General features: G+C 38.1%; 3 protein-coding genes across 6 annotated transcripts in view; 1 reads left to right on the top strand and 2 right to left on the bottom strand.

Annotated features, from left to right (window-relative positions):
• The window catches only part of mta3 (metastasis associated 1 family, member 3), a gene marked incomplete at its 3' end in the record, with an annotated part of 31,634 nt that extends 16,921 nt beyond the window's left edge, over positions 1–14,713 (top strand). Inside the window, exons 10-20 of one of the 3 annotated variants that reach the window (XM_079594593.1) lie at positions 226–300; positions 441–499; positions 698–819; positions 1,280–1,437; positions 3,566–3,788; positions 7,705–7,797; positions 7,873–8,055; positions 8,146–8,177; positions 9,941–10,065; positions 11,521–11,540; positions 13,544–14,713. In XM_079594593.1, the coding sequence (XP_079450719.1) occupies positions 226–300; positions 441–499; positions 698–819; positions 1,280–1,437; positions 3,566–3,788; positions 7,705–7,797; positions 7,873–8,055; positions 8,146–8,177; positions 9,941–10,065; positions 11,521–11,527 (1,077 nt within the window). The remainder of the gene's footprint in view (positions 1–225; positions 301–440; positions 500–697; positions 820–1,279; positions 1,438–3,565; positions 3,789–7,704; positions 7,798–7,872; positions 8,056–8,145; positions 8,178–9,940; positions 10,066–11,520; positions 11,541–13,543) is intronic. The other 2 variants (XM_079594592.1, XM_079594591.1) reach the window with 2 other exon arrangements.
• On the bottom strand, positions 14,167–17,343 carry LOC306989174 (oxoeicosanoid receptor 1-like). 2 transcript variants are annotated; one of them, XM_079594594.1, is made up of 2 exons: positions 17,055–17,343; positions 14,167–16,109 (listed from the first exon to the last, which is right to left on the bottom strand). In XM_079594594.1, the coding sequence occupies exon 2, from the start codon at positions 16,081–16,083 to the stop codon at positions 15,142–15,144; it is 942 nt and encodes a 313-aa protein (XP_079450720.1). In that variant the 5' UTR covers positions 16,084–16,109; positions 17,055–17,343; the 3' UTR covers positions 14,167–15,141. The 2 variants fall into 2 exon arrangements, with proteins under 2 accessions (XP_079450720.1, XP_079450721.1); XM_079594595.1 differs by lacking the exon at positions 17,055–17,343 and adding an exon at positions 16,462–16,557 and having other exon boundaries at positions 14,705–16,109.
• A 39,985-nt stretch (positions 17,344–57,328) lies between these two features.
• Positions 57,329–60,659, bottom strand: zfp36l2 (zinc finger protein 36, C3H type-like 2). The gene is made up of 2 exons (XM_079594834.1): positions 60,256–60,659; positions 57,329–59,774 (listed from the first exon to the last, which is right to left on the bottom strand). The coding sequence occupies exons 1-2, from the start codon at positions 60,295–60,297 to the stop codon at positions 58,680–58,682; spliced, it is 1,137 nt and encodes a 378-aa protein (XP_079450960.1). The 5' UTR covers positions 60,298–60,659; the 3' UTR covers positions 57,329–58,679.
• Positions 60,660–72,089: the final 11,430 nt, after the last annotated feature.

Raw genomic sequence — 72,089 nt, 5'->3', positions numbered from 1 at the left:
CAGCTTTAAATGAAGATTTCTTAAATTCTTTCCGACCGTTTCATGCACGTTTCCTTGCGCTCAGCAGGTGCTCATGAATAATCATGTGCGTCTGCATGTGATTCCAGACATACCACGCTCAGACTAAATATTCCATTAATTCCGCCTATTTAACGAATTAAGATGAGCTGTATCTTCAGAATGGCACCTTCTTTCTGACATTTCAAATGACCTGTTTTATTTCAGCTTCCTTGGAAGTCACTGACCAGCATCATTGAGTATTATTACATGTGGAAAACCACAGACAGATACGTTCAGCAGGTGAGCAGCGCTTAAATGCTTGAAAAAGTTTTTGCTGTTCTTTTAATAGAAGAAACACTAATAATCTGGAAATCTCTTTCTCTGTTTGCTCTGACTGTTCTCGATCTCGCTTAGTGCTGAATGTTTATGACTTTGTACAGAAACGACTGAAGGCCGCTGAAGCAGAGAGCAAGCTGAAGCAAGTCTACATCCCCACATAGTGAGTGTGGACATCTTTAAAACATCAGCATTTCAAAGACCTGTACACCATTCGCATGATTTATATACGTCTGACTCTAGGATCAGTCTCGGATGCATCTCCAGCGATCACTTGCGCTCAGGTTTCGATTTTTTGCATGTTTATAAACCTGCTGTAAAAGATTATAGTGTGTAATGTCATTTGTGTTTCTTCTCACAGCAATAAACCCAACCCTAACCAGATCTCCGTCAGTAACGGCAAAATGGCAACTGTGAACGGTGCAGCCGGCACAGGCAGTTTCCACACAGCCGGAGGCGGACGCGCATGCGAGAGCTGTTTTGGTGAGTAAGGACCCCTCTTCGCCTAATTACAGTCAACACAGCCATCCAATCAATTCACTGCTTTTCCCGAAGGACATGTCACGCCTCCTGTAATCAATGGGGCTGGATACTGCATTTTCACCCTTTTATCTTCCAATCTGATCAATCAAAGCTGCCGCATCACAATCCATGCGATCAGCGATGATTAGTCTGGGTCAATCTTGCTTTTTAGTAATGAACTCACATTGGGGGAGCATAAAAGGATTTTAATCCCTCTCGACACCTAATCCTTTCATTGTGTTGTAGGACATCACGTTATATTTCTTTTCTGTTTGCAATTAATTTTCCAGTGTTCCTTTAGACAGACTTGGTTATACAGAATTAATTTAATATGAAAGAGATTTTGCTAGAGAATATGACCCACCAGGCGTAGTTAGACCTGCATTCTTATTTCTTTCATTTTATTCTTCTCTGTTGACAGGTGTACAGTCGGCTCAGTGGTACTCCTGGGGTCCTCCAAACATGCAGTGTCGCCTGTGTGTATCCTGCTGGATGTACTGGAAAAAGTATGGTGGCCTGAAGATGCCAAGCAGAGCTGAGGGGGTAGAGGAAAAAACGCCTCCAAGCCCTGCACCCAATGTAAGTACTGCTCTCAGTTTGGATTAAGGTGCATATAGTGTTTATATACCATTCAAAAGTTTGGGGTCCGTAAGTATTTTTTGAAAGTAAGTATATTTACTCTGCAAGGATGTATTAAATTGATCAAAAGTGACAGTAAAGACATTTACAATATTACAAAATTCTTCTAGTTCAAATAAATGCTGTTCTTTTTAACTTTATATTTATAATATAATCCTAAAAATTAAGTATCATGGTTTCCACATTGATGATAATATGAAATCTGCATATTAGGTAAGGGTGGGAATCTTTAAGCACCTCACGATCCGATCGCCTCATTAAAGCATTTTGAGATGCAAGTGTTTAACCACTTAAACACGCAGTCGCACACAGACGCATGCCATGAGCGCACTTGAGCACTTGAAAGCAGCCGCCTTTTAGTAAGTGAGATTTGTGTTTTGAATATATATAGGCCTACTGCATTCCAAGCGGCATAAATGAGGGGAAAACAATACATTTAAAAGGGAAAAAAATGAAATACTGGCGGGCGAGTCTGTTCGTTTTAAGCGTAAAATTAGGCAAAGTGCACGTTTTTTCCAGTGCATTTCCTGTGCAATGAAGCCCGCAATTGCCCTTCTAATTTGTCTATATTCTTGTTTGAGGGTTTTTATGTGTGTGAAATTGGCAGCAAGCAGACTATGACTGTTTCTAGAGCACAACATAATCCCATAGCTCATCTGCGGTTAAAAAACACAAAACTACTTACTACTATTCTTCTTTCTGATAGTCTCAGAATCGTAATGCATCGGATAATTTTTTTCTTCAACCCATTATATTAGAATGATTTCTGAAGAATTGTGTGAAACCGAATAAATATATGTATATATATATATATATATATATATATATATATATATAAAAGAAAAGTTATTTTAAATTGTAATATTTAAAGGTGGGGTATGTAATTCTCTTTTTTGGCCATTTTTTCAAAATCACTTAAAATCCTATTCCTAACCCACTTACAGCCACTGAGTTAGAAGCACTGAAATAAAAATTAAGCAATTTAATCATCTGTGGAGCAGGCAGGACTCAAAAAACACCAGCCAATCATTTCCAAGACCACCTAGAATCATTGGACAGTAAGTGTGTCAATCAATCGGTCGTACCATTGATTGGTCCATGTTCTTTGAATGGGTGGAGTCAAAGGAAAGAAGGTAGGACCATTTGAGTTGTGTATTTTCAAAATATACCGGCCGTTTTGCAAATCACATACCCTACCTTTAACAATATTACTGTATTTTTTTAAATTAAATAAATGCAGCCTTCATAAGCATTATAACTTATTTCAAAACCATAAGCTACTCTTTTTTTCTTTTCTTTTTTTTTTTTACTCTGCTGACATAACCTGCTGACCTCATACTTTTGAACGGTAGAGTATGTATAGGGATCATGTACTTTTATCTGCAATTGACAAATCAGAATAAAATACTTCAGCGAGCCGAGTAAAATACTTGGTTAATGTTTATTACCGTACACTACTATTCTACTGTTCATTATTTCATGTTTGTTCATAAAATATGAAATTACTCACTTGAAATGTATTTGTAATATAGAAATGAACAATAGCCTAAATTAATGAATGGGAAAGTCGAATCATTTTTCTTTGTTGTTGTATATATGAAAAGTGTTACCATAGTGTTTATCCTGGTTGCAAATGAACCAAGGTCAGATAGACATCTGGAGGATTGTCCCATCTCAGAAGTTCACACAACAATGAAAATTCTGTCATCAATTCCTCACCCTCATGTCGTTCCAAACCCGTAAGACTTTCGTTCATCTTCAGAACATAAATTAAGATCTTTTTGATGAAATCTGAGAGCTTTCTGTCCCTCCATTGACAGCTACTCAACTACCATTTTGACAAAAGTTAATTTCTGAGGATTAAAAATCCTCAGATTTTTGAGGATTGTCCACGTACTGCAAAGACACATTTATATGCAAACACTATATAAAAGTGAATTTTGCATCCGATGACCCCTTTAAGAAAGCCATTATATTCTCCCTCTCGCTTTTTGTTGTTTTATCACTGTCCCACTTTACTTTGTTTTTCCTATATCAATCTTTAATTTCCTTGTCTGTCTCTCCATAGGAGATTCGTTCTCGTGGCCACGGCGCCCGTCAGTCTTCCCACATGGTTCCAATGAGGAACAGCGGCAGTCCCAAATCCTCAATGAAGACCAAGCAGGCGTTCCTCCTGCAGGCCACGCGCCTCACCAAGCTGGCGCGTCACATGTGCCGCGATCTCATCAGGCTGCGCCGGGCCGCGCGCCGCCCCTTTGTGCCCATTAACTGTGGTGCCATAAAGGCGGAGTGTAAGAGCTCTTTAAATTCCTAACTTCAGCCTCGCGTGCAAACGCACACACACACCCACCTACACTGTCCCACCCGCTCTGTTCCCCGACCACACCTGTCCACATCTCGCTGTCATTCCTCCCCTCCATCTTCCTGTCTTGTACTGTTTTTATTATTATTATTATTATTATAATTATTGTTATTATATTTTATTTTGGTTTTTGTATTCTCCCCACCCCATTTCCAATAAAGACTGCCTGTCCTCCATATTTTGCGTTTCAATCATCTTTTCAGTTCAAATTCACTTTTTTCCCCACCAACCTTATTGATTTGGTTTAAGGGTATTACGATGTTGTTTAAATTGAACATAAGCACATTTTTAGCACTTCTCTCAGTTTGTTGAGAGTTTTGTATGCACACATTACACACAAAGACTGACAAGATGCTCTATTATGCTTGCTTCACCTTACATTGTAATTATACTTGAAATTAAATGCATATCATAGTCTGAGCCTTATATTTATTAAAAGCTTCAATGAAAGAGTATATATATATATATATATATATATATATATATATACATATATATATGAGAATAGGGGAACTGGTTTGTTTAAAGTTACTTATTTTTTTACTTTTTAAAATGTGCTTTCTCCTTTTTTCCTCTTAAGAAAGATAAGCTGTTTTGGTTTTACATTCTTTTCCCCCTCAATATCATTCCCTGCACTCATGTTTTTTTTTATGCTCTCGGCGCTACTATTGAAGGAAATGGGATATATTTTTGTTGCTTCTAGTTCTTTTTTGGGAGGATTTGAATATAAAGTCGGTTTCAGAGTTGGATTGACGCAGTATAGGATTTTAGTGTGTAATCGTATCCACATTTTATATGTAAATATATTTGTAAATGGTCACTATTAGACTGGTCAACATCTTTCTGGCCTTTAAATGCGAACGTGTTGGGACGTTCTCAGGACAGTTGGTTGTAGCAGAAGGATCTCTTTGCTTTTCCACTGAACAAACTCCCCTCTAATGTCAACCAAGGATCTTTTTATAATTTAGTTTATTTTCAGAAGATTTTACACATAACCTCATCGTCAAACCTAACCATACACTTAGTACTAGGAAGTACGCACATTCAACACATGCATGATTTTGCTTTTGGCCTTTTAAAATTTCATTTGTTTATCCATTATAAAGTGTGCAATAAGATTTTTTTTTTTTTGACTGAGATCAAATTAATTATTACGATTATTTGTTACATCAACAGACGAAAGTACAAGAATTCTTAATGGTGCGTGCCAAGATTTGTAGCCTAAATAAAGTCCCTGTCAGAATAATCTATGAAGATATGTACCTCCTCAGTGTGGAATGTTGGTTAGTGTATGCGTCAATGCTTTAATTTTTTCCATTTCTACTCAACTGCCTTTGAATATAGACCGTTTCATCACTGATTGTACCCGAGAGAATGTTAATGTCTAAGGGCAAAATGTCTATTTTATTGAAGCAGAATGGTATACAAAACAATATATATGTACTATGATGTGGAATGGCTAATTGAATTGCTATTACGTGTGCTGCCAATCAGTCATTCGGTAGCTAACACTGACAGGCTGTTCAGAGGCATGCATGTAATGAGATGATGAAGTGTTAACTCTTCTGTTGTGCTATTCAGTAATGCAAAGATGATGGACTATCAGTCTCATCATTGGTGCAGTTTATGATCTAATTAATTAGATGTTCAATAAGTTGGAAGGAATCATTTACAAAACACTGAGTCATGCAATTGGAACAAGAGTAGACATACAGTACATTAGTCTATTTGTTTCTGTTCTGATTTGTAAACGTTGAAGTTTGTCCTCTTTAAGAGTTTGCACACTAGTCTGTCATTTATCAAACAGCCAATTTTAAATGCTGAGGAAGTTGGTTCAATGGCTTCAATTGATTAGGACTTTGTGCCTTGAAGTGGAAATGGCACTAGACCCGCAGTTTCAAAGAGAATGGAATGCGGTTTATGCAATAATTCAAGATTTTTTGAGGGTCTTAAATAGTTACTGATTAATTATTTGTCATAGAGCGGATGCAAGTTGACGTTAATCAATGAAATACTAAGTTGGAATGAAAGGGAAACATCCCAGCAAGCAATTTTGCGTTTAAAAGACTTCTAATAGCTGCCCAAACACAGCCCTGACGTCTAGGCTAAACTGAGGCTTAAAATGTAATAGACGTTTAACCATAGCCCGAGAATAGACGCGCAGGCTACGCATAGAACATGTCAAAGAAATGAAACCAAACACCTTGTAATCACTGTTGAGTTCGCTTACATGATGGAATATCCTATATCTCGCAAGTTATTTAGGCAAAAACGACATGTAACCAAATGTAAGGTTATTTTGGGCTAGAAGTGGGTTACGTATAGCCGGACTATATCAGGTCTGGTTAACCGAGACTGAAAAATGATGGCTATTGCTTGCTGGGATGCATCTCTTATATTTTTCAAATAAATCACAAACTAAATAAGCTTTGAAAACAAGCCCAAAGATGAGTTTACAGATCATGGTTGCCAGCCTTTGCCCCGAGGACAGCTGTTTCCTCTTGACAGGCACTTGTAAATAGGTCAGTTTTACAGGGAAAGAGAGCCAATCGCCTGCTCTACATCCGTCCAATCACACGTTCCTCTCAGTTTTGCATCGCCCACCTCCCATCATGCGAAACCCTCATTCTATGCTTCCATTCCACCCCTGTCTCCACCCCAGACATGTCTGTATGTATCCCCAGCCATAAGAAGTTGTTCTGACATCTGTGTCCTGAAGCACGAGGGACCCGGGTGGGGGCATGCTCTTTGGTTTGTCTCTCTCTTTTTCTTTTTCTTTGTGTGAATGTCTTGTGGGTAACCAAAACACAAATAAAACCATGGCTGAAACCATCCTGAGTCTTTGTAGTTTCATGTGTCTCGTGTACCTGTCCATCACTCTGTTGCACGCACACCGACAGGCCAGGCCGAGCAGAGCGTCAATCGTGAGAAATCTCCGACAGCATGAGCTCCATCGGCTCCTGCCGTGCCTTCATGACTTGTGTTTACATGCACACACTCATAAGAAGCTGCTGTGAATGCAACATCACATTTGTTTTTTTCCTCTTTCCAACCTCATCCAACATGCTGGCTAACCAGGTTATTTTCAACATCTTGCCTGCCCATCAGAGACCGTGCATGAAAATCATGGAATAATCAAGTTTACCCCCATTGAAATGTGACATACAAATGAAAATATGAATCATGAGAGTTTAATAAAACACATTCGCAGTCATGAGGATTCAAATGTGAAGGAAACTCGAATGGAGAGTTTAACACCTAACGGAGAACCACTCTTTGAGCACCTCCCTTAAGGCACCGGTTTCATTCAATTTAAAGAATGGATTTTGTGTCAGAAGATAATGCATCACTCAATTCAGCAATGTTTTTTTCACATTCGATATATTGTTGAAGAGGTAAAAAAAAAGTTGTATCGGTACATCTTCAAGACAGTTTCTCTCCAAGACATCAAGAAGAACCGCCTGAAGAGAATGGCTTTAAACAACTTTTGACTCCTCTGGAGTTTTAATGAATTTTAAACGAACCGAAGAAAGTTGGAGTGATTTTAATGGGTTCATTGCGGTCAGATCAATACTCCGGAGTTCAGCAGGAAGAAATTATGTTCACTAGGGCCTAAAGAACGATCAGTGGAGAAAATGAGATTTGACTCTACATGCTGCTCCCATGAAAACGGTTGTCTGGTCAGAAAGATTAGTCACCGCAGGGTTGGTGTATCACCGCAACATCCATCAAGCCAGCCTGTTCAGTCTGCCTCATGTTGGTGTCTAAGTGTGAATGTCTCTTTCTTGCTCTTTGACTTGCTTCTATCTCCGTTTGTCTGTTCTGTACTGCCCGTCGATGAATAGATATGATCCGGGTGTCAGAGGGCATGACAGGGCGACCTATGAAGCCCAAATCCTCCCCGAGGAGCACCCTGACCAGCGTCTTGCAGTACCTTGGTGAGCCACACTACATTAGAGCTGCATCCACTGGGATGTGACTCTCGGATCACACTGAATCTGCTGTCATTTCAGAGTCTCGTCCAGCAACTCATGTTCAGCGGCCTCACCGCACCCCTGGCCTACAGGTGCAGCCCCCACGACGCCTGCTGTCCTCTCTTCCCAGCCATGGCCCGCTTGGCATATTGGGAAAACGAAGCTACCATCACCACAGCCGGGTTGAATCCGCGGAGAGGAGGGCCGGTGCTCCAGGACAAGGTGGGTTTACAATTAAAATGCATGTTTGTGTAATATTAAAGATGGATGTCATTATGACATGCTAATGCACACCTCTTTTTTTCATGATAGACAATCCAGCTCATATTGTGGGACCCATTCTGGTAAGTATAAATGATTGGATTCACTGGTATCACAAAACATTACATTTTGTCTATTTTATTTGTTTGTTTATTATTTATTTTTTTAATGGATGTTGGGAAAAAAATACTTTTTTATTAAACTAAAATATAAGATGTATTTGTATAATTTTTATTGCAGAAATCCCATACTTCTATTTGTGCTATTATATAAGCTGTTTGTTTTGTTTTCTGTTTTGTTTGGTTTGATTGTTTTTTGTTTGGTTGTTTCTTTTTGGTTTTATTTTGTGTGTTGTTTTGTTTAGTTTTGTTTGCAAAATAATTATAAAGATGAGTAGGTATGTCCAAACTGTTGATTGATACTTGTCTCACTACCTAAACTGAAGCAGGAAGGATTACCGTGTGCTTTCATTAGACTGGAAAAAAATAACTTTTCATTTGTGTTAATGAGACAAATTGTAAATTTGGGATCTCTCTCTTCTTTTCTTTTTTTATGTATTTAGTTTAGTTTTGTTTGCAAAATAATCATAAAGATGAATAGGAATGTCCAAACTGTTGATTGATACTTGTCTCTCTACCCAGACTGAAACAGGAAGGTATTATCATGTGCTTTCATCAGACTGGAAGACAATAACTTAGCATTTGTGTTGCTGAGAGAGATATACCATCTTATAACATATTCAAATGCAGATATTGTTGACGCTGTGAATTGGTTCAGGTGACAGCTTCAATCTCCAGCCTCTAAGGTTTCCCACTGATTATTGTGGCTGGGTAAAATGGAAATGAGAAGTGAGAGATGGCAAAATAAACACAAAGGCAGTCACTGTTCATCAGTGAGATGAATAAAGTAAATATAGTGGACGGATCTTCACCTCATTATTGGCCTGTCAATTCTAAAAGAAAAATATCAGAAGTTGCTTTATTTTTTCAGTTGTTTATCACTAGGTATTATTTTTTACATATGGGACCAAATCATTTATTGGTCCCAGTTTGGGTTTGAACCTAAGACACCAATATAATAAAATTGTTATGAATACTTTAGTTGTGGATTTTGTGATTTAAAGTTTACTAGAGGTCTATGTCATATATCTAGTATTTGTTGGGGAGTAACTCATTTAAGAGTTCAAGTTCAAGAATTCAAGTTGTTTCAAACCTGTATGAATTTATTTCTTCTGCTGAACACAAAATAAGATATTTTGAAGAATGTCGGTAACTAAACAGTGTTGATGAGCCCATTGACGAGTATTTTTTTCCCTACTTTGGAAGTCAATAGATTCATTATTTATTATTACTCCTATGGAAGTGAATACATCAACTGTCATTCTTTAAGTAAAGGAGAGGAAAAACACACCAACAGGGTTATAATAACCTGCATTATTCTGCTTATTATATGACTACTTAAAATAAACAAATAAATAAATGCATGGGCAGTAAATATTTTAATGTAATTATCTTACATTTTTTTTGAATATTTTACAGCTTTCAATAAGAAAAAGTCAATTTCAACACAGAAAACAATCAACTTATCAACAACTAATTTTATTCATGTAAAATGTTATGTATGTAATATATAAATGTATTAATTTTCATTGCTAATATGCTCTTTCAACATAGTTTTATAGATTTTCTTTTTCTTTTATTGCTTTAAGACTCTTAAGCTTCTAGACATCAATCAAATGTTTTATGCTCTCTATAAAATGAATACTGGGAAGTCCTTTGAGGGCATTTTGACTCAATGTTTAAAAGTATTGGAAGTATAAGATGTTCATTTCCTTTGCTTTTTTTAGCAGCATAACGGAAGCAGCACAGGTGGCTCTAGCCTTCGCGCCAGTGGCCTGATGCTCCGTAAGAGACGACCCAACTGGATCGATGCCCCCGATGACAGCTTCTTCCTGGTGTCCCGAGAGACGAGGTGTGCAATCCAAACCTTGCTGTCCATTTTGGCACTATTTCCCATGGCATCGCACTCCTCAAACCTAAACTTGTTGTGCCTTGTTCACTAAGAGACACTGAAATACACTGGCCCGTACATAGATCTTAGAGACGAATTTAATAGAAAACAGCAGGGCAGACACACTCCATGTCAAAAAGGAAACCTTACCTTGTTCTTTCATGATTGGCACCTGCAGAGATTATCCCCTGAGATGGTATGACACATCTGATTAGGTTTCCATCATTTTGATTCAACCTTCACCTAAGAGTGACTGATCTTGGTGACAGGATTGGCACATGTGTAATTACTGCATTGGTCATACCCAGTGACAGTGGCGGGTAAGAGGGTCTAAGCCAGAGTTGTCAGTGTAGGAAATGGGCCAATCAATCTCAGACGTCAGGGACAATTTTTCAATAACAAAGATCTTATAATTACCAATACCCATGATCCCATTAATCTGTGGTGGCATGGAGAGACAACTGAAAACAAATGATTTTTTTGATGCAGATTGAGGTTAGTTTTAATCCAGAGAGATGAGACTCCACAGGTAACTTAACACTTCACAAACACACATACGCTACCAGTCAAAAGTTTGAGCACACAAGACTGATTTAATGATTCTCATTATCCTAAAACCTTTTATGCTTGATAAATGTTAAATGCTTGACATTTTTTTATGTATTTGTTTATTTGAAATGGGTAAGTTGATGAATAAGTTACATATTTTATGAAAATAAAATATAAGATTGATTGGTTTAACTTTTCAATTCAATTCAATCACTTACTTACATTTTTGTTATTTCATAGTTTTGCTACCTTTTTGCTATCGTTTTGTTTGCTTTTTTTTTTTTTAAGGTTTGTTTTATGTATTTAGTTTAGTTGAGTGTGTCCAAACTTTTGATTGCTGGTGTACTTGTCTCACTACCTTGCAGATATACGCAGATTTTTGTGAATTGTCTTTTTTTTATGTTCGTATAACAATGTATAGGCATAACAAAATATATCAGCAGTGTTGTTTAGACTGAAGATGGTCTCCACAGCCATCCTCCTTCAATTCACAGTAATATGGAGAAAAGATTAGCTTGATATTTGCTTTTAATTCCCAGTCAACTGAAATGAAATTAAAAAGGATTAAGATCTGCAGACATTATTGGCTCACTTTTTACCAAACGTGTAAGACTGCATGAATTTTACACATTCACATGCTAATGATTGAAATCCCTGTTTGCAGTGAGTTTAAAGCACAGACTGGATGTGAAGTGTGTCTGAAGTTCTAGTTACATTCAAATTAAACTTAAGTTAATTAATTACAAATAAAGATAATTTGTTTCGAGCAGGGGAAATTGGACACGATTTGCCCTGTTGTATCATGGATCAAAGTGTTTTTTATCTACTTTTTAGTGACTGTTTGCTTGTCTCGTTTTGTTGCTGCAGCTGTTAGACACCTGACCATGGTAAGATCGCACGCACCGTACACAAAGGCTAAACCACATTACCTGTGGAGTCTTGCAAAATGTATGAAATGTATAACCAAAAGAGACACTCAATTAATATGTACACTTAATATGAAGCGCCATCCTGGTGGCTTTTGACACCTCAACCTGCAAAATGTGTTTTAATGCGTAATGTGGATCAGATAAATAGAAGTCAGATAGTCATAATAGTTCACCCACAGCAGCAAGGGGTTTGGTTTTAACATCTTTGGCATTGAGAAGTAGATGTGAGCTGAAGCTTGAAGAAAAATGCCTCTCCATTACAGCCACATCCATATGAGCCATGACTTGCACAGCTCCCTATGGCCTCCAGCACTGGAGCGGATGCTAGGCTAAATTTAGCGCCCCTGCTCTGAAAGATTAGCCTTTAACAAGGCAGGAGACCCAGAGACAAATGGGATCTGGTCTGTGGCTGAGCCTGGTTCTCTTGCCGTTTTACACCATCGTCACACTCTGCCAGGAGTCTCTTTCACTGAAATTGCAATCAGTTCTACATTCAGACGTTGGAGTTGATGTTAAAAAAAGATACAAAAAATATAAGGGTTTCTTCAACTGAAACCTTTCAATTTGAACGTTTCAGTATTTGTAGCGTTAAATGTTTGCATTTGCTTTGCTAAAGAACTGATCAAATCCATCAGTGCAAAAGCATGCAGCCGAATCACAGTTATATTGAGGCTGTGTGGTGTTAATTATGTCTTTGTGTTCATTTATGAAGTAAACAGAGATGCTATAAATGCAAGCACACGTACACAGTATTACATTCTAGATTGTCATTATATATTTCTTGCTCGAGACCCAGTTAACGGTTCTTTTATTAAGGGCTGTCCCCTGTGGATGCCTGTATGCCTCATTTATTTTGCATGAATATTAGACCCAGACTATTCTTTCCTTTCTCTTTATGTTATGGACCTGATCACGACTCGAGTAGAACATTATTTATGTTTATCTTTAATATCTGTAACGTGCCAAGCTGAACACAATTGTAGTGCGATACACACAAACCAATTCCAGTTCAACTTTCTTGATATTTTATATAGGCCTACATGTAATTGCGCTCATTCTCCCCTCAAATTGCAAAGCTTGCAAAATATGATAAAGCATGTTAGTTCCTTGTTGTGTTTTTCCTGTCACAATATTTGAGAAATATCCTGCTTGCTCACAAATTATTGCACAACACAGGGTTTTCCATCATAGTTTAATGAGCATTCAAAATGATTGCACTTACTCATATAGTCAAAGTTTTATTTAAATGAATATATCAAAATATATGCTGATAGGCTATATATATTTAACTTTTGATATAAGATTTAATATATATTTATATATATATATATATTTTAAAGAAGCCTCTTATTCTGACTAAAGATCCATTCACACCAGGAATGATAACTATCACGATATATTAGCCACCAGAGGACGATGTCGTTTTGTTTAATTTAACCACATGCTGCAGTTTTGTCGTCTGCCGCTTTAAATGCTCAATGTTTTTTTTTATCGTTCATTAGCTGAATTATTATTATTATTATTTTTTTTTTTTAAGTGACTACGATATCGTTTCTTTGTGCCGTTCCGTTATTGTTATATTTGTGGTGTGGTATTATTTTATAGGCTATTCAAAAACGATTGTTAGAACTATATATTTATGGTTATCATTATAGTTATCGACGTTCCTGGGTGTGAACGAGCCTTAAGCTGCATTTATTTGATCAAAAATACAATAATACTGTAAAATATAATTACAATTTACTTAATTGCTAAAAACATTATTTAGCAAATGTAAAAATATACAATATCTTTCAGGAATACGTTTTTTCCCCATAAATTATATAACAAAAAACATACATTTATCCAGCTCAGCTATAAAAAAATTAAATAAGTATCTATTGTTAATTGTAAGGTTTGCATGATTGATGACATTACAAAAGACAATGATATGTTATGTTTTATCTTCCTCTTCCTCTCAGGAAAGCCAGGAGGCTGCTCTCCCGTTCACAGTTAAGAAGAGCATGTAGACAACCATGTGAGCAGATCAGCCTGCGCAGGGTCCCTCAGGGGCCAGCACAGGTACCTGTACTGGCGCCCCCTCACCCCAGTTTACGGATGCGAGGTCCAATCGTCATCCATGACTGACATTCATCTGCATTGTTCTCTCCCGTCTGTCAGTTTACCGTTTGGAGTTTCACTTGCCCATTCAATTTGCTTCCTCATTCTACTTCTTCTAAAACTTTCGCTTCCACCTCTGGACAAAAGGCTCACAATAATAAAGCATTTAGCTAATAACCCAACCACTAAAAAAAAAATTATACTTGTATATTCAGCACTTCTTTGGATGACAGCCTACGGCTCTTGTTTCAATATCTTTCTAAGTACTAAATGCTCATTAAGTTTCAATACAAGCGCAACTTAAACACTTTTACCTTACAGCAACTTATAACGTCGGCTCTGAGCACTGAGAATATATGGCTGTGGCAACTAAACTTACAGGGTTCCACAAATATGTATCATGTACAGATCAACGCTGATGCTGACCATTCAACAGACTCTTTTGAGAAGTGTTAGTGTGCTCATTGTAAATTCAGTTAGCTCTGCATTGAATGGTTTTCTTTATTTCTCTGTATCTTCTGTGCGTATCATGACAAGTACAAGTTTGTGAGCTGTTTTTATATTGTATTCATGCGAGGACTGGATTGGATGTTGAGTTACTGGCTAATTGGTGGTTTTAACTGAGAGCATGTTTCAATCAATTCTTTTAACTGGAGATGTTGTAATGATTTGTGGAAGTCAAAGCTTTGCAACTCTTAAATATTAATTCAGGACATTATGGTTCTGTTCCCCTCTTTCAGATGCCAGTAATACCCTTTAGATGTTTGTAAGACGTTTCTTTATTGGCTTCTTAACAAATAAAGCCAATTTTTTTTCAGCACTTCACCAGTTAAAATGACAAACTGACCATTGGCAGAAGTCATAATTAAAATTTGGCTAAGGGAATGTTCATTATCCCGGCTGTGTATATAGCATGTGACAGTGAAACAATAAGCTATTTTGTTTTCAATGCCTCATACATTTTTGTTGTATTTCATTGTATGTCACACATTTACTGAAAAATGCTAAATAAAAAAGCGCAGTACAGATTGTACGTCTGTGTAATAGTTCAAAAAGCAATTGATGTAACAGTGTACAGTATACCATATAGACAATTTAGGGCAAAATTATAATTCATTAGGTCACTATTCAGAGTTCAAGCCGGTCTTAAAGAGATAGTTCTGTCATCAATGTTCATTTTCTATCATGTCTTTCTTCTGATGTATAACAAAATAAGATATTTTGAACCCAATAGGGCCTGAAATTGCTGTTTTAGACCACAAAAACAGTTGAAACATTTTTCAAAATATTGTCTTTTAGTTTTCCCGGAAAATAAATAAAGTCATACAGGTTTGGATCAACATGAGGGGTGAGTAAACGATGAATGAATTTTCATTTTTAGGTGAACTATCTCTTTAAGCCAACGTTTATTTTCACACTCCCTATTGCAATGATTGTAACAAACAGTTTCTCAGGTAGATTAAGGTTTTTTTCTGTTCGTCTTCATGCTCATCTTGAACTTTGTCAGCCCCACTGAGTTGGTTTTGCCTTTCAAGGTGTCACGGAACCAAGCGTTACTGTGGCAGTAGATGACTGGATCCAGTGCACAGTTCATGTAAGATAAAGCTAAAGAGGCATGAAGACAAACTATGAGGAATTGAGAACAGGGAAACACTTGAAGTAAGATGCCAAAAGTGACTGGAGGTAGGAAACACAGAACAAACATGATCACAAGAATCAGAAGCAATCTCACTGCCCGCACCACCCTGCGGTGTGCCCTCTTAGACTGCTGACCGTAGACGTGACGGAAAACACGCACAAAACTGAAGACCACCAGTGTGAACCCTAGCAGGACCTCAATCAGCTGTACTGAATTATATATCCTCATTTGAACCGACGGCCATGTCCATGTCAGATAACTGTGGCATGTGAGCTTCGATGAGTTTTTCTGTGATGCGAGAGCCAGGTTCAAGGCGGCTGGAAGGCGAAGGAGTAGAACACCCACCCAAACTGTGCTAACCAACACTATTGCTTGTCTCACACTCATTCGACAAATGCGATGGTGTGGGTGAAGTATCCTGAAGAAGCGGTCCACGGCTAAAATTGACATGAAAGCCACGCTTGTCGAGTTGTTTACAGATATAATATACTGAACGAAGCGGCAAAATGATTCGCCAAATATCCAGTCTTCACCACGGAAGAGATAATCTATGAGGAAAGGCAGCCCAGTGAGGAGTAGGAGGTCCGATATTACCAAGCAGAAGACGTACACATTGCAAGCTTTCCATGGAGACTTGAAGAACAAAATCCACAGGGCAAACACAATTCCAGGCAAGCCAAAGATGAACTCCAAAATGAGAATGGGCTTTAAAATGGAAGAAACAAGAGTCTGAGATTCCATGCAGGAGGTGATGTTACTCATGATGAAAAGCAGTGCGACCTTGTAACCTAAAAGTACATCAATATTGTGTTAAGACAGTTAATAAGTAAAACACTGAAAAATCCTGATATACACATAAGTTTTGCAGATTTATAATTTACTATTAAAATGTAGGGGTGAGCAGGGCACAACCTAACGCAGGGCTAGTTGTAACACAACTAGAAGACAGACTAAAAAAAAAAAAAAAAAAGTTTCCTCACATGCTAGCATGACAAAACTTAGTGTATTTACTAGTTCCAATGTATATATAACTGTTATAAATTATATTGAGGAACCACGCAGGCAAATAAAGACTGAGAGCCAATGTTCAATGTTCAGAAATTATTTAAAAGTAATAATAAAAGTTTTTAATGGTTTTACCTCAATATATTATTTTTATAATCTTTGGAAGCCGAAATATAAAATAAAATCAGACTAATATCACAGATCTAAACTGTAACCACACGTATAATTAGTTATGTCCTCCGCCGTCAATCATTAACGTTACAGACGTGCTGTCGTGTTGTGCGCTATGGCTCGTCTCTCTCTCTCTCTCTCTCTCTCTCTCTCTCTCTCTCTCTCTCTCTCTCTCTCTCTCTCTCTCTCTCTCTCTCTCTCTCTCTCTCGGACTGCGAATACCAAAAATGCTTCACATAGGCTACAAATGGTTTAATATTATTATACATAGAAATGGCTGGCGAGATAAAAAAAAAAAAAGGTATTTATAGCAATAATAGGCTAAATAGTAGGCCAATGTGTATTTTCTTAATTTCTCTTTAGTAGGCTACCGACAGCAGAACCGATAACGTCCGAGCTTATCGATACAGCGGTCTTTCAAAATTCAGCCCCGGGGCCCGTTTAATGCGGGTTTCGGTACCCATCCATCTTCATCTATTTGCCCACATTGTTTTGGCATCTTTGGCAAAATAATAAAGCATATAATCAAAGTAAATTAAATGCATTTTCAGACTTACCAAACGATCAGGCGTTATCGCTTTTGTGGAGGAGAGAACAATTTTGTAACTTGTAGGCTAAGTTGCTGTGTGAGGACCATAGACAGTATATAAGATGATGGACACAGCGACCCCATAGATTTCAACGGAGAAAAGTGAACTTCACTCAGAAAGTGAGCACAAACTTCCTGATCGCCAGGCGTAGGCTACTGCGCAGGACGCGATACCACTGTGTCCAGTCAAGGAAGGCAGTCAAGGAAGTTTTATTGAGTTATTTTTCGTTATTATTTTATTTAGACAGGTCGCAACCCCGCCTTAACGTCATATCCTGTATATGCGGTGAATTTCTGACCTTTTGACATGCTGGTAAAATATCATAAACTTTTGTCAAAATGTGATGTCGCATATGTAGCCACCCATGACGTCAAAGCCCAGAAGACTATTTCGCCAGAGGTTCCCTCGAGAAGATTTTCTAATTATGATGGGGTTTTATCAACAATTTCTTTCTTTCTCTGGGATTGTGTCTTCGTGTAGAGATTACTGCTGGTTGTGAAAAGCATCTCATCTAAATTGCTTAAGTTGCAGTGAATGCAATTCATTAGAAATAAGAAATTTAGCGAAACCTCTCTTATTCTGAAAAGTTATTTGTAGAACCTTTCCTTGTAGCCTATGAAACAAGAAAATAATTTAACTCGAAAACGTGTTCATGAAAAAATAGAAAGATATAGGCTACAGTATCCTCCATGTCTGATTTTTTTCTGATGTTTCTTGAAAGTTAATAGAAATGTGATGGAAAAACGTCCAAATAGCAAGGTTTTAACTGGGATGTGTGATAAGAATATGTATATATTATGTTATATTTTATATTTATATTTTTTAAAAGTTCAAGCAATGTAAGTGAGTAATGTTTAGTGAGACGACAGACAATACCTTGTGACAATACCCAATGACACACCTCTAAGTAATTTGAAATAGGCTTCCTAATCGTTCATGAACTGTGTTATTGCGTAGAGCCGCTAGAGCTCCAGTGGCGCAATCGGTTAGCGCGCGGTACTTATACAGCAGTACAAAGCAGAGCAATGCCGAGGTTGTGAGTTCGAGCCTCACCTGGAGCAGAGTTTTGCACGATGACAAAATAGGTGGGTTCCTACCTCTACGCAACGCGTAATAACGCTGATACACAGTCCTTCATGATCACTTATCTAAGCATACGTCGAAAACAGATATATCAAGGATGTCTTAACTCACAGTCCTACGTAAGGTGGTTATTGAGCAGTAAATATGTGGACAATTCAAAGGAAGTGGGTTGTGTGTGAGTAAACCACACGATTAGAAAGTATCAGAGAATGTCTAATAAGGGATAGACGTAGACGGGCTCTGGTACAATGTATTTGGCGTTAATGGCGGAGCGTAGCCTCTAAGGGGCAGCATTGACTCAGTAGACATTCGCCACGTGTTGTTAAAACCACAACGCTGTGGAACTTTAAACTGAACTGTATGAGTCTGAGAAGGATAAAGTGTGTTCAGGAATGGCCATTCTAAATATACAGTTCATAATTGTATTAATTGTACGTTTTATTATTTATTTCACTTCCCCCCTTTATTTTACTTCCGGAAATAGCTGTAGCCTTCACAGTAACCTCATGTTTTCTTCACAGTGAAAATGCTTCATGCATTTATATCGACAGTTAAATACAGTGTTTCTTTGGCTCCTATCATTTTAACTTTACATGGTTGTCTTTTTAAAAGTCTATTTTCTATTTAGAGGTGTGAGTTGGATGATATAGCCTTACTTAGTTGCAGAACCTGATTTTACCACATGCAACATGTTCCTGGATCAACATCTTTGTTGATCCAGGAACAACATTGCAATCAACCAGTCAGATTTTAGGGACATTTACAGTTTATGCCAAGTTTAGTTTACAATCAGGGTTTGGTGTTCAGTGGTCCGGTTACATCAGTGTTATTCACATCATTTCCCTCTGATTTTAGGGGTAGGGTTAAGGTTAGGGATAAGGTTATGACTCAATTTTCAGACAGGAAATTTGTTCCAGGATCAACAAAATATATTGACACAGCAACATGTCTAACTCTGCAAAACCAGGACGTGCATTTTAGTCATCTAGAAACATCTCATCACAATGGTTTCATATGTTTCTATTTAAAATTATGTTCTTGGCGCACATTTGACATAAACATAACATTTACATAAACAGCACAGCCTTGTCAATTTTTTTGGTTTGATCAGATTTCATCTTAGCTCTATCACAGCAAAAACTGCCATGTCAAAATCCCACAAAACAGCTGCTTTGGGTTCTTGAGAAACAGAGCAGTATTCTCGAATAAATTAATTATCTATCTATCTATCTATCTATCTATCTATCTATCTATCTATCTATCTATCTATCTATCTATCTATCTATCTATCTATCTATCTATCTATCTATCTATCTATCTATCTATCTATCTATCTATCTATCTATCTATCTATCTATCTATCTATCTATCTATCCATACATCCATCCATCCAACCAACCAACCAACCAACAAACCAACTACCTATAATAAACAATATCGTATGAGAGAAATTTGTATAATAATTTCTCATTTATAAACATATTTAATATTCAAAACACTTCATATTTAATGACTGACTTTGTTTCTCAGTATACATGCTTAGCACTTGAGAAAGCCCTGAACTCAACAAGGAAAAAAGGGAAGAAAAATAAATGCCTTTATGTGCGGAATGAATGACCATCTTTAACTTCTCAAGTTTTATTTTATTGCCTTGTCACGGCTCATGGATTACCATTAAAGTGCAATCAGCATGAGTGCCTGTGTATGAGTGTGAACCGGTGTTTGTAAAGTGTATGAGTGTGTGTTTGAGTGAGCATATTGAGTAATCAGTGGTTAAAGAAAGGAGAACATTGTGGGAACAAAATTTGAAAAATAGGTTTAGGCACTTTTTTTTAAAAGAGAAGGAGAGAAAGAAAGCAGATAGAGGAAGCGCACACACACACACACACACACACACACACACACACACACACACACACACACACACACACACACACACACACACACACACACACACACACACACACACACACACACACACACACCCACACAATGAAGGAGGCTGAGAGGATTGTCTGGATCAGATTTCTGTGGTAATGGTTGGGTGGGTCAGTGGTTAAACTGCTTCTCACAAACACATTCCAGAGCTGAGGCAGAGCGCATCTGGTGTGCAAGTGCAGACAAGCAGAGCCAAGAGCTTCCTTGCAGCACCTCTCTCTCTTTCTCTCCCTCCCCTTCTCTTTCTCTTTCTTCCTCTTGGGCTCCCTTTCCACATCTTTCTTTTTTTCTTGAATTCTTTAACACCATGGTTAACCCTCATGTTCTGTTTGAGGTCTCAAAGACCCCAGGGCCATTTTTTATATATAGCTAAAACATACGTGGCATGAAGTTCAATGTTGACTTTTTCTAATCTTATCAGAATTTATTGTAAACAAAATTTGAAATTGATAGCAAAAGTCCCCCAATAAAAATATTGCATTACTTATGTTACATGTAGGGGTCTCAAAATGGCCGCAAGCATCAAAACAACATTACAAACATTATACATTTTAAAAATAAAAAATGAAAATGAAAATAAAGCAATGTAGGTCAACTAAGAAGCTTCTTGGCCCTTTGTTCAGGTTGCCCATCTGTGATTCATGATACAGTCATCATAAATCTTCACATAGGATTTAATGCTAGTTAACCCGTTTAGTGCATCTGTTGCTCATATGTGTCCTTCAGTAATATACGAGCCATTTACACAATGCATAAAATCAGCTTTAGCTCCATTACACAAACACACATGTGCCATTACCCATAATGCCCTGTCAACAGGCTGCGGGAGTTCCTGTCTGGGGAAATAAGGGTTTAAATGAGGGAATTGATCCTTGGGCCTGAATGTCTGTGCCTTTTTGTCCTTACTTTAGCTCACAACATGACTTTGAACTACTCATTTGAACACTAACGTATAGTGTTACCAGTTACTCAATCTTACTCATCTCAGGCCGCGCAACAACCGTCTGCACATTAACTGATTTTTCGATATGACTTGTGTCAAGATGTTTTTTGTTAGGTTCAGTACTTTCATTTGATTGAAGGACAATTCTGCACTTACTTGTTTACATTGCTTATGTTGTGTTTTCTCTCAGCAACAGTAATGCGACCCTTGGAACATTTCGGTTCTGTTTTTTCTCACTTTTGGTGGAGTCGCTAACAGCTGCTTCTGTGATTTGTGCATATAACATTCTGTTCCTCCCCTCCTCCGCCGAGACACTCGGTGCTTCTTCTTTTCACGCTTTATTAAAGCATCCTAGTTTTCGAGTTCAATTTCTTCACTTTCACAGATGAAATCTTTATTCAGCCACATAGGGGGGCATATGGTTTTCATTTTAAGTGTGACTCACAGATAAATTGGAGAAATATGCAGTGAAATTCCTGATTAAAACCTTGGCCGTCTTTTTAATTCTCTCAGAATCATGAATCTTGGGGTTGGGGGGGGGGTGGACCATAGCATTTTCACCTTTAACCCTCAAAGTTGAGTTTTTTTAACACAGAAGCACATTGTCTAGGATTTCTGCCTTCAAAAAATGCTGAATTCTTGGCCAAAACAGAACATGACATGACACTGTCCACACCGCCTTGCGAAAAAGAATGTTAGAAGTAATTTAATATTTACACAAAGTAGTGAAAATCGACACGGCAAGCCGGCCGGATTAAACTTTGAGATGTACCTAACGGTGCTTTATGCATGATGGAACTGACATCATAATGCTATCATAATCGCTCTTCTTATCTGTTTTTTTTTTTTCCAGTGACTGAACCTCATTCTCTTTCACCATTATTTGAGCCAAGATAACCTGCGTCAAACATATCACTGAGGAATGCTTCAGAGAGGACTTTTAACCAAAGCTGCAAATGTTTTTCTAGAAATGCATGATTGAAAGTATAGGATATGGATTCCAATCAAATGGACGTTTACATCTATCTAATGAAGACTTTTTGCTTCCTATGGTTAACCCTTAAATGCATGAATGTTTGCCAATCATTATTACATATTGGGTCTTTAGCGACCCGGATCTAATCTAACACAGATGGATCTCTCTCTACCTATTGCGATAATATAAAACTCTCTTGATATTGGAGTAAAAATGAAAAGAATAATAAAATAAAGCATATTTTGTTACCTTTTGGAGATTGGAAGGGTTCAATTTTTCTCAAAACATATTCTATCATTTTCGACATCTTCAAAATCAATATTTTGATTGCTGACAGCTTATTCACCAGATCCACCATCAAGTGACAGTGACACTAATATTAGATAGCGTTCAGTATTTGCTCTGCAGTAAATCGCGAGCCATTTCAAGCTTTACTGATGATACTTCCTATTCGTTTGTTTTCTGCCTGCTGTACCCAGTGTTGGTCAAGTTACTTAAAAAAAGTAATTAGTTATAGTTACTAGTTACTTCTCACAAAAAGTAACTCAGTTAGTAACTGAGTTATATCATTACAAAAGTAACTAATTACCAGGCAAAGTAACTATTGAAAAAAAACTTAAAAAAAGAAAGAAAAATTTAAATATGTGAAATATCTTGGATACCCCCAATATTAAATATGTTAAATGAATGAAATGGACACTAGAACAAATTATTATTATAAAACATTGATGGTTTAGAACTTTTAATATTTATTGCACAGACCACAACTGGCCAACAAATCCAAAAATAAATTACCGGTATGCTTCTTAAGAAATGTACCAAAAATAAGTAATAAAAAATATACATACACATACACTCTTTGTAGTGCAAATTAAAATGATAAAACTTACAACTGGTAGACATTCTAGCCTACTTGAAGTATTTTCTTCCTCACAAATGTAAACAGTTTAACTAAAAGTGTTCTCAATATAATATTGAACAATGTACCAACATAAATAATAATAATAATAATAATACATTTAATATTTTGGGGGTTTATTTGTATAACCTACAGAGAACGTCATCATCAGAGGTTATTTAAGCCAAATTCTAGTCGTGTTTGCCGCACGTGTTCACAACCGGTCAAACAAAGATGTTTTCTTTGAACGTTCCCTGCAGGTTATTTTGGAGTTTTATTTTATAACCATGTAAACTAATTAAAACGTTGCAGATGATAAACTATATTATGCTCGGACATAGGCCTACTCGGTCTCTCTCGCGAACTGTCCAGCGCGCTCTCGGATGGATCACACTCGGTCAATCTCGCGAACTGTCCAGCGGGCTCTCGGACGGACACACTCGGTCTCTCTCGCGAACTGTCGAGCGCGCTCTCGGACGGATCACACTCGGTCTCTCTCGCGCGCTGACGACGTTCGCTTCGCTTTTGTCCAGTCCGGCGCCTCGAAACACACACACACACACCAGAGAAAAGAGTTTGCAGTTCCTATGGCGGAGAAAAGAGCCCGATCGGATGAAAACCGCTTCAGTGAACTCAATTATAGTAACGGCGCATTTTATTGTCAGTAACGGTAACTGCGTTATTACGGAGGAAACAGTAATTAGTTAGATTACTCGTTACTGAAAAAAATACCGTTATTCCCATCACTGGCTGTACCTATGAGTGAAACGTCACTTCATAATTGTGTATCAGACATCGCCACCTGGTGGAATAAAAGTGAACTGCACTTATTCAGTAATCAAAGATTCAATTATTGTTTTGCAGTAAAAATAAACGTACAAACCTCGGGTCATTAGCAACACTGTAAAGGCTTTCAACAGGCTTTCTTTTATAATTGTATTCTTTTTTTCTTGTTACATTGTTTATAATTAATTGATTGAGGGATACTAAGAAGGTTGATGTCTATAACTTTAAAAAAATGAATGAGGAGGAGGGTGGTGAATGTATCCTGGGTCGCTAAATTATGTTTTATTAACAAAGTTCGGGAGAAGCATGTTCGGATAATTAATCTAATCATTATGGGAGGAGCTCATCCAGTCAACTCAATTAACATCAAGAGGTAGCCTATATATATATACAGCAGTTTTTACCAACATTTTTCAGCATCCCTCTACCACCCCATCTCCTAACTTATGGCGCTTTTCCACTGCATGGTACGGCTCGGTTCGGTTCGACTCGGAACGGTTCGGCTCACTTCGCTTTTCCACTGCGTGGTACGACTCGACTCGGTACGGCACGGTTCGGTTCGCTTTAGCTCGGTTGCTTTTCCACTGCAGTTAGTACCGCTTCAAAGTGGCTCTACTGGCTCGGTAGTCACTTTTTAGTTTTTTTAATTTGTTCCTTCCCTACACTGTTAGTAGGTCCGGTGGGAGCCGTGTGCGGTAGCTGTGCTACTTCTTGGAACACTTTTTCATTCCGTATTGCCCCATCCAGCTCTCGCTGGATCCGCTCCTCGGCAACCAACGAGAGGAACGTCTGCACCTCGTCCACTGACCACGATTCAGCCATTTCTTGTTTGATTTTTTTTTTTTTTACTTCTTTTGTCAAGTAAATACTCTAAAAACAGGTGCTGCGTTGGATGTTGTCTGGCTATTTAAATCTAGCGGGTTTAGTGTCTCGTATCGCAAATACAATGACGCTGAAGTGACGATTCTGTCTGACCAATCAGTGATCTGCAGTGTTTTCACGTCACATTTAGTATCGGTACGGTACGCTTGGAACCTCAACAGAGGTGGTACCATTTAAAGCGAGCCGTGCCGTACCGTACCATGCAGTGGAAATGCGCCATAAGTGAGCCGTACCGAACCGAGCCGTACCGTACCATGCAGTGGAAAAGCGCCAAAGCGTGCTGTGCCGTACCGAACCGTACCGTATCATGCAGTGGAAAAGCGCCATTACTAGTCCTATCCCAAACCTGGGATGGGGGGTACTCTGGGTTCGGGCCAAATTCCGAGCTCGGAGCCCTCCCCTCGGACAGCACGCCAAATACGCATATCCTTTACTCTATCTAATTATATGTAAGTGTGAAGGGTTAAAGTCAAGACAGAGTTGACACGGTGTTTGATAACATCTTGTGCACTGTTCATTGTGTTCACACTCATCATGCCATGCCATCTCAGTGTCTGACAAGTTTCTACATGTGCTAAACTGATAAATGTCTCATAGAAATGAAATAATAAATATAAGGTTCCCAGACAATTATGCTTGCAGTTCTTGTCAATTCCTGTGGATGAGAGTGTGTGAATAGGGATGTTCCTGGAGAACGTGGTTTCTGTGGCCAGTGAACGAGGGTCTGAACTGACAGTCCCTGAGCCATGGTGTTTTCAGAGGAGGACATGCAGTTCCTGTCCTTCCAAATGCTTGGGAATAGCCGCCAAGCTGTGGCTCCACCAGACATTATATCTTGCCTTTTTGCACCCTTCGGGCTGCAATTATGACTAATTTTAGATCCGCTGAGTAACAGGCAAAGAGGTCAAATGTCCACGGTTCGTATTTTGAGCTCTGAATAAATGTTGGTCATAGAAACCACAGTTGCCTGAATATCTCTCTCTCTCTCTCTCTCTCTCTCTCTCTCTCTCTCTCTCTCTCTCTCTCTCTCTCTCTCTCTCTCTCTCTCTCTCTCTCTCTCCTTCGCGTACAGGGAATATGAATGGACTGTTTTGTCACTCAGCACATGCCAAAGGTAAATGAGGCTATATAAATTTGTGTGAACACAATTTTATTCATTAACAAAATGGCTTAATATACGTCTGCTTTTTACATCTGAAAACAAAAACTATCATAGGCCGGATGTTCAGTTGTAAGGGGGATGTTGCCCAACATGCGAATATCTTGGACGAACAAAGATTCCCATGGTTGTTGTTTATTTTTATAGGAAGTGTAATTATTTCCACAGAAAATGGAGCTGCAAAAAATGTATAAAGCAGACCACTTGGACAATGCTGTGGCAGGATGTTCTTTTTTGTCATTTCCTGTCACTGGGATGTTTTTCATTTGCTGGCTTGTATTGTGTCAGATGAGTCTGGTGCCAATATGACAGCATAAGGCACACTGGAGTTCCAGCAAATTGCAATAGTTTTTGAAGGATCATGTGAAGGATCATGTGACACTGAAGACAGAAGTAATGGCTGCTGAAAATTCAGCTTTGCCATCACAGGAATAAATAAAATGTAAAAATAATTTCAACTGTATTTTGATCAAATAAACAGCCTTGATGAGGATATATATATGTATTTTAATCATTCCAAACCTTTCCCCGGTAGTGTGTGTGTATACATAGCCTACTTATTTAAAAAAAGACAGCATTTTCACATTTCAGACAGAGCCCATGTGTTTCTTGTATGGGATCTATATCCTCAAAGACATGGTCTGTACTGTCAAAACCCCTTCAGTGATTCGTGCCATATAGGCTTTATTTAAAGAACATCAAACAACTACATTGAAAGTGTTTTGAAACATGGACTGACTTATGGTAATGCGATGGTGCAAAGCTTTGTACATTACATTGCGTGTCAATCCTAAAAGCCATGAACATGTCTTGGGATCAACAGGCTTTTAAGATGAACTCATTTGAGGTTTGAATGTTTTTTGTACCATCATCTGGTTCAGCTTGAAGCACAGTCTCCCTCCTTCCCACCTCCCATATGATACTCCCTCTGCTCTTAGGGTATACTAATGACATCACAGCACACATCTTGATAGACGTCAAACATTTTTCACCACAACCAGGTTCAGATGGCACAACTAATGGTCTCCATATGAAGCATGCATAGAAAATGGGCGGTGGGGGGAAGGGATAGGGCTTTGCTGAGCAGAACCAACCATGAGAATCTCAAATAAAGCCTATGCGACATGTAACACATCCAATGAGTATTATATAGGCCATTTGTTTATTATAGAATTAAGATGAAATCATAAAAGTAATCAGTGGTGAAGAAATCAGTGGTGTTACCACAGACAATTATAATGTTATTATGACTTTACCCTGTCATCATCTCTTTGTTTCGATAACCCTGGTTCGTGGCAGTGATTCAATTATTGAAGGAAGGCCACTGGATCCCTGTGCTGTTGGTTTCTAGTAGGCATTCCTATTCTATTGCATGTATCCAACTATATCTGGCTGGCGGTGAGTCACTTGGCGCTTTCACATATGCAGGCTTTTCGGGACTTTTAATGGCATTTTCCCACTTAGGAGTCGTGTCTAAAGAGATTAAGACGTTGCAATAAAAGTTATGTGTTGACGTTATATGTGAACAAATTATAAGAGCAATGCCAATTCTCATTGAAAATGAATGATGTCACATCGCATTGTTGCAGCAAACCGACTTGCCAATTCTCGAATGTAGTTCACTTCACTTTCTGTTCGTTTGTTTTATTGTGACCATGATTTGTTACTGGCTATGCTCAATCTAAGGCTGAACAATTGTAGTTATAATTCAGAGATTTAAATATGTACCCTGTTTGTTTGTTTGTAAAGTTGAAGATTAAAAAAAAGAAGAAGTTCACTTCACTTTCACACTAACGCGTTGTTGATGCACGCAAGAACCAATGAGGTTTGTTTGTCGTTTCTTCTCCTCAGCCTTCATCTCCTTATATGGTGTTTTCCTTTCATATCACCCTTTCAAAGCAGTATGATGTTTTCTTTGATTCATTTTTACAATATCACAAGATTTTTTATGATATTAAAATGCTCTTTAATGTATTTTACTCCTCACTGCTCATCGTCTGGCTTCCAGCATCATTCTTCCCTGGTTTCTCACTTCCTCCTGGATCTTTCCAGAGCTCCAGGGAGAGTGCATGAAAAACTCTCTCTTCTCTGTTTCTTCCTGCAATCCTTTTCCCAATTATGTTGTGTTCAGTCATCCAAAAGTCACAGTTCCCCAGAGTTCACTGTCTTGATTCAAGAGTTTGGTTAAATAAATGACATAATTATTGCTTAAGAAACCGTTTAACCGGTGAATTTTGACATCAAGGCAATTGAATGAAATCAAAATAAATCCGTTCAGAATAAAATAATAAACAGGGATCATAGGGGTCTGGTAAAACCACACAAGGAAGTTCTCCCGTGCATATGCAATTATAACATGTTCGAACAAAAACATAATTATACACCAAATACACAGTGTCAGAGGCATCAGGCTTTAAAATAACTGCTATTGATAGCCAAAAGTCACATACTGTGTTTTCAATAATTTAGTTGTCATGTTCCCATTAACTAAATATGTGTGGGTGTTTGCTTTTATACACAGTATCATTTATGTTTAATAACACAAGCCTGAGGCTTGGATACCATGTACCTCATTCATCACCAGAAGCATTCATCAAGCATAAGACAGCAGATGACGGCAAAAAAATGTGTGTAAAATATTGATGCCATTTTCCCTTTTTTCAGGTTTAGCAAATACACGGTTCCCATAAGATTGTCAATTTATTTATACCTCAAAAAGGATGTGCATTCTCCATAGATATGATATTCATACTATATTTATTAACCCTATACATCTCATTTTATTATTCATCTGAATGCAATGTGTTCTCTTTGCATTTTTCCAGATGCCACCTATATATTATTTTGCAATAACCCTCTATATTTATTCTTTCTCGCAATCACCAGAACCAGTTCTGTCTATAGAATTTATCATTAAGAGTGTTGTAAGTCTCTTCAGCTGGACAAATGATCTCAATTTAGCTTATTTTTAGATTATGGAGTCTAGCTTTCTTCAACAAAAAGAAACACTTATCTCTCCGGGTTCTTAAATGTACTAACTAAAAACTTCAGAGGGCATAAGGAGGTTGAGAAAAACTAAAAGAAAAAACAAGGGAGGAAAGTAACTGAGGTTTGTAGAGTGTACAGCTGGAGGGGGGAAAACGCAGCAGAAGCCAAATGAGTTAATTGTATACTGCTCTTGGCTATCTGGTACATTGTAATCACTGCATTGGAAACTCCCCTTGCTTCTGCAACAGAACATTTGTTTCCTCTGGGGCAAATATAAGATCTGTTGAAGCTGCTGTGGCATGTGTAGCTGGGTTGACTCTGCATTGAGAAATGTTCCTTCATCAATCCTATTTTTAGTTAGCGGTAATGTACAGACGCACAGCTTGGCTATATCCCTTTGTAAGGCCGCATCAGTAATCTGAGCATTGGAAAAAAAAAAAAAACCCATTCCATATCAGTCAACACATTTTAAATTAATTTTATTGCTGTCTGTTTCGTCTGGAGACCCTCCAGATCCTTGAGAAGCTGAGATGTTTGAGAGGACTTGTTTAATGCAGATGCAGTCTATCTGTCACCGGTTTTGGTGTTTGGTGATTTTTTTAATGTAATGCCACCTGAATGTGCACGCACAAACAGACATAAGGGTCCGTCTACAGTATACAGCTGCCTCGATCACTTCTCATAACAGTTCAAACAGGCCTGGTTTTAAAAATAGCTGCAGTCTAATAAAGGCAGATGAACTGGTGGGTCAGGGAGGTGAAGTGAGGTGAAGAGAGAGCAGTGGGGTGGGCAGAACATGGGGTGACTGGCTCAAGTAAACATGCTTGCTTGAAATTTCTTTTCATAGAATTACTAGAGAGAAGAGATGTGATTGGATTTCCACCTGATCCCTGGGTGGTTCTTCAGGTTCTTCAGGTTCAAGGCTGTTAGCGGTGTAACAGACGGTGTAAGCGTTAGCTGATGTCCAGGCCGAGATGGAATTTATAGAGATTTAAATATGGTGAAATGTAGAGCACTAAACTCTTATAGATTGTGAAAAGCCAACATATTTAATAAACAAACATGCAGGGCGAAGATGGCGCATGTTGTAGAAGTGTCCCAAATTATGCGCTACATACTCTGCCATGGAATGCATTAATTGTAGAATGTGCCGTCTCGTATGGAACATTTTACTTTTTTTTTTCTACACAGAAGTATTTGCCATTTTCCATGTCAAGCTAATGATGTTTTTTTCTGACGTGTTGCTGCTAGCTTTAGCACTTTTAACTCCTCCCCATTTGCTATGCAGAGAAAGCTGAAACTGTTGAGTACATAAAGTGTCCTACATTCAGGTACTCATAGTGCACTGCAGATTTCATGAGAGCCTGATCATGTCTTATTCCAAAATGTTTATACCATTCAAATGATTGTTGGTCAGGAAGATATATAAAGAAAACCAAGGATGAATAAAAGTTCAAATGTTAAAAAAAGATTGAAAAATAAATACATTTCAAATAAATGCCATTCTTTAGAACGTTCAATTCATCAAACAACCCTGAATTGAAAAATGTATCACGGTTTACCCAAAATTTTTAAGCAGCACAACTGTTTTCAACATTGATGATAATAAGATGAAACGTTTTCTTGAGAAGACAATCAGCAGATTAGAATGATTTCTAAAGGATCATGTGACACTGAAGACCAGTAAAGATGCTGAAAATTCAGCTTTGCCATCATAAATTGCATGCATTTTAAAATTGTAATTACTGCCTTGGTGAGACTTCTTGCACAAACACAAAATCGTACAGACCTCAAAATTTTAAACGGTATGTATATGCATCTCAGAATGAGAATATTTGATTCATGACAGATGGAGGCAGATACTCGCTTCCTCTGTGAGTTAAAGTTAAGGCAGAGCTGATCTCGCTGGCTAGCTGATGGACAGCAGATAAATATTTGAAGAGAAATGAAAGAAGGAGGCCTAAGCCAAGTCCAGGGTAAAGTAAGCTTTCCAAATATTTAAGGAGTTCCACAGTGAAAACACTCCCCTCACTTCAAATAAAATGCCCGGAGAGCTTGCTCTAATAAAAGCTCAGGAGGATTATTTATTTTTGAACCGAGAGTTTGGATTAATGAGAAATAGAGCAATGAATGTGATTGTGTTAATCATTAACCCACAATAACTGGTTCTCGGGTATCTGCCCTCTGTCAGATATAGCAGCCTTCATTGATGTCGCCACAGCACCTACATCCACTAGGGGGTGGTCTCATGTCGCAGGACTTAAGAAAACAGAAGTTGTTTTTTATGGCAAGCACATACTTATTCCTTTCACCTTGATGATCTATATTTACTATTTTATAACATTACTATATACACAGCACATGTTTTTTATGCTTTTGTGCCTTCAGAACAATCAGTCTGTGCATCAGAGCGGGGGCCTGGCTGGTGCTGCCTGCTGGTGACCATTGCCCACAGGGGTCTTCTAATCGTCCAAGTAATCACTATAAATTCAACAAAGAAGGCGCCCTGCTGTGGAACGTTCCGGAGTCGTGTGTTATCTGAGAGCGTGGTGCTGGACAGCCAGCTGACTTTGACAAACACAGCAGCGCTTTTCTGCCAATGCAGGGTCAGAGTCTCACCCAAGACAGGAAGAGCAGTGCAGAAACATATTCCCTGCTTCTTATGGTTATCATAAGGATCAGCTGTTGCATTCCTCCATATATCTTAGGAATATCATCACTGTTATCAAGTTTCCTTTTTTAGTTTAAACTGGACAAAATGAGCACAGAGAGTTTACTCAGCTGCTATGTGTAACAGTGTGGCAGACACTTTCATCCAAAGCAACCTAAATTTTATCCAGAATATATATATATAATTGATAGTAGTATAATTGATTTGATTGAGGTTACGAACATCTCTGCCTGCCCCTTTACAACACTAATTGAATGAGCAAAGCCAGCCCAGCACTGCTTGAAAAAAGCCCCCCACATCTGAAAATTGTTGGTTTTGTCTAAAGCTTTTATTGTAAAGCCAGAAATGTGTGGAGCATCGCTTTCATAATTATGTCCTTTAAAATTAGTAGATGGTTATTCTAGTTTCTTTCTTTTTGTCCAAACAACAATTGCTCTTACAAGTGAATTCTTAGAAATGTCTTAGTATTTTTGACCATACAATAGAAGTCAATGGTAACCAACACCGTTTGTAACCAACATTATTCAAAATATCCAAGTGTTCCACAAAAGAAGTTTAAGTCATACAGGTTTTTCTAATGAAATGAGGTTAAGTAATTGTTAACAGAATATTCATTTTTGTGGGAACTATCCCTTTAAGGCTTAAAGCTGTGGTTTGAGCTCCTTGCCAAAATTGCATGTGTCGAATCCATCTGTTAAATGTTATAGATGCCACTAGAGCTAAAGAGGAAACTGTTTATTGGCTGTAAAATGCAGGTGATAGAAGCTCAGTTGAGAAGTTGATGTGGCATATAACAGCACCCTCAAATACCTTCAGCCTAATGTAGCGTAATACAGCCTGTCAATGAAATGGGTAGTTTGACAGTCTTTCTCAGATGAAAGCTGACCTCTTCTCCATCTTGCCTCACTGTGACTGGAGAGAGGCACAGATAACCTGAGAAGAGTCACATTGAAGAGTTATAGGGCATTCCAGGTGATAGCATTGCCTATTGCAAACAATCAAATCCATGCTGTGAATGTTAACTAGGCATGCATGATATAAGTACTGTATCAGATATCGGTTTCAAGTATTCAAAAATAAATTGTATTATTGTAGAATTTATTGCATTGTTTTGTATTGCATCATATTCTAAGGATGTGATGCCTGAATTTACTTGTAGCATTTAAAACTATTGGGCCAGGCCGGTGCAAGGTATTTTGATTAAGGATTAAGGATTATGAGCGCACATGAATTTAAAATAAATAAATACTGTAATATTTCATAAAAAATATAAGAATGGTCATTTTTAATTTTAATGGTCAATTTAACAGTTTTGACAGATAAATTAATCTATGCTAAGATATAAATAAAACACATAAAAATATGCAAGTCTTTGCTGCTTCCTGACATCTTATCTCACTAACCACTCCAGGACCCCCCACTGTTCGACTCCTTTAGAAACAGGAAAGACCTCGTCAGCTCCAAGCTCTCCTCTTACCTCTCTCCCATCTTTCCACAACTTGATGAACTTGGAAGGCTAAAGTAAAAGATTCTGGAGCGGGGGTTGGTGTTCATCTGTGTTGATGGTTTTACACCAGTGCTTTGCTATGGCTAGTTTCATATGTCCTTTCCAGCGATGAGGGATGAGTCCTGTGAGGGGAAGTGACGCTGTTGCCGGCTAAGCCAGTACTGGTTGCTCAGCAGGAGTCTAGGTCTGTCCACCTGGAGAGGGCAGGGGGCACTGGGGAAAGGGTCAATGACACTGCTCTCAGAGCAGTTTCCTGTGTTCTTAAACATCTGCAGCCCACTGGGGTTACATCACTCAGCGTCATCTGCAGCTGTCAACCCCAGCACACCAGCTTCCCCAATGTGCCCGGATCCTGCTCCTGACCCCCTTCCTGCCTTCCCCACACCACTCCGTGTGCCTGAACCACCCCTCCCCCAAAACCCCTGAGATAAACAGCGGCGACTCAGATTACCCAGAGTCCCCACTCCTCTGAAGCAGCCCATTCACAGGCCCCTGGATAGCGATAAGAGGATGAATCACAGCACTGTTCTGAGTACTTTGTGGAAGCCGTGCCGCTCAATCTAAGAGGCTCTCTTTGTGTGTTGATGCTTCAGCTGTGTGTGTGTGTATCTGTGTCCATGTGTTTCAGAAGTTAGCATGCTTGTGTACTGGCAGCAGGACTATTTCTTGAATAATTGAGGCCAAGATGAGCGACTCTTGAAACTGTAACTAATGACCTGGAGCAGAATGACCTGACTAGTCTGTACAAGAACATGCTGAGCATGCAGGGCTCAACGATTAAGATGGTCTGCTGGTCAGGAGACAGTTTCGGAGAATTTCAAACCATTCTATGCAACTGACACTTGCTCTTTAAGAACAGTGCTGCAATGACATTGAAAACCTCAATTGATCTTACATGCATTTCAAGCCTTGCAAATTTGAACATTTGGTTTAATGTATTTTACATTGTTGTTGCAATGGTTGCTGTAATTGCATAAAGGACTTTTGATAGTTCTGGAAGCATCAGTAAGAATGAGCTAATCAAACCAGTAAAGTTTTGCATTGTATGCCATTGTTTTTCAGCAAACCTCTGTTTATACAGTTATGGAGTTGTCTTTTATAAAGACAAAAATAATCATTTTAATGTACAAAACTTGTAAAAGATTTAATAAAAAAGCTGCTTCAGACAGCAGTCAGATTTCATATTGTAATGGCTGATGCTAAATTCCATTCAGCCAGCCACCAGAGGGAGCCCTCTCCGGAGTAATGGACCTGTTCTTTACTGTCATTTCCTGTTTGTCTAATGTATTTGAGCCATGCCATTTCCATGTATACTTTGCAAGGTATTGCCAGTTTCACTGCACTACCACGCATTTACCATTGTCGCTTGTTGCTTGATATGACTACTACTGTGCCTTTTGACTAGATATCGTCTCTTGGATTACTGTTTTCCTTGTGTTTGCCTGGTTGGACTGTCCCCTGCGTTTTGATCTTTGGTCTGCCTTTTGACTACGTCTCATTGCCTCACAATTTGGATTTGCCACTCTGCTTCATTCACACTTGGACAATCGATCAGTAGCTGGCTTGAACGGCGTGGCCTTGAAAACTGTTTTCTGAGAGGGGCTTAACCACAAGTTACAGGCAAGCTATGCAAAGGTGAGGGTGCTACTCTGTCTGAATTCATAAACATGGCTATCAGGATTGATAGCTTGCGTCAAAACTCACCACGATCCAAAGTACGCCCCGTCTCTCAACCCACAATCTCTAGTGGACTCCAGTCATGTCCAAAATCCACAAAATGCCACGATGAAAAGCTTTGCTACTACTGTGGTAAACCCCGTCACCAGAACGCCAAGTGCCCGGATAAGAATGAGAACACTCAGGCATCAAGTTTAGGAGTACTACAAATAACGCCTCTTCTATTCACCATAGTTTTTATCTGTCAGTTGATATCTCCTTCAATGAGGCTTCCAAATGTATAACAGCGCTTGTGGATTCAGGAGCAGCTGTTAATTTGATTCATGCAGATCTGGTTAAAGAACTCAACATCCCTACTGTTCCATGTATCCCTGCTATCAACATCACTGCTCTTAATAATGGACCCATTGGCACTCGCATAACCCATCAAACTGTTCCAGTTACCCTGCAGATTTCACACTGAAGTAATTTCACTGTTTGTCATTGACTCTCTCAAGAACGTCATCATCCTGGGCCATCCATAGCTGTTCATGACCCATCCATCTCCTGGAACCAGGGTGAGCTTACCAATGGTCAGATTACTGTCAAGCAAATGTCACTTCATGTCACTGTTTCCATGGCATGTCTTACTACTAGCATTGATAGCCCAGAGGTCTCTAAATAAATCAAGATTCCCAGTGAGTACCAAGAATTGGCAATCTAGTTACCTCTTTATCGTCAATGGGATTGCGCCATTGAACGATAACCCAACACAGCCCCACTTAAGAGCAAATTATACTCTCTTACGTTCTGAAACCCTAGCAATGGAGAGCTACATTGAAGAAGCCCTAACATCTGGGTTCATCCAGCCCTCAACCACACCAGCAGCAGCAGGCTTCTTTTTCGTGGAAAAAAAGATGGTGAAATCTGCCCATGTATCAACTATAGAGGTTTGAACACTCCGTTAAATACAGGGAACCACTTCCAATTGTCCCCTCAGCAACGGAACAACTTTGTGAGGCACTAATTTACACACAGTTTGACTTAAGGAGTGCTTATAACCTCATCAGTATCAGAGAATGGGATCAGCGGAAAACTGTATTTATCACTGGGGGGCACTATGAATACCAGGGCATGCCCTATGGTCTTGCCAATGCATCAGCAGTGTTTGTGTCATTGCTTATATTGACAATATCCTTACATATTTACAGATTTACAAAGCTAAGCACATTAAGCATGTCAAGACACTCCTCTCACGCCTCCAACAGCATCAACTGTATGTAAAAGCTGAGCAATGTGAGTTTTACACCACCCAGAATATATTTATCGCCAATAGCATCAGTCACCAAGGAGTTGAGATGGACGACGTGTCAAAAATCCAGGCAGTGTCTGAGTGGCCCAAGCCTAACACAGGCAAGTAGCTCCAACAATTCCTGAGCTTTGCCAATTTATACCACTGGGTTATCTGAAATTACAGTCTCATTGCAGCCCCTCTCACATCTCACCTCAATGGTAAATCCTCCAAGTTGTCATGGACTGATGCTGCCCAAAAGACCTGTGAGTCCCTTAAGAACAGTTTTACTACTGCCTCTATTCTCAAAAATCCAGATTCCAACCTCCCCTTCGTGGTAGAAGTAAATGCTTCAGATTGTGGGATCTGGGCAGTCCTGTCACAACACCAGGGTAATACAGGCAAGCTTTATCTACATGCTTTGTTTTCTAGAAAACTGAATGTAGCCAAATTAAACTGCAACGCTGGCCATAAGGAGTTACAGCTTTAGAGGAGTAACACCGAGAGCCGACCCTTCCTATACGCGAACTAAGCGGCTACTTAGGGCCCCGCCACCACTAGGGGCCCCCAAAACTATGGTCCGACCATAGACCCTGCGACCGTGACCTGTAACTCGTCGTACATTCGCCTCACACAGCGGTAGAGTTACTCACAGCACACTGCACTTATTCGCAATCACAACAGTTTATTATTTGCATTTGCTTTAAAGCCTTTCCGGTTAAACATTTCATTCACGTGCTGTTTGACATGCTTTTTTCTCTCTCCAACTAACCATTCAGAAATGTCCTGTTGCATTCTACATGTTGTCACTTCTTCTTGAGTCTCTCCATCATTGTCTGACTCCAGTTTGAACATAAAAGGCTAAACGTTTTTGAAATTTTCAGTGCATATCTGTGTGAGGTAAAATGACACAAGATGTTGAAGCTCCGCCCTCTGTGCAGCTCATTTGCATTTAAAGGAACAGACACAAAACGACACGTTCAGTCCCTCAGTCATTCCTCAACTGGACTTACTCCATTCTTGTGTGTGCTGGGTTTCCAACATCCAATGTCCCCCTGGTCAGGAGAAACCCTCTACAGTTCCAGGGCTGGATGACTGGATCAGATGTAGTGAGCAGGTGTGGGACAGTGCACACGTCAAGCTACAACGAGCCATATGTGCCCAGCGGATTCAGGCGGATTCGCGAAGACGTCTCCACCCTGACTATCAACCTGGTCAAAGGGTCTGGTTGTCCACACAAGACCTCAAGCTCCGGCTAACCTGCAGGAAGCTCAGCCCTAGGTATGTGGGTCCTTTCAAAATATTATGTCAGATTAACCCTGTTACATACCATATAGAGCATCCTGCTCATTATCAAATCTCAAATCTTCCTTTCATGTCTCCCTCCTGAAACCGATCCAACCAGCATCTGGCCATGTTACCACGGATCCTGAACCGCCGCCTCCATTGAAGATTGATAAAGCTCTGACCTACATAGCGAAAGAGATCCTGGACAGGCGTAGAGTTAAAATTAGTTAAAATACCCTAGGGCCACAAGGTCATAAGCAACACATGGCCAGTGACTCACGCAAAAAAATCAAACCTATCCTAGGATAATTTGACCATTTGCTTATGTAAGCACATTACACACACTCCAGAAAGAAAATACATAAATACACAAATAGTGTAACATAACTTCATTGTATCCACATATTGAGTAACGTTACCACTTTGGTTTCGGAATTTGCATTGGGTAGGTTGTTTTGACGAGGCAAAACACACAACCAGTTGTTCGCCACTGACTGTGGTAAGTTAAATAAAGGTTGTGATAGGTGCAGGGTCTAGACAGACATTAGGTTTTGTCCTGTCACTCCATCTTTAACGTGTTTTATGAGCCACTGTTGGGACCGCAGGCTTGTGCAGCCATAATCTAACAACCTGCCTGTCACTCTTGAATATGCACTTGGCAGAGATAGACAGTTTGTGGCCGGATGGGAACTCTATTTACAGATGCTCTGTCAGCCCAGACCATATTCAAAATCTTGGATTTCCCCTCTTGCACTGGATTGCTATGTTTGTAATCAAGTTACTCATCCACATGGTTGGAGTCATTGACATTTAGTCATAACTTTTTATTGATTGATGTTTATTAAATCAACATTGAAACAATTATTTCATCATTTCCTCTTTATGAAATGGACAATTGAAATTTAAAGCCTTATCCATTGTATTGAAAGGGTGGTGAATTTGTACCATAATCAGCAGGATTCCGCAGGTAATTATGAGTCATTTGTCATGAAGTGGCAGGATGAGCAGAAAGCTTAATTGTAACTTCCAGTAAATCTCCATCTTCACTGCGATTCAACACCCTGCCACACCTGATTCTCATGGGTACAACAGCCTTGGGTAACCCCACTCACCCATCTTCTGTTTGAATAGGGTTAAGCTCATCATTCAATCTGACACAGATGGGCCAGTTGGAAAACAGCGTCTGTGCTCAAATCTCAAGTATGTCCAAAATAACAGCTATTAGCCATTGAGTGGGTGTGGTGTGTGAACTGTCCCGGAGTTGCTCTTATCACTTCATGGCTCATGGTTATGTGTGATGCTTTATTTAGTTTTAGGTTTCATTGAAGTACCAACATTGTCTCACATTTACTGCTAAAATGATCCTAAAATGATTTTAAATTGATCTCAGATGTTTATCCTAATTCTCCTAAAAGAAATAAAACACACACACACACACACACACACACACGCATGCACGCACGCGCACACACACACACACTTAGCATCTTTTTTCACCGAAGAAAACTGTAAAAATCTGTACAGTTGAGATGTCAGAGATCTCATTTGAATTTTATAATTTTATGAATCAAAATCCGGCCGGACCATAACTATTACAGCAGCCACAACAAACCTGATGATAGATCAGCATAAAAAGGGAATTTCTCTTTTTTGCACAGGCCCTGTGCCACAGAACTGGCAAAGCCCGCTTTGGAAAATAGTTTCCATAAGATGACTCCCATGGGTTTATAAATAAAGCACATACTGAGTGAGTTACTCATAATCTCCTCCATGAAAAATCAATCTGACTTGTTTGGAGAGAAGTTGTGTGGGGGTAATAGAATATTGTAAACCGTGCTAACTTGTACCATCTGTGACAATCTCTCTCTGACTTTCAGCTTTTGTAAATCTAGAGTTATTTTTGGTCCAAGCCAGTGATGAAGGACATATGGACAGCTGCATTGAAGAATGATTCTGCTGATGGTTTTCCTATTCAATTTGAGATGTTATGGTTTGGAGTCATTAAAGACATTTTTCAACAGTATATCTTTGACACAGATACTTTTGTATGGTTAGAATGTATATAAACATGAAATACTGTATATAACACAGTAGTAGGTAAAATATTGATTGAACGTTCTCGATACTGATTCTTAAGTTGAATCTCTTACTCTGACGCACTTCTGCGGTTGAATACAGCAGCATAACCAAATAAGTCATATTTTACAAAAGTTTGCTGTTAACATTGAATGCCTGTAAAATAATCGAAAAAGGTTACACTTTATTTCGATAGTCCACTTTAGACATTCTACAACTATAAGTAACTTTTCAACTACATGTCAACTAACTCTCAGTAGAGTATTAGTAGACTGCAGACTGTTAGTATACTGTTAGGTTATGGTTTGGTGTTAGGGTTTGGGTTATAAGTTTTGTGTAGTTGACTGACTAGTTACTTATAGTCAGTAGAATGTCTGTTGGGGGACCAACAAAATAAAGTGTCAGCAAATATTAAGCAGACAGTCTACTAATCCTCTAATGACTATAGTTACTAATGACTAAGTTATTATAGTTAGTAGAATGTCTAAAGTGGACTATCGAAATAAAGTGTTACCTGGAAAGAATATTGAGCTGCCCTCGTGATAGCAGTGTAGTTCGAGTTTAATCAAAAACATTCAGCTCAACCAGAGTAGACTTATTACTGAACAATGAACAAATTAGAACAATATGAACAATGAACAAATTAGAATTAAATTGAATTGAGAGCTTCTGAATCAAATCAGAATATATGCATTCATACCTAGCTGTAACAAAAAAGCATGGAATCAGGTGGACTTCAGAGAAATACAGAAGCAAAGGCGGGCTAAATTTATTTCTGCTCACAGCCGTGTCTTTGCATATAAGGATGTGGCAAAAATGCAATGGCTGGAGAATCATCTTTCCAGATGTATTCCATCTCAGGAAGATCTCCTCTCCCTTGACCCAAATCCCTCCTCTGCCTCTGATGTCGTAGGCCATATAAACGCCTCCACTCATAAATATTATTTCAAAATCGGATTTAATAACTTGCCCATGACGCATTCTTCCCTCTTGAGATCCGTCAGTGGACATCAGAGAACACCATGGGGGGAAGAAAGGCCAAAGTGAGCTCCAGAAATATCCATCCTAATAACAAATCTCAACATACTTAAGTATCGAGATGCATACTAAAAATTACTTCAAGAGAAAGAATGTGTTTGTAGACGCTGCTAAATCAGGCTCAGTAAATAATCTAAAGGTGCTCAGAACCATCTGGATTTCCCTTTTCATCATCCAAAAAGGTTACGGCCCCCATCAATGTCCAAACGTCAAATATCTAAAGCTTTCTATCTTTTTTTGTTCGTTCTTTTTTTTTTTTTTTGCACCGACCTTTGTCTTTCTTTCCAAGAGTTCATTCTTCACACTGTAATGCATTAAACTGACAGGCTTTAAAACAGAGGCAGACGCAGAGAGGTTTGCAGGCTTGACACTGTGTGCGCAGGACACCAAGGGGAAAAAGATGAAATCCAGACCTCTGAAAAGACCCACATATGCAGTCCAGGCAGGGGAGGGTTTGACCCACAGCCTCCCTAATCTCCAGCTGAATTATCCAGAAGAAATATGTTAGAGCTCAGTATGTGTGTGTGTGCACAGGAAAAGAAGAGGGCAGGTCAGTGGAAATAAGTTATGTAACCGACTCAAGGGACGCAGAGGAATAGGAGGTCATAGGAGGGGCCGACGGTGAAGCGGTAGGAGAGAGGGGGAAGGAAAACTAAACACAGAGCTCCTGTGACACCTAAACATGGTTTTATTCTGCTGCATCAACACATTAGGCCGAAACCTAAATCAATGGACTGAATTCATGCAGTTTTTCCCCCCTCCAGCTATTGTATATACTAAAGCTGTTCGATTCACAAAAGAAAGGTCTGTGCCGCCACCAGCGTAGCAAAATGAGCACAATGTTCCTGTTTACAAAGAGCTCCTTAAAAAAGCAAATTGATTTCTCACACTCTTTATGGCCGTATGCTTTATCCATGTTCTGAGCAACTACGCTAGCTCCAATCTCTTTTCCCTCTTTATTTAAGAAGCAATTCAGACCCGTATTCATCTTTCCGCCAGTGTTCCTCGCAGGCTCGCTGTCTTTTAGCGAAAGCAAAAGGCTTTCATAAGAGCCGTGCAGCTGTTTGTCTGCATAAGGCTGGACATCAAAAGCATCTTTGGGAGCTCTTTTCTCTATTAGAGGAGAGAGTGGAGCATGCAGGGGTTTGGGGCTACATTCCACTAGATCATTGTTCCCAGAATGCACCTTCATCTTCAACTTGGGGGACCCAGCGGAAAGGGGGTTTTAATCACTGTGAAGCCTTTTCAGAGAAATATTGTAAGAGCTTGTGTGCACATGAGAGAGAGAGAGAGAGAGAGAGAGAGAAAAGAAGAAATAGAGAGTGAGAATTGGTTTCATTCTTTTTTCTTCCATTCAGGTACCACAGTCATCATTCTCACAGCAGTGACATTGGTAATAGCTGGTAAGTCTTAGTGAAGAAGCAGTGGTTTAGATCATGCACTTGCCACATGCATTAACAAACCTTAGGAGTGACATAATGAGCAGCTGTCTTTATTACAGTTTTTTCATTTGCTTTGGACCTATTTGGTGTACATTTTCAATTCATCTCCAAACTGATCACACATGTCACACAGCTACCCATTCTTTCAAAACCTTATCTCATGCATTTACTCTAGTTGTAGGGCCTACATATTATCATTCTACATAATCATTGTTTCAAAACATAAGATCATTGTGATATGTAATGAGAACATTTGGTTTAATCACCGAAGCAAAATGGTATGATCTTCTTTATTCAATAGCAATAAATGCAATATACGTTTTGAATCACACTTGTTGCTGTTAATTACTGTATTAACTACCGTTCTAAATCACACAGTTATTTACTGTAATATAGGCTACAGATGCCACTATTAGAAAATACACTTAAATTACCTAACTTAAGTAATTGAATCCATATTGTTTGTAAAATGGCAAAAGGTGTGATGAAGTTATGAAACGGCCTTGAGGTTTTGTGCTAGAACAGAGTTGCCAATACAGTAAATGTTCTCACTGTACCATATGAATCTACTAGTTGACCTTTACAGACGAAGGGTGAATTACAGTAACGTGGCAGTCTTCACCATGCTAATTTGTTCACAGTATCACATGGCATAATGTAAGATGGTACTTTATATGCCCTGTCTCCCTTCTTTTGATGCATCTCTGATTAATCTGTTATATGTTATATAGTCATTGACTTTTTCCTCTCCCTTGTCACATAGCATGATATATAACCTTTACACGTACATTTTGTACATTTGAATATGCTGAAATGTTGGCCTACATGATATGACAATCTAAAGTGTAAAAATATGTCTGTAGTGACATTTTACCATTACATATCGATTTATTTGAGCCCCTTGTCTCAGCAATATAAAGAACATAATATTAATATAATAATTTTAGTTACAATATACTATTACATACTTTTTAGTCAAAGTGAGTTGAATACGGCACCAGAAATCACACAAGACAGAATGAAACTGCTATAATGGCAAATTAGTTAAGTGGGTTAAATAAATGTAATGGCAGTGAACATATTCATATTGTTGATTAGATACAATAAAAAATAATCTATGAATTCAATATTCAGTGAACCTAAAAGGATTTGCAAATGCTTGCAATATGTTAAAAAGTCTGTGCAAACGCATGAAAATGTACAAACCACACTTTACTTACAAATATGTACAATTATTAATGAGATCACAATTCTTCATTAGACTTCACACAGTGAACACGGATGTCGCAATAAAAGCAGCTGTCATAGACAAACATATAGAATATCGTCCTGTTAAACCGGTTTGTGTTACTGTTCACAGTCATGAAGCAATTACACAATATTTTTTTTCTTTCACCATCACAGAAGTTACAATATCTCATGTCTGTCAACACAGAGATTTTTATTTGTGTCTGTTTGTGGGGGGCAAGTCTCAGCTGGTTGGAGTGGTGTGACTGTTAAAAACAGGTGTGGGCATGCCTGTTGCTTTAGGATCAGTTGTAGATCTCTTTCTACGTACTGCATGTCATTCCAATTCCAGCCAATCTCAGCTGTTGCTGGGCTGCTCAGAAGATCAAGCCCTTCGATCTTCAGAATCCTGTGATTGTTTGCTGCAGGAACATCACGTAGAGCCAGAGGTACCGTCAAAGCTATGGTAATTGTTCACTATTGTGGTGGAGATGACGCGGGAAGCTGTCAGGGGTAAAATTGATGACCCTCTTTGCTCTGCTTTCCTCAGTGAAGTTTCTTCCTGTAAACTCCAGGGTTCTTAGTTGCCAAGTTTTACTGAGTTTATAGTTCCCCTCTGGGAGTCTCATGTTAAGACAGAGAACATTCTCCTGGCCCACACTGATAGACTGCACTCTGGAGGCACACATTTTACCCCAGTGATCCATATGTTGCTTTGATATATACATCTTAGGTCTAACAGTCTTTTATATTTTTTATGTCCTTTCTGGATTCTCAATAAATGACAATAATGAAAAGCAAGTAACTGCTTACACTGCTGAAAGCTGTATCCATATGCGTAATATTGCTCAACATGCTACATGTTCTTCACACCTCAAATTAATGTGTCAGTTAATTGATGTCTGTTCATTTAATCTGAACCGATGGTCCTTATAGCACCCATATATGACGTTGATGGAGTGTTCAAGTTCACAGATTGCACGTTCAAACATGTTGATGTTGGGTGAACCTGTTTTACTGTTAACTTTTACATCTTTATTATTGTGACTTCTTGACACCACCTGGGAAAAAACTAAAATCATGCCTTTTTTTAAGAGAGTTGGGATAGTTCAAAGTATGCCTGTTCATACCTGTTAGTTTATTTTGGCACTCTGGAGTGCTAGAACTCACATTTGACTAGTTGTAAGCATGCATCATGCTTAAAGAAAATGATTCCATCTTGCATGTCTAACTGTGTGTGTAATTTTGAGTTTGGTTGTGTCCATCGGTGGACTTTCATGTTGGCTTCTAGTAATGGCATGTCAACCATACACCTGCTCCAGACCAAGGGACCTCATGGTGGATTTATATCAGGCTGCTTTTGATGCTTTATTGGGCTGCAGACCTGTCCAGATGGGCCTTGTAAAGAGCCCAACAAACCCGCACACCTCCTGCCTGGTCGATCTCCATAAACCCCCAAATGAGATTCACAACATAGACAGCGGCAATGAGGGGAAAATAAACCCAGAATGCAGACCACAAAGGCCTTGACTGTCCACCCCCACCCCAGACCGGACAGCAGGAGATGGGACAGGAGGCAAGAGAAAGCGAGCTGTAAATACCCGCATGTCTGTCTCCATGACAGCCTGAGGGACATTCAAGGACGATCCCATGAGGCTTCATTGCCAAGGCCTGGTGCACATTGGCATTGTGGACTGCTAGTGTGCCCGCTCCTTGAGCCTTAGAGCAAGTCCAATTTTAATCAGTTGAGTGGCTGTCTTACAGTTGGTTTTGAGTTAAGGTTTTTTTTTTTTTTTTACCTGGACATGGATTTGAGCATATGTAAGTACAACAATGAAAATCTGTCATCATTTACTCATCCATGCACGTCACACCAAACCTGTATGATTTACTTTCTTCTGTTGAACACAAAAGGTTTTTTGATGAATGATTAAAGGACTAAAGCTTTCAACCATAAAAGTAGCTATCATAAAACTGGTCCATATGACTCATGTGCTACATTCGGAGACTTCCGAAGTCATACTATAATTTGTTTATTTTTTATCAATGATAATCTAGTCTGATATGCGAATTCACAAGCACTACAGGCCCTATTTTAACGATCTGAAATGCAAGTATCAAACGCGAAACGCAAGTAACTTTGTGGGCGGATCTCAGGCGCTGTTGCTATGATACCGGCGGGACTCTTGCGCCCGACGCAAATCTACAATGAGTTGATCTGAAGTAGCTACATTGCCCATATGTGTGGTTTGGGCATAACGTGCAATGAACCAATCAGAGCATCATCTCACATTCCCTTTAAAAGCAGGCACGCTTGTTCCATGGAGGATAACGGCGGATTTGCCAGGCACACGCAACTTACATGATGGTAAAGGTGATTTAGTCTTCAGAATTTTGTTTCCTGGTTCTTGACGGACAACCAACTCTGTCAGATATCCTTATATACCTATGTGTCTTGCCACTATTGATCAAACAGGTATGTTCCGTCATTAGCCTACTACAATTAGCCTGAAACATTTGGGTAAATGTATTCGGATTGTAGGCTTCGGATGTAGACGTTAGAAGGGAGGCGGATGAATCTCGAGTGAGCGGGTGAGTAGCATAAGAGAGTCTGTGTGTCTCTCGAGACCAGACAATGAGTGTGAGGAGAGGAGCTGAATATAAAGGGCGGTATGATGATGAGATGCAGGTGATGATGATTAATACTCCGGAGATGATGAGCGAGTGGGAGGAGTGAGTGAACGAGTGGGAGGAGTTGTTTTCTCAAACTGCAAAACCAGGGCACCAGGGAACGTTTGCGCCGGAACACACCTCCTCTTTTCGCTGAACCCCCCGTATTTTTTATAAATACTACGAATTCGGACAAATACTCTTTTAACATGCTGTTTTTCACCTATTGTAGAGAAGTAGGCATATTCGGACACAGGGTTGGAATACAGTCCATGAGTCATATGGACGACTTTTATGATTTTTTCTGGTGCTTTTTTGTAATTTTATCGTAATTTCCCCTCTTGTGTTCCATAGAAGAAAGAATGTCATACTGGTTTGGGACAACATGAGGGTCATGAGGACAGAATGTTCATAGATGTATCGAGACTATGTGTCCAAAACAAACTGCACATTATAGCTTTTGCATCCCACTATATCCCAGGCAGGGAGAATGGACATGGAGATCCGCGACCTGCGATCTTAATTCCGTCAGGGAGCGCATTCACTGGAAATGTTAATGACAGTTTTGTCATGCAGTTCATTACTGCACCCATGACTCTTCTAGGCCCTCGCTCAGACGGACAGAAAAGAGAGGGAAGGCCTTTAAGCTTGAAAGAGGGAAGGAAAAAAGAAACCTTTTTGAGACCAAGCACAAAAGACACAGGGAGATGCTGAATGTGGTGGCTGCCAAGCGCTGGGAATTCATGATTGGGTTTTCTTCCTCCTCATTGGCAGTAGTTCCTGCTTGAAAAGAAGGTCGAGGGGGTAAGTTTGCTTGAAGCGACAGATTGCAGATGTCTGTATTGGAGTCTTTGAAAGTGTGCCCCCCTCCTCTCCTCCACCCCCAGGAGAAAAGCTCCATACAGTACTGTTCTTTACTCATTCTATCACAAGAGCGCAGGAGGACCAGGCACTTTTCTAAAAGAGTTACCCTTGAAAATCCCCAGAGCTGAACACAACATAGGATTTTAACCCTAGTTTAGTATGCTGACAGGGCCATAAGCACCATAGAGATCGAGAGGGACACGTTCCCAATACTCAGAATAGCGGTGGACCGATGTGGCTTTTTCTGTGGTTTCTTCTTAAATAATTACTTTTGGTCCCCCGATCCAAAATACCTGGTTTCATTCTTGTCTGCTGAGATAATATACATTACATTTATTTATACTTTGCAACAAACTAACATTACATTGAAACCACGAACTAGTCTACTCAGCCCTCTTGTTCTGCGTGCTTTTGAGCGGTTCTCAAGTCCGTGTGTATGGCACATGTCAAGTGTTGACAGTGTAACCCAGATAGAGGGTTGAGAACGCAGATCCCAGTTAACCTTTCCCCTACTTTCACACACACTACATAACCCATGTTGGCATGACAGATTGGTAAAATTGACTAATCTAAAAATGTGTCATTTTTGCACAACTAGTTGCACCAAACAGAACTGCAGTTTGTTTGTTGACTACACTATTTTAGTAATTCTGTTTGGTTGCATAAATTGTATTTTATCAAAACAGATCTGACAGTTTCACGTCACATTAAAACTGACTTTTCAAATACTTTATATGTGTAGATTGTAATGTTTTATTTGCCCCAGAGCTATCTTACAATATGAAGAACCATCATAACAAAATACAGACTATTGCATGTTTAAAACTAATATAAAGAATTCAATAGACATAAACCATTTCAAAATTTAGTATGTGAAAATTATTATACATACTTAAATTTACACTTTATTTTTTCAGTTCTCCTGTGCTTAAATCTCTCCATGGATGTGTGTCAAATAAGTTGTGTGAGGGCTGATGTGGTGGCATTCTGCTGCAAAACCACTGAAGTGGTTCACCACAGTAATTTCACAGCCCTTGAAATTACGCAGACAAGGTGAGTAATGGCAGCTTCCTGCAGAAGTCCAGATGGTAAGGCACCTTTCGGAAGGGAACGGTATTGTTCCACTTCATCAATTTAGCGCTGAAGGAGCCTCTGCCACACTGCCCCAAGGGTCATGAAACGCAAATATTTTCATCAAACTGCAACACAGATTCTCAAGGGGGTTTACACTTCCTCTCCATTCATCAGTGGTGAGTCTGCAGACCATGTTCTGATGGCATGATTCTTCTGATTAGTGGTTATCTGGATGATTCTTTCATGCCTTATCATCACTCTGACCACAAGGGTCTGTGCTTCTGCGTGTGCCATGTGTGATGTGTTGCAAACAATAATCATGGTCATTTAGTCTGTGGGTTGACCTCTCATTTTATCCCACTGAAGAGCGACAAGAGACCGGTGCAGAGAGATAAAGAAAGAATATCAGAACAAGTGTGGACAGACACACAGGGCTTAGATGTAAAAATAGAACAAGAAATGTACACAAGCTGAGGGCATGCAAGGTCATGAAACGACACCCCAAACATAAGTCACTCACAGTAAACTTATCTATCTATCTATCTATCTATCTATCTATCTATCTATCTATCTATCTATCTATCTATCTATCTATCTATCTATCTATCTATCTATCTATCTATCTATCTATCTATCTATCTATCTATCTATCTATCTATCTGTCTGTCTGTCTGTCTGTCTTAATTTTTTAAGTACAATCAACTTGGCTGTCTGTCTTAATTTTTTAAGTACAATCAACTTGGATGTTTAAGTCATTTCAACTTTAACAAATTTAACTGATTTTTTTAACTGTGCTTAATGTAGATTACGTACTGTAATACAATGTAAAAACTTATGTTGTCATAACTTATTGATTCATTTTATTTGACAGTGTATCGTTCGTGTTCTGTCCATTCTGACTTTTTTTTGTTTATCTGTTCATAATTCCTAAACCTTCAAACTTCAAGGCTTTTGAAACTTTTTTTCAGATTTTTCTAACAAAGCTTTCTCAAAACAACATACGATTTTTGTCCTGACACACTTTGCTCTTCTAGTTTAAAATTAAATTCATATGAAATTTTAAATCAATTTACTTTTGATTTTCTACTTCTAAACATTCAAATTTGATTTACAATTCTGCATCATGTACCGCATTTCTAATTAAATCCAGCATGGAAAGTTTTGCTACCATATCAAAGCTTGAAATAAACCTAAGGCTTGATCTATGAGGCAGATCTTTGTTGACATTATATCAGGATTAAATCCACCAGTGTAGTGTTGTTCCTTGGAAGAGATTATTACAGTAACACTGTATAACCTTTATATAGTCAAAACTGTTATTTTTGCTCAGTATGTTTTTTGTTGTCCCTTCTTTTAGACTGTTTTTTCTCTTGGTCTGAACCCAAGTTTGATTCTACGCTCCTCCCCCCATGGAGGCATTGCAAGAGTTGTGAAGTATGCAAGCTGCTCTGTAATTTATTTGGAGACAAGCAGCAATGAGAAATTAATCAGACTTTAATAAATCTGATGGGGAGAATGCAGAGATGCAGATTAGTTGTTCACCACATTGCATTAATACCAACTGTGAACTGTTTCAGAGTTTACATGAACCATGCTTCAGACAGCCTTTTCAAACGGTCTCAGGTGTGGTTCACTGGCACGCAGCCAATGTTGAGAAACCATCTGCACATCAATCAAACAAACTGAACTCTGACGTCAAAAAGATTCGAGTTCGTACTGAAAACTCCGGTGTAAAAGTGCGAGAGGGATTAAATTATCAGAGAAATTGAAGAGAAAAGGTGACCTTTCAGAGCAGATGTTACCGTGGTATTTTTCCATTACTTTATACAAAAAAATCTCCAGGCCAAAAATAGTTCGAATTGCTTAGACATCCTCACATCATGTACAGTACATTTTGTCTGGTAATGACCTGTCATGAATTTTTTAAACATATACGCACACAAAAGAAAAGCACGTGGACTCAGATGTCTGGACAGAATTGTTCACAGAATTACAGCCACAATTGAGCTGTTGACCTGCAAAGGTTTACAATTCCATTATCTCATGGTCAACCAGTAATCATGGGTGTACAGAGGGGTATAAGGTTACAAGGGTTAAACTACCTGGCATACCTGAAAAACCAACACTCTGTCTTGCAACGCAAGTCTTTTAAAAACACTTAAATGTCACAGGTAAGACATGCGCTTGACGATAATTCATGCTAATCTTTGTCCAGTTCTAGTGCACTAATTCCCTGAGTGCACTAATTCACTTACCACAGCTGTTTCGCCGTTTTATGGTCCTGCAATGACGGCAGAGCAAAAGTTTGACAGTCTAGCCTCACAGTGCTTATCAGGTGAGAGAGATATTATGAGACGGGCCTGTAAAAACAAGTGAAGCGGCAGCAAAACACAACCCAGAATCCAGACAACACTGTAGATGCAGAGTGGCTACACTATAAAATTAGCTTTGTAAATATCATTTCCAGATAAAATTAGGTATATTGCAAATTAATTAAAGAGTTAGACATTATAACTGCTGCTCGCTGTTTTCTTTACAAGGCTTTGTAAGCAAGAAGTACTATAAAAAATTTTTTGTCTAAAAATCTTGAACATTTCCACTATATTTCAAATAATGTTCTGTCTTTATTTGCATTCCGTGATGAGAAAGACGATGGTGGTGAGGACCATTCTATACCAAAATGTTTACAATGTCAACTCATTAGTCCTAATATGGCAACTTTTATAGCTAGATTTATGTAACCTACACACAATTAAATCATAGTTTTACACTTTGTGCACGATTTGACTAATTACAGCTTAATTTCAAATGAGGAACAATAAACACTGAAAATAATAATGCCAATATGGTTGCCTAGAGTCGGTATTTGACTGTCAAGCAAGTATTTCCACCTTGTCAGTTACCTGGAAAATAATAATTAGTAATGTCTGAGTCCAACCAAAGCTGCAACATAAGCTTTGCTTCAAAACGTAGCGAGTAGGCTACCTAATAAAAAATATACAAATATCAAACTACACGTGAAACAGCTGATTGATTCGAACAGAGGAAATATGAGGGGAACAACATGATTATCATAAAAAGCATCAATATACATTGCACACATACATTTATATATAAACAGTATATATATATTTAACTGTACTAACTTTTGTTTTCATCGTAACTAATACTTACATTTTGAAACTTATTTTGAAACTTTATTAGGCTCAAAATTGTTTGTTGTGAAAGAAATAATAATGTATTAATTTTATTTTTGTTTTTGTTTTATCATGTTGTTTTTTCCATATTATTTTCATTACGTTTTGGACATGGATAAAACAATGAAATATACATCAAAGTAATTATGATAGTGCCTATAGATTCTGATTTCTCTACATGCGTTCATGTGTACACTTCCACACAGCCAGCTTATGTAGTGTCTGTTCTTTCAAGTTCTCTCCTCAAAGTTGTAAAGACCTTGCGGTTTAGCCTATAAACACTTCAACGTGTTTTCATTTCTTTATCATTACATCAGATGTGTGGTTTGAGACACATCCAGTTCTGAATAAGACTCCCCAAAAGCAAACATAAATTCTCAGTCTAGTTGAATCCACAATTATTCAAAGTAAAGACAGGTTAGGTGTTTAGCTTTAGGTGTAAGTAACTGTAGATTAGACTCATCTTCCCATCTCTTCTCCTTCAGGGGTGAGGTGCTGTGTGTACATGTCCTACCTGCTGCTCAGGTGAGCTGTCTGACTGACTAATACATGGAAGCCCTGAGGGGTTTGCTAATGTAAATGCAAAACATGTTATTTAGTGAAGGCAGAACTGTACGTAGTTCAAACACATTGACTCAAATACTGTGTGAACCCAGTAACACTGTTCTGGGAACTCTATTCATCAAAGAAAAATGTATCACAGTTTCCATAAAAATATTAAGCAGCACAAAGGTTTTCAACACTAATAATAAGAATGTTTTCTTGAGCACTAAAATGCTTTAAATGTAAAGCATATTAATCATGTGACACTGAAGACTGCGGAAATGGCTGCTGAAAATTCAGCTTTGCCAACCCAGGAATAAATTACATTTTAAAATATATATATATATATATATATATAAAAAAGTGCAATTATATTTCACAATAGTACAAATAAATGTAGCTATGGTGAGCAAAAGAGACTTTCTTTCCCCAAACGTTTGAAAGGTAGTATATGTATACACAGATGAGCCAAAACATTATGACCACCAACCTAATATGCTGCTGATCCTCCGTGTGCTGCCAAAACAGCCGAGGCATGGACTCTGCAAGACCCCTGAAGGTGTCCTGTGGTATCTGTTACCAAAATGTTGGCAGGAGATCCTTCAAGTCCTGTAGGTTGCGAGGTGGTGCCACCGTAGATCAAACTTGTTGGTCCAGCAGATGCTCAATTGGAATAAGATCTGGGGAATTTGGAGGCCAGGGCAGTACCTTGAACTTTTCATCATGTTCCTCAAACCTGAACAACATGTGCAGTGTGGAAGGGTGCATTATCCTGCAGAAAGAGGCCACTTCCACCTCAGAACACCATTGTCCTGAAGAGGTGTACCTGGTCTGCAACAATGCTTAGGTAGGTGGTGGCATGTGTCAAAATTACCTTCACATGAACGACCGGACCCAGGGTTTCCCAGAAGAACATTGCCCATGCATCACACTCCCTACACTGGCTTTTCGTCGTCCCGTGCTATGGTTCCATCACTTCCCGCAGGTAAACGTTGGACACGTACATAGCCGTCGACGTGATAAAACGGAACTCATCGTTACATTACTCTTGTATTACTTTTGAGTTACTTTCACCAAAATAACTATTCAGAAGTAGAATTTAACATTCTAAAATGTCTAGGGCTGTAACGATATGCGATGTGAAACTGAAATCGCGACACTCAGATCCACGTGAATCGCGACTCACCCCTTACAACCCCCAGAGTTATCCTTCCCGTCCAGATCCAATGCTACCACATCTTTAAATTACTATTAGTATTATTTGAAGTTAACATTATAAAATACGTAGACCTACACCACAAAACTAGTTGAGGATAAATTATTTAAAATTGGGGAATTCCAGCGTTTTGCACGTGACATTTGCAGTCAAAACTTGAAATATAAATTCTCCGAAAATTCATTTAATACCAATATATTGAAACGTCTGTTTATCCATAGGCTACTAAAGGAGCAACCCACAAGCATTGTCGTTTCAGAGAGACCCGGACCCCTTATCAAAGTCACTCAGATCTTACTTTCTGCTCATTTCTAATGCATCCAACACATTGACTATGAGAACTGGATGTTTGCTTTCCATTTAATCTACCTAGACTGTTAGGAGAGGATCAACGATATTCAATTCACTCATGACTGGTAATAATATTTTGGTTCATCAGTGTATATTATACGCAACCAAACCTTCCTCTTTATTATGGGATAAATGTGGTATTACAGAGGAACATCAAATGGTAACCTTTATATTCAATTTTAAAAGTTTCCATAAATCAAAGCATCTATAAATTAATCACAGGGTGTTATTGTCTTGAAGTGTTTTTTTTAGTCTTATCTATTTGACTTTATCTTTTACATGCAATCAACTCGAAGAGCTGTAAATGTGTTTTATCCTGCTCTCCTCGAGGACCAAAGTCCCAGATTGTGAGTCAGACAGGAAATTGTTTATATGCACTGATATTCGCTCTGAGCTCAATCGTCCTCTAGCCGTCTCATGCCTGTCTGTTGATTTGTGAGGGCCAAGTCACAGTGCGATGACTGTGTGGTGTTAGGTTTCTTTCCAGTCCCTGGAGTATGCGAAAAATGAAGCGCATATGCAGCACAAGTCCAGAAGAACATCCAAACAGCCTGAGTTGTGTAAACATGAAACACAGAAAGGATGGAAGAAGTATCTGAATGAAGCCTGAATGTGGATTCAAATAAACATCTGTGGAGTGGTCCAGACTCAGTGTCTTTGGCTCTCTCCCTGATGGTTTTTACCACTGAACTGTTGCAAAAGGCTGCGGCCAGCACTGTGGCCTTCAGATGGTGACTGTTCCTTATTGTTCAAGAGTTGAGAAAGAATATGTCTATACTCTTTCAATAACATTTTAGCGTGCGTGAATTATCTGTTGACAGATGCCTGGGTGTACAAGGATCATTCAGAAAAGCAAGGTATGTACGGAACATCTTCTGAAATTCAGAATATGTACATCGCTCATGACTACAGATGCGTAGAGTGACTGTCAAGCAAGTATTTCCACCTTGTCAGTTACCTGAAAAATAATAATTAATGTCTGAGTCCAACTAAAGCTGCCTACTTTAGCTGTGTTTCAAATCTTAGCGAGTACCTAAAATATACAAATATCAAACTATACGTGAAATAAATGATTGATTCTAATGGAGGAAACATGAGGGGAACAACATGATTCTCAAAAAAATGCATTAATATACATTGCACACACACATTTTGGGTAAAATACGAAGTTTAAAAACTTCCCTATATATAATATATATATATATATATGGATGAATTTCTAAAAATACATAGTAAAAATGGCCAAGAAATATATTGTATCTTTTATATATTTATAAACTTTATATATATATATATATTCCTCCAAAATATATAAAAATGTGTTTTGTATTATATTTTGCCAATTTGAAAAATATATTTCCTTAAATTGCAGTGATTACATCTATCTAGCATGTATTTTAAATACGTTTTTGCAAGAATAAACAGATTATTGTCTTGCCTTGCGACCTTGTCTTCCATCTTGGATTGTTTTTACACAGTGATTTCGTAGTGCATTCTGGGATTGCCTGCATGTCAACATGAAAAATACACGTGGCTTACCTTTTGGAAAGCATATTTGTGCCAATAATGTATTCAAATGCAGAGTATGCAAGTTCAACATCAAAAGCAGTTACTCGTTCATTAAACACAAATTTGGATTTTTTTTCTTCTTTTGGTGTTTGTCTGCAAACTACACATCCAGGGATCTTTCTTTACCCCACAGAAGGAGGTAGGTAATGATTACATGAGAACATCCCATTTCCAGTCAGGAGAAACAGAAAGGCTATTCTCTCTCATCAGCCTTGCGCTCAAGGTCAGTTTCGTGTACGCTTCATACTGACGTCAGTGTAGACTCTAGCATAGCAAACTGTATGTTAATGAGTGTGTGCTTGACCTATTTAGCAGCCAGGATAGCAGGAGGATCAGAAGGGTGACTTACTCCTGTATGAGTCAACATCATAAAAGTCGGGCAGGAGCTCCATTAAAGATAAGTCAATTTAAACTGACGTAGTGAAAGAAAAAAGCATCTGGCAAAACACCAATCAAATGAGCAGGGCTTTAACTCAGACTCCACATATGCAAGTTATGGAAGTTTATTTTCACTTTAGAGTATGTAAAAGAAAATTTTTATTAAAGTTAAAATGAGAAATAGCCAAATTGTGACAGTCACTACTGTGAGATACAGTAAAGTCTTAATTTCGTGAAAAAATTTGCAGTTGTGAAATATGAAGTCATGTTTGGAGATTTAAGTCACATTGTCATACATGAAGAAATATAAACACACAATTCTGAAATCGTACTGTAAATTATTTTTACTGTAAACTTACCATAGTAATATTACATGCAACTAACCCTCAACTGAATCCTAATCCTACCCTAACCCTATAGTAAGTACATGTAGTTGCTTAATATTACTCAGTACTTAAATATGACACTGTAACAATGACACCTTAAAATAGTGTAACCTTATTTTTGTATTAATTATTATTATTATTTAGGTGGAAACAGGCTTCCATAGCAGGCAAACGTCACCACATGAATTCTGTGGAGAGAACAGGTTGTGCCATTGTTCTGTGCTGTAGTATTTTGATTCAAATCCCAGACGGGCCTCTCATTTCCTTTAGTTTAGACCCCTACTGAGTGCGTTGCTCTTTATGGGGTCTTTCAATTCATTGTTTTGCACTGAAAGTACTGTGTGACACGGCAGATTCATCATGCTCGGCGGTTTATTTCTGTGTCCCTGATTCTATTATGCCAGTGAATCCATCCACTGTAGAGATTTCCTGTCCCCTTGAGTCCATATGGTGGAGTTTGTGTCAATCCAAGCATCACTATTGCTCCATTGGAATCTAGCCCATCTTGGAGGCAACTAAATCAAGGAGGGCGATATCAGGCCAGTAAACTCTTGGCCCGCCACACCCTTCAGAATTCATGTTTATGGATGTGATGTGCTGTAACTTTTCTTATGACTCACTGAACTATATTGTGTTGGCTTTCCCCTGGTTGCTCTCAGATAACGCTTAAGACAATACGGCTACCGCAGAGGCAGAACACATGGGGTTATGAGTATAGGACTGTTTGCACGAGGAAGGAAGTGTTCACTTAGTGCTTTTTAGACTCCAGCACTTGAGGAAGAGGAGGAGGAGGGTGGGACTTCCTTGCCTTGTGCATGGAGGCACTGAAACTAGCACCAAGCACACATTTCTGACAACAAAACAGGAAAGGCACAGGCCAGTTGGTTTGTTTGTCACAGGTGCTCAGTTGCTGAAGATAAGCCTGAGCCAAAGTGGAGCCTGTCCTCTATCCTTCAATGCAACAACCCTGTTCCTCAAAATATAAAAGTAAGTGGTCTTGTATTAAAAACAGCATATAAACAAATAAAATCATCGTCAAAATCATTGTCAAATCGAAATTAAATCATCTAACAAAGATTTGGGGATATATATACACACGTGTGCGTGTGTGTGTGCGTATATGTATGCATATGTATTAAATGTAATGAATATAGTGAACTATGAACATGCATTATAATAAACCTCAATCAATTATTATAATAAAAATAAAATACAGATCTTTTTATCTTTTGTAATTTAATATTCTAACTCAAAAGTTTGACAGAATGTGTTCATATTTGAAAAATGACTCTGTGCCTCAAGCCTACTCCATATAAATCACAAAAGAGGGGTAGTGGAAAATATCCAAGAGGAATAGCTCTGCTCCCAAGAGTCCCTAATCAGCGAACAGAGTGGTTTCCTGCTTTTGTGAGATGTGGTTCATTAATGGCCGACAACCTTTCTTTTACACATGCACACTGACACGCAAAAGACCCCCACTATTCTCACACACAAGCACATTGGATCCAGACATAAATGTTCACATAAGCCAACGCAATCATTTGAGCGTTTATCAACTTTATATGCTCGTGAGAGGCCATACATTACGCAGCCTCTAACTTAAACAGCTTTGTCTAAAAAGTTCTTAGGATTTAAATATTTGCAGAGCGCTTATCTTCACGAACAGACCCTTAACACTGATACACATGTCTGCATGCGTTTTCCCAATTCCGTTTCTTACCAGCACAGAGTAGTTCATACATTGGCCTGCTACAGGAGAGTCTTTAAGTTGCTTTTATATGATGATACTGACCTCATCTGCATAAACTAATGGTCATTTCCAGTGAGGAGACACTGGACATTGTTGCTAACCGGGAAGGTCTATAAACTACCTCCCACAGATCGCTGTGCAAGGCCACTGCACCACCCTCATACTTCACTTTCTGCCATTCACGCAAAGCAGGCCTCTATTGAACATTCTGCCAGGAGAGACCAAACTCCAGGACATTGTAATATAAATTTTTCCTTAAAGAAAAGCAGGAGGGCGGGAAAACAGACTAGAAAGTAGACAATAATTTACAGGACACTGCATGAATATGCCCTTCTTGAGCAATAAACGACTCGCATATTCCACTGTTAACTGAATAAAAACTCCTCAAAACATCATCTTGTTCAAAAATGCCTTTATTAGAAGTTCTATATATATATAAAAAAACATACAGTACAAATTTACTCTGCACACTTTCTATACACACTCTACCTCCAGCTGACGTTCACTTATTACATTCAGTGTTGCTTTACTTCATCAACAAAGTTAAAGTAATCGTTATTAACCAACTACAAACCTTAATATCCCCAGTCAGCATGTGTAGAGAAGCACAGTTGAAAGGCAGAGTTTCTTTCATTAGGAATGGTGTGATCGAATGATCTAAATGTAGAAAAATAAACAATGAAATAGCATCTCATTCACCATAAAAAAGCATCTTGATCTATGAGCTACATTCAATTCGATTGGCTTTAGATATACACCAAAGCGACTGCTTTATTAGGTTAAGCTACAGTATGTGGGATCCTCAACCCCAGCAGGGACATAATAGCTAGTTATTAACCTCTAGATAGGAAAGTGCTACATTCTCTGGCACTAGACAGCAATCGTCATGCAACTGTGTGCAAGTGGATACTTTTTTTTTGGTTGTCGTTATAGTTACCGTTGATAAAGATTTATAAAAAAATTAAAAAAAGGAAAAAGTCCTACTTGTAGGTGTGAAGTCAGTTAGTTCTTTACGGCCAAAACGACCTCATAAGACAGGCTACATTCTACAAATGCCCATAGATCCTCTGACACTCCCCTCCCTCCCAAGAAATCACAGCGTGACCTCATCAGACGCTCCCACTTTTTAATATAGATACACACACAGTAAACAAAATCGAAATAAATAGCATACAATCTTAAATTATTTACCTATTTACAGTAAAATAGACAAGTTAACAAAAATATATTATTGTGAGACAAACCCAACCGTTTCCAGATTAATATTGGCGATCACAATTTAAACAGGAATATAAGTGTATTGCTTTAGATTTGATAAATACCATACGGACTCAATTTATCCTTGAAGGCTATACTTTCAAATGACAATAAATAAGTTAAATAGATTTCAAAGCATGATGCAAAATGCAATGATACCACACAGTTTAAAAAAAAAAAAAAAAAAAAAAAAAAAAATTCTGCAGTGACATTCCATGGCCAACTTATGAGTCCCAGTTCTTGTGCGCTCACACCACTTTCAAACATATGGAATGTTTTCCCAAGACTTGCTTCTAAATAGGCCTTTTTTTCCCCTGTTTTAGACTGTTGAAGCCATCATCTTGGTATGTCATTGTAGGGAAAAGATGAGAAAAGATATACATAAATCGCATCTCAATCATGAGAAAACCAACGGCTGAGACTGATATTTGACCTGAAACTCATGTTGGCTTGGCACTACTTTTCGTAAAAGGCTAGAACAATATCAAGTCAATCGTCTGAAATCGACAGCCTGCTGAAGATTGGCAAACGTCTATTGGCGTCCATACTGGGCGACTCCGAGCCACTGATTGTGCCGGAGGAAGAGCAAGAGCCGCTCAGGTACCCCTCGGGATCTGAGAGGGAATCCGGCGGGCTCGGTGGAGAATCGAACACTGGAGACTCGGAGAGTGGACGCAAGTGGCTCATTTTGAAAGGTGGCGACGGGGGGCATGTGTTGGTCTGAATGTTACCGTACAAGCCACCGCTGGTCTGATGGGTAAAAGCGCGTTGGGTCTGAGGGATGATGGGGGCAAGAAAAGCCTTAAGATCCTGATCTGGGAAAGTGAACGCGTTCAGACAATGTGAACTGGGACTGAGTGCGCAGGTGGGTGGTGGGGGTGTGCGGGATGTTGGGTTGTCAATCAACACGGACTCGTTGATGCAGGAGCTGGAGAAGCCGGAAAAGCTCAGGCTGTGATGCAGCTTCGGTCTTTCCCGCTGTCTCAGGAATGGGTTTGATGACTCCTTCTCTCCCAGGACACCACTGAGCCTCGCTTGAGTGTTACTTGAAGCAGCTCTGCGCTCATCTGCATTGTGAATGAAGTGGCAGCGGGGGCCGTACGGGCAGAAACCGATAGTGTGGAATGTGCGACACGGCTCAGTCTTGTACTTCGGGTGGCGGGACAGGTTTCTCAATTCGTGATAGCCATGAGCAAACTGACACTTTTCTCCATACTTGCAAGATCCATTTTCCTCAAAAGGTCTGCAAAGTTCAGTTTTGTAGCGGGTTGAGTTGATCTGAGAGCCGGACTTTTGCTGAAGGATTTCCTGAAGTTGTTGACTGCGTTCACTTGAGTCACTGAACGCACGGTCTCTGTACTTGTTTTCTTTATTCATGAAGGCAGGTGTTGAGCTCTCAAAACCGATCTGGAGCCTGTTGCTCATGTTGAAGTCCATGTGGTTTGTTGAGTTACTCCTGAAATAACCAAAAGACCTGTTGCTGTTGGTATTGGTATTGGTGTTGGAAGCAGCAAATGGGACCCCGACATTCCTCTTTTCCAGCATATTTTGGAGAAAGATTGCATTTGAATTCGGGACTTTTTCCTGAAAGAAACCAAACAGAGAATTCCTAAGTGACAGAAACTATAAGAAGCAAGTGTAAAAAAATATTAAAGATTGACAAGACCAAAAACACATCTGAGAAGTAAACAGTGTATGTTAAATGACAAAACTGATCTGAATCAGCTTGTCTTGCCATTAAATTTACAATTTGTGTCTAAGAAATAGATTTCAAAATCTAAATAATTTGTTGAATACAAATATGTAAATATCAAAGTTTGTGACAAATAGCGGGAAACATTTTTTTTAAAACAAAACTCGTTACTCGCGTTCTCCCTTAAGTGCCACAAAAGCCAAGTGAGTGGTAACATTAGTAAACATGGAGCTCTCACATTACAAGTTTGCCATCGCGGATACATTGAAAAAAAAAAAACAAGATAAACAAAATATCAAAATAAGTTGATAAAACAAACAGAAGTTAATTAAAAAAAACTTCTAGAACTCGTTTTACAATATAAACGCTTACCATGTCGAAATCATATATGGAAGACAGCACCGAAGCAGACATTTTCTATAGTGAGTTCCAGCTCAGAGGGGGGGAAAGTTTTCGGACCGAGAAGGATCCTTGTGCTCTCAAAGAAATCCACGGCTGAACGGGGTTTGCGTCTTCAAACGGAGTTGGTAAAGGTCGATGGAGTTCTTTGGAGTTGAGCCGTACTGGTTTTGGGGAGTGTCGCTCATGGGCAAAGTTTGCACATGTGTATAAATGCGTTGCAGCTGTTAAAGGGCGGAGCTTGAAAAAGTTTCAACAGTGCCTGCCCGAAGCCCCGCCCTTCCCGGCACGTGGTTTCGGTAACTCCCCCTCTAGTGCCCTAGTGAGCACTGCGTGCCTCAAGAGAGACAATTCAACACAGCAGAAATTGAACTCAGGTGCTTGAAATCTTATTCTCCTCTCCTCCTCCTCCTGTAGCTCTCCGCAAGAGGTCTGACACTAGATTTTTAAGGCTGAATTTCTCCATCTAAGCTACTTTCAAAATTGCACATATTTGAGTAGCCTATGTGCCATTAAATGTATAGGCCTAATGTTGTTTTACCTTTTTTTTTCTTTTCTACAAAGCCTAATAGTAGCCTAGTTCTTAATTATGGAGGACCCCAGGCAAGGAACTAAACATTTTGGAAGTTTCCCTTTTGTTGACACATTTCAGGTCTTTCGAGCTCTACAGTGCCCCCTATATGTTCAAATGTGATGTTCCGATACAATAAGTTTGGCAATGCTTGGCAATATGCCTGGATTTTTTGGAACAGATTATTAACTCTTTTTATGTGCAATATAACAGACAAGAATTAAGATGCTGATATGTCACTATTTACCAGCGCTATCCGCAGTGCAGTTTTACATCAGGAACAATCCATTGTGTATGTATCTCTACCATTCAAAGATTAAAAAAAAACATTGAAAGAAGTCTCAAGCCTGAAAAATACAGAAAATATTGTACAATATTATTGGCCTACAATTTTTTTTTTAAATTATTAATAATGAATAATTTTAATATACATTCAAAATATAACTTATAACTGTTTTGTTTCAGGATTCTTTGATGAATAAAAAGTTCAAATGAAAAGCATTTATTCAAAATAGAAATGTTTTCTAACAATATAAATCTTTACTACTAATTTTATAAATTTAACATCCTTGCTGAATAAAAGTTTCAGTCTTCAGTGTCACATGATCATTCAGAAATCATTCTAAAATGCTGATTGATGAATATGAGTTTGACTAGTAAACACATTCTATTATATTCATAACTGTTTAAAATGTTGTCTGCCCAAATGGTTACATTTATGTATTATTTACTAAAGCGGAAAAGGATTTGTTTCCACACTGAACTCATTGACTCAAAGGAGAGCGGCCTATGTTTGTGGGATCCTAGTTCAGTGACTATTTAAGTTCAATCCATGTGAAATTCCCATCATTTTTTAAATAGGCAGTTTCTCTTAGCACTCCTCACCACAGGCTTTCCGTATGATTAGACCCATATATTATGTCATGTGTTACATGCGTTACACCATCTAATTTTGCGTGATTCAACTTGTGTATATAAACTAAAGATGAACTGCTCACAGTGGATAGGGAAAGTGGCAGAACTCTAGATGCAGTTCTTGGCTACAAACCCTCAATTTAGAGCTTTAAATGACACGCAAAGCTCAAGCCTTAGATCAGCCGTGGTCCACGGACAACTGAATCAACCCATCAAAAAATAAAAAGAGGAAGAAAACTCTCAAACAAAACTCTGTCCACAGAAACCACTCATCCATTACTCTGACTCCGATCATTCCAAAACATTACATCATTGCACAGAGAGGGAACATCGCTACTATGGCCAGAGCGGCTGCCAAGGCGTCTGCACAGGACTGTACACTGACTTCTTTGTGATGTCCACAATGAGTATCCAAGGCGACCCCTAGAGAGGACGGCCCATAAGGGAACGTTTATTGTCTTCCATGATACACATGGTAATGCTGAACATTCTTTCTCTGACTGTACTGTTGCTGTGTCGAGTCACACTGACTGGACTGTTATCGTTTGAAGATGCTGCTGGTGTCTGTCGCAGGTTCATACCGTGTTATATTTGCTGAATGTCGTCCATTGATCTCTCATTGAAAATACTGACAGATCGGGGCACTTGTTTTCCGACCCAGGAACTTCCCTATGGCCGTAGTGCATCCAGAAGCCATGTTTGAGGTCTGCTCAGCTTGTTTATGTACGGTTACACCCAGAGCTGAATTTAACCCCGGCTTCCATCTGTTGCAGCACCCAGGGCCCTGCACGGAGATGAGACCGGTTTGGGTCGGTCTGTGCCGCTCGCTTACTACTAAGCACAACTTGCTCCTATGTGTTATTATCGTCAGAGGCGTCTCCTCTGTGGCGATATTCTTTTTTAGCCAGGTTTTTTTTTTTTACCCTATTTTCATGCTTACATTGACCTTAAGGTTCATTTAAGGTACTTTTTAGCTGGATTTAATGTAAATGTTATGGTAAGTATGAAATTATTGAAATACTAAAAAGGGAAATGTTTAACAAAGAATAATAAAAAGGAGGAAAACACATAAAAAAATAGATTTAGTCATTTTGACTGATTTTCAATCGTGAAATATTTTTCCACATTTTATTGAATTGTGTTTTTTATTTCATGTAAATTTTATGGTAAGGAAATTATTTAAATAAAAAAAAATTTAACAAAGAATATTAAAAAGGAGGAAAACACATTATAAAAAATGATTTAGTCATATTGACTGTAATTTTAACTCATAAAACAAATTTTCTATTAGCATTTGATTGGATTTTGTTTTTAGTTGGATTTTATGTTAATTTTATTGTTTTTAGCTGGATTTTATGTTAATTTTATTGTTTTTAGCTGGATTTTATGTTAATTTTATTGTTTTTAGCTGGATGTTGTTAATTTTATAGTAAATAGGAAATTATTTCATTTGGTTTGTAGCCAGATTTCAGGTCAATGTTATGCTTAATATATAAATATTTAAATACTAAATAAGGAAATAATTAACAAAGAATCTTAAAAAGGAGGAAAACACATTGTAAAAAAATTTATTTGACTATATTTTTCACTTGAATAATGATTTAATAATTTTCTATTAGTATATAATTTACCCCTTTTTTTTTTTAGGCTTTTGACTGTCATTTTCCCTCATAAGACAACTTTCTATTAGCATTTTATCAAATTGATCAAATAGCCAAATTTCATGTCAATTTTACGGTGAATATAAAAAATATTCAACAAAGTATATTAAAAGGAGCAAAAACCATTACAATTTCTATATTTTGTCATTTTGACTCATAATAAAATTTTCTATTACAATTTGATCGATTTTTGTAAAATTTATACTTATCTATAATGTACCCGCCCTTTTTTTCAGATTACATTTTGGGAGTCTTTCCTAAACTGGTGCTGTTCCTCCCTCCTGGTCATGCCACAGAGCTAGTATTCTGGGTTTCAGTGTGCCCTATTGGCCTCGCCACAGCCAGGCAGTCTTTCATTACACTAGCCAAAGGAGGTGCCTTGGACATCCCCATCGAAGACACCATCACCACACCCCAAAGTGTGCCCAGCTCCTCGCTTCTCTGCATACGTCAACAACGGAGATGAACAAAACAGCACTCTGTACTGTATGTCAAGGTAGCCGAATCACTTCTAAATCTAAAGCTTGAGAGCTGTCCTTGTTGTAGCATGATTTGATGATATTAACTTGTGTTGACATGAAATAATTTTTATTGTGACAATTTGTGAGGTTTAATGAGAAAATAACAATATGCAATTACTTTTATTGTCAATCACAAAATCTTTTCAACCTGACATGTATACACATGTCAAGTGTACCTGTGATGGACTGGCCATTCATCCAGGACCCGGGCTGGGCTCCGGCATCCCTCGACCCTAAAGAGGACAAGCAGTTTGGAAACTGGATGAATGAATGTCATGGCTGCCTGGAACTACAACGCCCTCTGCTGATGAAATAAAGCTTGCGAGGCAGTTCCTTCTTTTCACATTCCATAAGTAGCCAACCTTGTTAAAAAGGTCATACATATTATACATTCACTGTAATGAGGGAGACTATCAGCTATTTCAGCTTATTATAATAATACCTTATAATAATAGGAAGAATTAAAGTTGCACAATTAAAGAGATAAAGTTGTGCCCGGCCCGCAGCTAAAAGTTGCTAGTTTTGTCAAAATTAAAAAATGTAATGGACAATGTTGTGGGTATAGTTTGAATTTATTAATCGTTTTCTTTAAAATATTACATCTTTGATTCTGTTTTACCTGCATGCCAATATTATACCGGTCACCAGAGGGCAGTATGACACTTTTTACATCAAAGTAAACCTGGTAAACCCTAAATTATGACATGTTTTGGTCCCCATGAAGAAAACAGATTATAAATCATACTAGGTGATGTTTTTTGAAAAAGTAAACATGCAGAAAGTGTTCTTTAATGGGTAGGTTTAGGGTAGGGTTAGTGTAAGGGGATATACTATGTCTGTACAGTATAAAAACCATTACACCTCCTCGCAAACCACATATACAATGTGTGTGTACAGGTTTGGCTATATTTGTGATGTCCTCACAATATAGTGGAACGTGTTTGTAAAAACAGAAAACAGTTTGTAAGAACATTTGCAGTGATCCCTATACTATTTGAAAGGTAAGTCTTACTTGGTTTATCTCTCTTCTGCTTTAATGACAGCAGCACTGGACCTGCATGAAGATGATAATGTTCCCCAGCATGATTTAAAAAAGATCATGTGAGCATCTTGTGCATCAATGGAAGAACATCTGAACGTCTGTACAAAGGAGTCGACCGTCACTAAATTACTCATGTTTGATAGCTTACCTACACTGTTAAAAAACCCCTGTGAAATTTACGTTAAAAAACCGGCAGCTGTGGTTGCTAGTATTTTTACCGTAAAAAAATATGGTGGCAACCTTTTATGTTTTAATTTTACTTTAATTTTACGGGACTTAAATTTATGGGGAGGGGGGGGGGGGGGGGGGGGGTAAAATTTACGGCACAATTTTCTTTATTATTATTTTTTTACCATAAACTGAAGTTCAATGCCATAAAACCTAAAATATTACTGCCGTATTTTTTTACGGTAAAGCACTTGCAACCAGCAGCCAGTTTTTTACCGTAAACTTTTCAATTCAGTGGCGTAAAAATTTCAATATTTCTACCATATTTTTTACGGTAAAATACTGGCAACCACAGCTGCCAGTTTTTTTTACTGTAATCTTTAAATCACTGCCGTAAAACCTAAAATATCACTACCATATTTTTTACGGTAAATCGCTTGCAACCAGCTGGCAGTTTTTTACTGTAAACTTTAGTTCAATGGCATAAAACATAAATATTTCTACCGTATTATTTACGGTAAAGTATACCGGCAACCACAGCTGCCAGTTTTTCACCATAAATTTGAGTTCATAAAATTGCTACCGTATTCTTTACTGTAAGGTATGGTAAATGCAACGGTAAGGTTTTTCTTACAGTGTACTTCCAAAATCCATACATTTAACAGTATTTTACTGTACTGTAATGTAAAATTACAGTAAATGTCCCATGAGAGCTATTACAGTTTTTCCACTGTATACAGTAAGGGTACAAACTATTAAGCAATTAACATGTCTACTCTAATCCATAGTTTTTTTTTTTTACAGTTTTTCCCGTTAAAATTAAGTTTTTTTTACAGTGTATAGAAATAGCACAAATTATGAAATATTTATTAAGCAAATAAATATAAATACAATAATATTCATATTATAATATTCTTTGTTAAAAAAAATTTGAACTAGGCCTACTACATTTTTTCATTAATATGAATCACTATTAACTACATACATCGTGCAGAATCTGAAATATTTCTAAAAAAAAATACATAAATAATACAAATATAGTCATATTAATGAATGTTATTTACAATAATAATATAATAATGCTCTTCGTTTCACATTTTTCATAAACCTAAAATGTTTCATTTATTATCGCTATTAGCCTACCTAAATAGTGCAGAATTTGAAATATTTCTTATTTTTTAAAATGTTTAAAAAATATTTTTCAATATGACAATTTTCTATTTATTACCGCTATTAACATAGTGCCGAATCTGAAATATATTTATTAAAGCATCATAATATTAATGAACATTATTTACAAAAATAATATTTGTTTTACATATTTTCAAAATGCTAACATTTTCAGTTTATTACCAGAAGTAAGTTAGAAATGACAAATTCAAAATTGTCTCGGGATTTTGCACGTCAGCATTTTTTTGTGCTGGTCATACATGAGTTTGAAGAAACATCTCAATTTGGTGTGAGCTATTGTTGAAAAATATCTCACAACATAAACAATTAAAAACAAGTAATAACCGAAGCAAACCATGTTCACACAACTGCTTGCCCTGGCTTTATTTGTGCTTTAAAAGCAGTGACTATTTGCTGACTATTCGGCACATAAAACTTTCATTCGACACATTAATGCTGCTGAGTGGATTAATGTGCAGGGCGAGGGAGCTGGTTCTAACGGACACTGGAAGTGAAAAGCTGTCTCATGCTTGATTGGACCTCACCTCCTCGCAACATGCAACCTGGCAGAGTGAACTCTGACCCCCGTCTGCGCCTAAGCTGTAGTGACACGGTCAAGGTGACATGGCAGAGCTGAGCTGACTGAGGGAAAGGCTGTGCGCTGGTCTGTAGCCCAACGTGGTCACATTAAGAGTCCACCAGTAAATAATTCAGACCTAGCAGTCGCAACAATGCTAACATGTTGTTATTAGTGTTTCGCTTCAATATTCATAGCTGCGAGAGGGGATGGGGCGCTCGGAAAGTAGTGATGGAGGGTAGTGATGCGTTTATGCGTGTGTGGTCTATATGTGTATTTGTGTTTGGTGGATTAGTGGGTTTGCAGTGCCAGGCCGTTTTCCTTCAAAGCCATGGGCACCTAACCCAGTTTAAAGAAATAGTCCAGGTTTAATGCATATTAAATTACAACTTTAGGACCTAAAGTTTAGGTTTATCGCAATGCATTGTCATGGTGACAAGGTTGTAAAATTTTATATATCTTTACACAGACAATGTTAGTTAGCGATTTTTTTTACACTAAAGTAACACATCTTATGACTCTATAGAAAAGGTTCTATATATTGGTCAGATATAGGTTTAATTAATTAATAAAAATAAATAAATAACCTGTTAAATATGAAAGTAATATGCAATCATTTAATACATTTCACCATTTAATAAATCTCACCATTAAAAGCCATGTCCCAAGTACACAATTGTAATGTTCTCATTATAATTTAATGTAGCCTATGACAGCTTATATGACAGCATGTTGCACTTAACTGTATTTTCCTTTTTTGAAGTGATTACAATAATATTTTAAGCAGTTCAGAAACAAAATGGGAAACAGTGCACATCTGAAGTGCCTCAGCTGATGGAAATAATCTATTATTTATTGGCTTTACTATATTGGCCTAATTTTCTTATTGGGTCATAACAAAAATGAATATATATCGGCCACTGCTGATATTGTGGCCGATATATCATGCATCCCTATCTTTTTTTCTTTTTTCAAATGCTATACTATTGAAGTTTTTCTTTACAAATCTGCCCCATTTGATTCCTTTGTGTGTCACACAGTAGGCTAACTGTCACACAGTTTCTTTTTTAATAAAAGGAGAGAGAAGTGGTAATTAATTTTTGTGGCAATCAACATTATGCCATGCTGTCACAGCTTAAGTTGTATTGAACCCATAATGTTTCTTTAACTCACTGAGATCCCGAAGTCTTGCGAACTACATATAGACAAACAGGATTTCATTTGATACACAAAATAAATTCCCCCACTGCAATTTTCATTCTCATTATGCCATTTGCCGTGCTCTAAATATGCTCCAACACATTCTTCAGCTAAGCCGTTGCCAAGCTGCTTAGGAAACGCTACAAAACCATATACAATGTGTTATTTAACTTAAATATCATGGAAAGAATAATCTTTCCCAGATAAAGATCCAGTACATCTCAAATATAGATTAGGGAGTGTTTTTCCATGATGAAACTAGAGATATATCCAGTGCTCTGGATTCACCCCCCACCCCCATACATGCAGCATCCAGATCCCTTCATTTTTCCCTGAGCTTAAGTCTCAATCAAACTTGCTCTGTGCCTTATTTTTTTAATACAGAGTCTCAGCGGATTAATCGGGTTGCTGAACTGAGCATCAGCAGCTGCTCCTTATCCTTATCATTGCCGTAACGACCGGCCAGCCGTCGCCTCCCACAGAATCCTGCAGGGACCTGAATTAATACTCAGTATAATTCCACACAATCCCAAGAAAAAATCTCGTCCTGCTGCCAGGCCACTTGACTCGTGTGTTCCAGTGGGGTCTGGACGGCACCGGCAATCTCTGTAATCATTCAGTAAGCCTCTGCGCTGCTCAGTTCAGCTGTTTCTTCAGAGCATTAATAAAAGAAGAAGAAAAAAGAGCAGAGCTGGGGTGCACTGTGTGTCAAACATGTTTATCCTGTCCAGTAATTAAAATGGGGTCCATTGACATGGCTCCCGTATGTAAACACATGAATAGACATGCAAACAAACACACACATGGACCATGATCACCAAAATGAGTTATGGACACCATGTCTTTCAAAACCATTTGAAGAATTAAACTCATCCATTAAGACGAGTCTGTTAATAATCCATGTCAAAGAAAGAAAGTGTAAAGAAGAAGTAGCCTTCTCATTTATTTGCATTTATTAAAAGACAATAAATAGGTCTACTTTTGAAAATGCAATGTAATATTATTTGATAAAATGTGATATTTCTATTGTTTATGAAATATTGTTGCTGTCGTTTTGAAATATTATTTACAATATATACTATTATTTATTTGATCAAACTTTTGAAATGTTTTGCTTGTGATTTCTTTCTTCAAAATGAATTTAAGGATGTAAGTGTGGGTTAACTGACCAAATACTTTTTGAGTTATAGGCTACTGTATATTATTCATAGCCTATTCATAAACACAATCTAGGTAAAATCAGGGCAAAATGGAGACTCTGTGTCTGCTTTCAAAACTATTTGCAGGCATAAGCTCAACCATTGAGACGATTCAAGAAAGTGTGGAAAATTGTTAGATTTGAAAAATATGATCTGCTCATTTACTTACATTTATATTGTCCCTTTAAAAACAATATTATACCAAACAGATCTGTCTGAATGTGCCTCCATCAGTACAGGTAAGACTTTATTTTTTTAGGCCAAAACGCGGAAGCGAGTTAGCATTTTAGCACTTCCGGTAGCATCGTCCTGAAGTCAATGGGTTTTTTCAATGGGTTTCTGGTTAAATGGCTGAAATAAGGTCTGTGGTGAACACAAGCTCAAGACACTTTCACGTTTTATTCTACAGAATAAAATACATCGGTATTACCCCACTTCCATTTTTTAAGCTGTTATGTGTCTTGAAAAGGGCGGTTGCTAACAAATGGCTAAATGTGACTCCAGAGACTGTCAAGAGATTAAACTTCATCAGAACAGGTAAACTCAGTTCACTTATAATTGTGCTCTTATAAACTAAGTCTAACTTTCTGGGGAATGTTTTTTAGATAAAAACTGAAAGAGTTTTCAGAAGCTTAGTGATGGTGACGTTGCAGTCATGTGACCGTGGTGTAGTTCGTTTAGCCTTCCTTTAGCTTTTAACTTCTGACGACTGCATTTAGGCTTCAAAATACATACAAGTTGTGTTCATCTGTGAAAATTATCTTGATGGACAAAACTTGTAAGTATTATAAACTTTTGTTGATAACAGAGCTTTTTTTTGTGATAATACAAAAGACTATGGAAAAATCCTATTGGGGTTTTGTCGAGGAAACCAGTGTGATGCTAACTGCGATTGGCCTACAAAGTGACGTCATACTTGCACCACTCAGACAACACCACGACAACAACTAAAATCGCTGTATTATGGTGCCAGGCCAGTAGTTGGCAATGTCACTTTGTAAAGAAACACCTTCGGTGTTTTCACCGTGACTTCAACGTGTTCACAAATTCATGTTTTTGTAGTTTACACGGAAACGATAACAGTATAATTTTCAAAAACCCGTTTTCAGGCCCCCAAAATGCCGTTGTCGTGTAAATGAACGACCTAATGGTATACGTTTACATGACAACGATATAGTAAAAACTGAAAAGTTTTTCCTTTGCATTTTTTTGCATTACCGTGACACAATTGTCCCACGGATCCATGAAAATGACTAAAAACGCTGTATTATGCTGCCAGGCCAATATTTGGTGGTCACTTTGTAAAGAAACACATCTCGCCTATAGATTGAACACGTATGCATGCACATGTTGCACCGTTTTCACAATTTTTTTTTTTTTTTTTTAATAGTTCCCTGCAGTTTGTATTCTGTTTGGACAGTATATGTGCATTAGACAGCAGATGTAGTTGCATATGTGCGTGGACAAACATGCTATATATCTGACCTAAATGTATGTCTTCTGTCAGGAGGAAGTGAAAATGAGAGTGTGGCTTTGTGTCTCGTCTCCGCTGTGACATAATCAGAGCCCCAGATTTATGAGCAACCAGATCCCTTCTGAGGCTTAGCACTGTAAACAACTTGGATCAGGCCACAGATTTAAGAACATGTACCACTTGCACTTGGTACTTTTGGTCAAAGAAGATTAGACATGACAATTTTTAATTTGTTTCTGAATCCGTTTTATAAGTCGATAATGCCTCCACTGTCTTTTTATAGCATAGGGTCTGAAATTCTTATAAGAAGAAGCCAAATCAGGGTTTGAGCAATCAGATGAGAACCACAAGAGAAGAGGATCATGGGAATCACTGGCACGTTACAAATTAAACTGGTGCAAATTAAGAATCCTGCAACAATGCTGTTGTTGCTCAAATGAAACTTTAAATCTGTACCACTCATAAATAAAAACAACATCACACCAGTTTGACACACACACACACACACACACACACACACACACACACACACACACACTACAAATTGCATGAATTTAATTTCTGTTTTAAATTTAAGTATGAATTAAATGTCCAAAAACTTAACATAATATGTAATATAATACTTTTTATATATATTTTTTTTATTTTAAAATAATATTTAATATATACCATTATAAAAATGTAAAAACATTTATAATATTTAATACATATTTAACATAGCCTACATAGATCATATATAAAATATATATATATATATATTACTTTTTTATCAATATTATATTTTATATATTATATATATATATAATGTTATAACAAATCCAAAGCATTTTGAAAAATACAATATATACATTTAATTTTATATTGCAAATAATATATTATTTTAATATAATATGTAAAATATAAGATTATAAAAATATATAAAAACATTTATAAATTTAATGTAATTATATATAATTATATAAAATTAAATGCACCCTAAATGTATATAATTATTTTGTATAAAATGTATACAATTATAAAACTTAATATGTAGCCTAGTATTAAAACTAAATTGTATATAATTATAATATATATTATATATCTTATATGTATTTACTTTACATGTTTTTATGTATTTTTTATAATCTTATTAAATATGATATTATAATATATTATTTGCAATATAAAATGAAACATATATATTGATATATCTTGATATTTTGTTAAATAATAGAAAGACATTTATACATTTTTTAAATGTTTTGACCATTGTATACTATACCATGTCTGATTTATAATCTATAACAATATAAACACACACTCTTTGGAT

Source organism: Phoxinus phoxinus (genome assembly GCF_949152265.1).
Source record: "Phoxinus phoxinus genome assembly, chromosome: 21".
NCBI lineage: Eukaryota > Metazoa > Chordata > Actinopteri > Cypriniformes > Leuciscidae > Phoxinus > Phoxinus phoxinus.
Note: the sequence above shows the minus strand (reverse complement) of the source record. Positions and strands in the feature narration are given on the sequence as shown.

What these genes read in the sequence shown, in the direction of transcription:
- LOC306989174 (XM_079594594.1), bottom strand. Translation starts at nt 16,083, where the DNA reads ATGAGTAACATCACCTCCTGCATGGAATCTCAGACTCTTGTTTCTTCC.
- zfp36l2 (XM_079594834.1), bottom strand. Translation starts at nt 60,297, where the DNA reads ATGTCTGCTTCGGTGCTGTCTTCCATATATGATTTCGACATG. An exon ending in CCATATATGATTTCGACATG is followed by an intron (nt 59,775 to 60,255) that starts GTAAGCGTTTAT and finishes GGTTTCTTTCAG; the next exon opens with GAAAAAGTCCCGAATTCAAA.